Here is a 72,089-nt window from a genome sequence, read left to right on the forward strand (position 1 = left end):
GTTCTAGACAAATTAGCTTCTTTGTAACTTGTCCTGTCTTGTGACTTGCTCATGTCTGTCTTTCTTTGGGACTTTTTCCTCCTTATATAGGCTCTTCCTCTATACTCTGCTATCCAACCATCTTTTTTTTTTTTTTTTTTTTTTTTTTTTTACAAGGAATCAAGTTGTCAATTCTATCTCTTTACTAAAACAGACTACATTATACCTACATAGAATTATTTTTACTCCCACAAACTCCTAGAGATCTTAACTCTAGCCCCAGCATTTGCCTCATATTGACCACTCAAGAAAATGTCTTTCATTCTGGATAAAGATCTGATTCTTCCTTTTCTTCTTAGGTCCCATTTCTAGAAAGCATCACCTTTTTGGATAGAAGTGGTACTGAGATGAGCCCAAGTATATTGAGGATTGTTGTATTGATACATGTTATAAGGGAAACTAAAGAATTCCAAGCTAAATAACAAACACCAGTCTCAGGTAGGGTTCACACAGGTTAAAATGAGTAACCAGGAAAGTTCTTGGTGGTCATTATATAAACACAATTCTTGGTCATAATACTGTCATAAGCTGATATAGTACTGCAAACAAAACAAAAGATCGAAATATAATTGTATAATGCATTGCAGCTCAGCATTGTAGCATGTACTTGTATCCTAGAATTCAGGAAGCTGAAGTAAAAGAATTGCTAGTTTGAGGCCAACCTTGGGTATGTAACAAGTTCAAGGTAAAGTTATGGTTACATAAACCCTGTGTCAAAAGAAAAAAACCAAAAACAAACAGTATACAGCATTAAGGCTGCTTTAAAAAAAAAAAAAAAAAAAAAAAAACAAAACAAAACAAAAAAAAAAAACCCACACATATCTGCCTGACCAAACTGAGCCTTTTCTCAATCTTTTCTATTTGTTATATTTATTTATTTATTTATTTATTTATTTATTTATTTATTTATTTGCCAATTTGGGCAGGAGCAGATTCAAAAGCATTGTGGAAAGAAGATGAAACATAAAAATAAAATTTAATTGGATGAAAAAAAATTGTGGAGATATATTGTGTACCCTAGTAAACTTGCTCGAGGACCAGAGGACAGAGCCAGCCACCAGTTTAAACATGGAGATCAGGCAGTGATAGCACACACCTTTAATCCCATCACTTGAGATCTCATGCCTTTGCTTGGGAAGCACACATGCCTTTAATTCCAGGAAGTAATGACAGGGCAGAGAAAGGTATGTAAGGTGTGAGGAAACAGGAACTCACTCCCTTTTTTTAAAAAAATTAATTTAATTTTATTTTACAATACAATTCAGTTCTACATATCAGCCACAGATTCCCCTGTTCTCCCCCCTCCTGCTCCCTCCCCTTTCCCCCAGCATACCCCCTGTTCCCACCTCCTCCAGGGCAAAGCCTCCCCCAAGGACTGAGATCAACCTGGTAGACTCAGTCCAGGCAGATCCTGTCCCCTCCTCCCAGGCAGAGCCAAGCGACCCTGCATAAGCCCCAGGTTTCAAACAGCTAACTTATGCAATGAGCACAGGACCCAGTCCCACTGCCTGGATGCCTCCCAAACAGATCAAGCCAATCGACTGTCTCACCCATTCAGAGGGCCTGATCCAGTTGGGGGTCCCTCAGCCATTGGTTCATAATTCATGTGTTTCCATTCCTTTGGCTATTTGTCCCACTCTCTTTAGGCTGAGGATTTCATAGAGGTAAGAACTAGCGGCTGGCTGTTCTGCTTCTCTGATCTTTCAGCTTTTACCCTGATATCTGGCTCTGAGTTTTTTTATTAAAAGACTATCTAGATTCGAATAACAAAAACTGTTATTAAATTTTACTGATTCCTGATAAATTTATTGAGTCCCCCTTTTCTCTATTCAGGTAGCTTGTTGGTACACTATTGATTTGGGAGAGCTCAATGTACTTACAGTAGTCAAGGTCCAGTCACATGTACTCAGAAAAATCTTCACTGCTTTCTTGCTGCCTAACATCTCAGCAGTACCTGTACAATGAATTCAGATATGCTGCTTTAAAATATATGTTTCGTCCATTTTTCCTGGAGCCGTTTTCTCTTGCCTAGTGTAAGCACTTGGCATTCTGGCTGAATGAGAACTGGATAAAATGGCAGCCCTCCCAGCCCTCTTATTTCACAGCACAGAAGTAAAACTGGCAATGCAGAGAATGTCATAATTCAGATGTGTCAGTCTAAGATGTTTGAGAGTAGCTGTGAACAGGAATACCACAGGCTATTCTGAACCACAGTTAAGAACAGAGATGTTCTATACTGTTGTCCAGAGTGACATCTACTGGTATCAACAAGTTCAAGGCACACCTGTAAAACCATCTTTTTCCTATTGCTTAAATAAAGCAAGATGCATTGGTGTAAAGGTACATTGAAGACTGACAGTCAGATCAGGACTAGTAGAAACCTGAGTGGGGTTAGCACTTCCCTGAGAAACTCTACGATGATGTGTTAGAAGAAATTCTAGAACAGATGGAGTGAAACTGGAGCAATTTCCAACTTCTTTTCTCCTTTTGAATGAGTGTATAATCCCTAGGTCCAAACTGTAGCTACTGTATTCTTTGTCCAAACAAGAACAATTTTCCTTCTGAAAGAGATGTGAAAATGTTGAAATATGCTAAAACAGAAACCGATCATTCCCTTGTACCAGAAAAAGCTTTGGGTGGTAGTAAATGTGTCTGTGGCCTTGTTTAATCAACGAATCTACTTTAAAAACAAATCACTAAAGAAAATTTAAAGGCAATCTAAAGAACGGTCTTTAAACAGTTCTTGTTTAGTGATATTAAATGGTGATCTCTGATCAATATATTTAGACTTCGTATTAAATAAGCTAAGGAAGAATAGAGGGAAAATTGGACAATGTCCGTTAATAATTGATAATGGCCTATGGGTTACCACCTAAGTAACAAGAGTACTGGGAATGGAAGATTCAATGTCAAGTGTAAGAGGTCGTTGTGACTTTCTGATCCTTTTGCTCTCTATTCCACTGCCTTTCCTTTCCCAGTCCCCTCACTACAATCCACAGAATTATTAAAAATGAATATTTATTGGTGGATAACATTTTAACCTTTACTTTATAAATATCACCTTCTTCCTCTCAGAGTCCAATTTAATTCAAAGGCTAATGAACCTTACTGTCTCCTTTTTGTCTAGCACAGTCTTCTTAGTCCATCACAATATGGCCCTGGCTCTACTATTTCTGTAAAATACAAAGCCTTGATGAAATAGAAAATTATCTCTTAATTGTCATACCCAAAGGGCACATCTTATCTAAGTTTAATTTAATGTCTCCTTGCTTACATTTCTCTCTGTCATTAATTTTCAGGCCACTAGTTCTGAGTTCACTACTTTATTTCTAAAGTCTCCTTTTAATTTCAGACAGTCCACCCAGAAATGTTTGTGTAAACTGTGTTAGGCATTTGAAACACGTGGATAAACCAGATGCTCTTCTAACATGCTTCCTTTTCCAGTCATTTCTAAGACTCCTGTGTGTAGATGGAATTCTAAACTGTCTTAGCAAATAAGAAACACAGAGCCAAATACAGAGGTAATAGGCAAAGAGATCAGAGAGCCATCTCTACCTTATCTTACCACCTCACTGTTCGCTTCCCCAGAGAGAGTTTCTTCCTGTCTGACTTGTCTTTTTATTGCCTTTCTGTTCTGCCTTCTCATTGGCTCTAAACCCAACCACATGACTTCCTTATCACTGCCTGTCTAAACAGATCTCCAGGTCTCTATGGTTGGTACTGGGATTAAAGTTTTATGTCACTACTCTTGGCTGTGTCCTTGACCACACAGAGACTCTGCCTGCCATGTGATCAGATTAAGGGCTTGTGCTACAACTGCCTAACTCTGCTTATGGCTTGCTTTGACCTCTGATCTCTAGGCAACTTTATTTATTAACATACAAATAAAATCACATTTCAGTACAAATAAAATATCACCATACCTGTAGTCTGTGGATTTTTCTGATCTCAGTCTTTTTGGAGTTTCTCTAAAAGGGACTTCAACATCTCTATAGAAGTATGTGATAAAGTACCATGACCAATAGAAAATTGTGGAGGAAATAATATTTTTCCAGTCAGAGTCCATTATGAGGAGAAATTAAGGCACAGACTCAAGGCAAGAACCAGGAAACAGGGACTGAAGCAAAGACCACAGAGTGGTGCCGGTTACTGCTTGATGCTTATAGCATGCTCAGCCTGATTTTACATACTATTCAGAAGTGGGACTATGTATACTGCCCATGGGTGGGCCATACCAGTGGAGATGGTCATCCCATATCAATCATTAGTAAAAAAAAAAATGTTCCACTGGTTTGTCTACAGGAAGTCTGAGGTATTTTCTCAATTGAGCGTTATCTTCCCAAATAACTCTAACTTGTGTCAAGTTGACAAAAAGTAAAATAAAGTAAAGAGAGAACACAAAGCTACCAAGGAAAACAGAAAGCTAGTCTTCTATGACTGAATCCAAGTCTTTATGCTGTTCTCTAGTCCTGATTTCCAAGTTCCAGCTTCTCATCTGCACTGGCTATCCCACAAACACATTTATGCCAAAGTTCATGAGTGGATTCCTTGTTTTCTTCCCCTTATGTCATTGTGCTCACACTAGAACCTGGTCATCAACTTATTCTTACTTATTTTTTCATGTCTAACTCAGAAAAGTGATTCTAATCATGCACTCTGGTATCTATTATTTTTCTTATTTATTTGTTTGTTTAGCTGGTTGTTTTTTAACCCATGGAGTCCAATCAGTACTGCTCTAATGCTTATGTGTCGGGGTACTTGGGCAACCTGCCTAGCTGTTACCCTCATAAAGAAAAATGACTTTCCCTTACTAAGTAACCATCAACTTCTAATAGCTAGTTGGCTGGGAGTGAGGATTTAGAAATTTTTACTGACTTTGTCTTGGGCAGGTCTTCTGTGTGTAACTACTGCTACTAGGAGTTTATTTGTGCAAAAGCCATGTCATAACCTCAAATAGTATTTTACATCATTGCTTCCCTTTTCCAGCTTTTATATTCTTCCTGACTCCTCTTCTGAGATGTTCCCTGAGCCTTGAATGGAGGAGGTTAATATAGAAGTTCTACCTATGGCTAAATACTCACAGTCACTAATTCTCGGCACCATGTACACCAGTGCCTCTCTCTTTTAACCACTGCCCACTAAGAAGCACTAAGAAGCTTCTCTGACTATATTTGGGAACAACAAAAATCTATGGTTATAAACATAAATGTTTACAAAGAAGTTTGACAACAACCATTTAGGAAAATAATACCAGAAGATTCACCCCTAAGGCATAAGATCCCTAGCTATGGTTTTCATTTTTGTTTTTGTTCTTTTGTTGTTGTTGTTGTTTTTAAAACCATGCTTACAATACAAGGCATGAAGTTCCTCCTGTGAAGCAGGTCTCAAATTCAATCAAGAGAACAATTGCCTACTGAACAGTTTTGCCATTATTGCAACAGAACATTTTCCTGGTAGCTGAGTATTGACTGTTGCATGCAGAGGCTATGCAATGTTGGATAAGACCATTGATGGTTATTTTTTTTCTCCCCCAATAGTCTGATTAGTACTAACCAACAAAGAGAATTTCCCACTCAGTTTAAGACTGATTGTTCAATGGTAGTGGCACACGCCTTTAATCCCGGCACTCAGAAGGCAAAGGGAGGTAGATCTCTGTGAGTCTGAGGCCAGCCTGGTCTACAGAATAAGTTCCAAGACAGCCAGGGTTACATAGTGAATCACTGTCTATAAAAACTACACACACACACACACACACACACACACACACACACACACACACACACACAAAGGCTGATTTCTCCATCAGTTACCATGGCTAAAAGGGAGCTATTGAAATAGCTTGTATTGTTTTGGATGCCTCTTGCAATTCTCTGACCAATTACTCATAGAAAGATATCTCTGCCTAGCCCTGAGATTTTATTGACTAATCCATGTCTTCTTGGAACAGAATTGTTCACTAATGCAGACAACTTATGTTCAAACTCCTCACATGCTTATACAAACACACTATGATGCATATATTTCTTTAATATTATATATATATTGTATTGTAAGCATGGTTAAAAACATATACATTTGATACATACATATATACATATCATATATATATGTATACATACGTATATCATATATATGAAATAGCTCACAAGCCAGTGAGGTTTCTTAAAGCTTCTTCATACATCTTTAGTTTTGGTTTATCTACACTCTGCCTCCATCCCCCAGTCTCTGTTCCCATCCTTCTTAAGCTTTTAGTTACTAGTATTCTGCCCTTGTTCTTGCATATCACATAACATTGCGTAAACACCTCTTATTGTATTTCTTACTTGAATTGAATGATGCTAGATTCCCAAGTAGCTTCTGCATGCATACATTTAGTTATGCTTTCTCTTGACCCTTCCCTAAGAGTCTCCCCTCATTTGTAGTTTTATTGCTTTCATGTATACATTATATGAAACCGACAAAGCAAAAGATTTGAAGCCAGGATTACAGGCCTGTGCTGAAGACTGAAACTCGGGTCCTCACACTTGCAGCACAAGCCATCTCTCCAGTCCCATTAATATTTTTATTTCCTTTGTTTTTTCAGTTTTAAGATATTCTGATTACTTTCCAAAACAGACAACTAGTCAGCTCACTTTATTTCACTTTTTTTTTTGTCCTTTGTGCTTTGGTTCCATGTAGATATTTGCAATTCATGGCAACATGCAATTCATGATAACTGACAACAGACCAGACTGGGAAACTTATGTGAAAAGTCAGGTACTAGTCATGTTTACTCATTTATCTGATAAATACATTTTAAGTGATTACTATGTGTCAGCCCCTAGGCTTAGATGCTGGAGATTGAAAATGTGGATAAGGTGGTAGTGAGGTCATTGTAGCAAGCAGTGTTACATTCTAGCACTGTAATCAGTAATGTGAAAAGTGCTATGGCAACAAAAAGAAAGCAATATCAATTCCATGACATTTGAAACAGTTTTGAGGGGTCAGTTTGAAATCACCAGTAGTCATGACCAGGAATCTCTAATGAAAAGGAACATAGATCTCGGACAAGAGAAGCCAGTGCGAGTGTCATTATCATCATTACTCCATTCAATCTACTCAATTGGTGCAAGACCCCTGAGCTAAATAGATATAATGCTAACTGCAGTGGAGATACAACATGGGAGAGAATCTTAGTGAGTGTGGTTCCTTATACAGCCTGTCATTCTTGAATAAACCAACACAGCCTGGATCTTGTGGTACCATTGCAGGGCATGAAATTTCAATTTGAATGACACTGGAAAGCCATGAAGGAGCAGAAACAAAGGTTGTCTACATTCCCTCCTGCACAAATTTTCCCTTAGAAGAGATGTCAAAAGTAAGAAAACAAATTAAAAAAAAAATGTGTTCTGAAAGAAGAGGCAATTAAATTTTTGCCAAACATGACAGGAAGCTGGGAACTGAAGTACACAGAGTAATGTCTATCTTTGGCACGGCAGAGAGGGAGGAGAGGAGCATGTGTATTTGATGGTAGACTTTATTTGAAAGGTGCTAAATGACATTTTGAAAGGACATAAACACAGGGAAGAGAGCTCTTCAGGCCCCTGCTGTCTGAGCTTCAGAGGCTTCCAAAGTGCCACAGGGGCTTTCATTTTCTCAGTCTCAGGCTAAGACAAGATAAGATGCAGGGAAGAAAGAAAGAAAATGAAAACAAATCTCTATCTTCAAGCAGCCACAGAATGTACTTCAGTTACAAGGACAAAAAAGAAGACCGTTCCTGGTTCATGAAAGTTCTCAGACAGGAATCCTTGGTGCTAACAGGAAAGAGGAGCCCTGTCTATCATTTGGTCAATCAGTAAAGTGCATACATGTTTTACAGGTGACCTGCATCTATATTCAGACATGCACAAAAGCTTTTTTCTAAGGTAATTGTTACTACAGTGTTGTGGCTTTCCTATAGGCACAAGAGAGTAGGTGCCTACTACCAAGAAGCAAGAACATTGAAGCATTTCAATCTTCAGCTTGCTGTTCTTAGGTTTCCCCATATATCTCTCACAGTCCTTAATGAAAGAAGAATGTGTAGAGCCTGGAAGACTGGGCTACATAGAAAGACTCTGTATCATTCTCTCCCTAAAGTGTGGAAAATAGGAGCTTGGGTCATGGGACCATCTTTTTCCAGATTCATCAGTGCTGTCATGTAATGTAAAATGTATATGGGAGAGAAAGAAAGAGGAAATATGGAGAACATGTTGGAACCCCTTACAAATTATGAACAGCGGAATATTTCCAATGTTCCAATGCAACTTACCTCTGCAAACTCATGGTGTGCTGGCTCATACTCTCAATCAGATATACCAGCTCCTTACTCCAAGCAAATATTTGTTTGAAGATATACAAGGACACAAGAAACAATGCTACACTTAGCAACAACAGGAAGATTTTGGAGAGGGAATTTAGCTAGGGCAACCAGCAGAACAAGCTGATCCAAATTGGAAAGTCCTGAGATCTCAGAGGTTAGTGAGGAATGAGAAACAACAGTCCTGGCCAATATAAGACACTGACATGACAGAAGTGCAAACTCCAGAAAAAGTTTATTCCCTTCTTAAGCCATTTTAGACTTGTTGTTTGCAGGAGATAGGAATTAAATGTATCAAAAGAGTGGCTCAAGGCTTCTGGGTAAAGTTTGCTGCTGAGTCACTGAAAAAACTGCCAAATAAATCTATAACCTCAGAAGCATGGGCTATTGTCACTTAAGCTGATAAATCAGACATATATTTGTCTATAAATTAAATGTTAATCTTAGGACAGTCCAAACTTCCAAAGGCCAATTTAAAAGTGAAAGAAAAGAAAGATGAGTTCTTTATTTTGTAATTGACAAAAGCTCATGGGAAAAATTTTGCCACAGAAAATAAATGCAAAATCCTTTCTCAACTGTTTTCAGAAACGCAAGTTTAATTATGAAGAAAATTTCTGCACTTATTTTCTAAAACAAAGAAAGAGAAAGGCCCGGTTGCTAAACACATTAGGAAATGGGTGGGGTTTCAAGATTAAAATTCTGGCCAAATATCATCTTTTGTATTTCTGCTTTGTTTTTAAATGACTCAGGAAAATGTGGAGATGTCTGTTAAGAAGATGGGTGGTAAATTACAGCTTTGAGAAACAATGACTCATCAGAAATGATAGATAAGGGAACAACCTAAGTACCTGAAAATAGTTTCCAAGCTCAAATGAATTAAAACATCTATTTTCAGTTTATTATTGAGTGAGTGCTGCAAGAAGCAGATAGGAAATTCTCTTTCCATTATTTTTCAAAGCACAGAGAGTAGTTTTCCAGACAATTTCAGCACTTTACAAAATGCCAAGAAGCAGTGGATCTCTGCAGAAGAGGTCACATACTCATAGACTCAAGATACAAAGCAGACAGATTCAAGTCAATAAGAACATCAAATTAGTTTGTTGGTTATTGAGTGGAGAGGGCATTGTGCTGCCGTGGCCCCTGAACTGTTGTTTCAGCCATAAAGTACAGTTCTGGTATTAAGCTAGATAAAGCATCAATTCCATTAAAAATAATTCATAACGATCCACATTAACTTTCCTGTTGGTGTTTTAGGTGCTTGAAGATAAAAGACAAATAAGTGAAAAGGTTCCTAACTAAAAATAAGCTAAGTCTTCTTGTCCTATAATGATTGTTTTTCTTCTAAGATTTTCACTTCTTTTCTTCTGTGATGACTGATGTTTTGGAAAGCATTCACATTATAAGTGAATATGAAGAGGTTTCTGATGATGAAACGGAAGTGGTTCCTTTGGGAGGAAGCTGACCAAAATGGCTTCTTTGTATTCTTCCAATTCTGAAATACTGTAGTTTGGTATTATTCATAACGGTTGTTCTAAGTGACCTGACTTGAGAAAAGCAATATAAATATTGAACATTCAACACTTTTCAAAGGCAAGTTAGGCTTTCAAGTGATTGTCGAGTGCTTTCTAAGCAAAAACAAACATACACAAAACCTAGAACAAAATCTAAACAAACAAACAAAAAACCCAGAAGCCTTTTCTAGAAACTTTTGATAAAAGTTGAAAGAAAAAGATCCAGTATACATTGTAAATATAGTATATATATATATATATATATATATATATATATATATATATATATATTTCCTGTCTGTAATTCAGAAAATTTAATATGCATGTGTTTGCTATAAATATACATTCCCTATATATAGGAAATTTAGTGTGCATATATATACATACATACATATATATATATATACATATATATATATATATGTGTGTGTGTGTGTGTGACATTATGCTTTAGATCTAATTATCTCATAAAAACTCATGTACTTGACTGGTCTTGAGCAACTGGTGCTGTTGGGAGCTGATGGAAGAGTTGAAGCATAGTAAATAGAAGTGACATCATTGTGGGCATGATCTTAAAGTAGATGTTATGACATTGGCTCTTCCTTTTCTCTCTTTAGCTTTATAGTTACTGTGAGGTGGACAGCTTAAGTCCACCATATTCTTCCTTGATCATCACAGGTCCCAAATTACAGGGCTAGTGGTTCATGGACATTAACCTGTGAAACCACAAGTCAAAATATGTCGCTCCTATTTTCCAGTAGTTTCTCTCAAGAATTTTGTTATAGCCATGGAAAACTTCCAACACACATTTATTTCCAATATTTTTTACATAGTTTCTATGTAATTTTCTTTTCTGTAAAGGAATTTTAATAAGCATATTTGTACTTAGTATCTGCACTCTAAAATATACATAAGGTTATGTCTAATGACAGCATTTAATTCTTCTATCTGTTTCACTTACATTATTTTTACGTTAATACACAATATGACACAAACAAATTCTTAGTCCTGGTTCACAGCCTCTTTTACAAGAGAAGTACAGAATTAAACATCCAATAATATGGTCAAATCTTCACTATCACTTGATGAAATTGGTCTTCTATAGTTTGCATTAAAGGAGTTTAACGTGCAATATTCACTGAAGTTTTTATTTGTTTCTTTTCCTATAATCTTTGAATTTGAAGAACAACTTGAATGCAAAAACTGATTTTATCTCCTTTCTTTTCTTGGGTATCTTTAAAATGTCAATCTTTGGGTTGGGGAGATGGTTTAGTGTTGTCAAGCATGGGGGCTAAAGTCAAATCACAAGCACTCTATAAAAATCCAGGTTTAGCTATGTATTCTTGTGATCCCAGCACTGCGAAACAGAGACATGCTGATCTGAGCAATTTTCAGGCCAGGCAGCCTAGCCAAAACAATGAGCTTCTGGTTCTGTAAGTGACCTGTCTGAGGAGAATAAAGCACAGAGTAGAAGACATCTAGTGTTCTCCTCTGTCCTCTTCATGTATATTCATACTTTCACATCCTTGCACTACACACACAGATTCACATATACACACAGATAATAGTTAGAGAGTAGATAGATAGATAGATAGATAGATAGATAGATAGATAGATAGATGATAGACAGTTAGATGGATAGACAGATAGACACACAGATCAGCAGATAGACAGATAATAAGTATATTATTGGTAGATTGTTGTTTAGTTTCTTACACTGAATATGTCCATTAAGAAGTCTAATGTCTCCTAATTTTCTGAGAAATGGTCATACTGATTTCTTTTTTTTTTCCCATCACAGGCAATTTATTTTGTTCTATTCATTCACAGTTAATACAGAAAATACTTGGAAACATTTCCATATAATGTTTGACACAGAAATCATCAAATAGAAGTATACAATGTTGACAGGTGGCAGTACATTTATAATTTATAACCCCAAATGTATTTATAAATTAGAAATGGAAAGATCTACAAATGAAATTATAAAGGTTCACCAAAGTCATTTAATCTGTTAGTTTCTCATTCATTTTTATGTCTTAATAATATTCTATTGTATGAATAAGCCACATTTTATTTCTCTCCAGTATTTGATAGCTATTTGAGTTGTTTTAACTTTTTTACTATTAGCAACACACTGCTGTAAACCTTCATGTACATGTTTCATAGGTGCACATTTTCAGTAGTTTGAGGTTATATTCCTAAGGGTAGAATTGTTGAGTAACAGAGTAGCAATGTTTTGCATTTTGACCAACCACCAGACTGTTTTGCCAAAGTGGCACACCATTTTACAATCTCACCAAATCCTTGTTTTTAAGGCTCTGATTTTTGTACAAAAGCATTCAATCATTCTGTCAGACCAAACCAGGAAAAGTAAGCTATAGTTCAGAGCTGTTCTATTCCATTTACTATGCAAAGCCAATCTTGGCGTTTGCAACTCTCAGCCCTTTTGAGTATTCTTGCAGTGTTCACCTTTTCCTCCACCACTTTTTTTTTCTTCTTTTTTTCTGGTTTATTTCTATCTATTACAAATGTATAAGAAATCCTCCATCAACGCTGCTGATAGCAGCAGAACCTTGAGAAATATACCTTTGGTTTGCCTCAGAAAAGGAACACATATTGTACTGTAAAGTTTATAAAATTGGTGCAAAACATTGTAATAATGTTACAATACCAGTTTTATTCAACCAGTAAATGTTGAATTCTAGGCTTCGACAGTCATTGTCAGTGCAGATTAAGCTGCAAGTATTTATGCTTTAAAACAAATTATAAAGCTAGTTACGTCTTTCTAACAACTAGTTTTAATGTTTATGAGCAAATCTTACCTACATTACCTTTTCAGGATGTTGAGAAAGATGCATCACAAGCAAAGGCTGGAGGCTGGGGGCTAGATGGTTTTGAGGAAGAGGTCTTGGTGGACTCTTTCATAGAGCAAAGGGAAGCAATGCCTTCTGGGAAATGAGTTAAGTTTTAATCTAGTCTTTAGGATTAGAAGTCAAAAACAAAAATATTAAGGAAAGGAAAACCTAATTGATGTTTGAAGTATTGTTATATGGAATTGAGTGGGACTTTTGAGGCCTTTCTTCCAGAAAACAAGGACTTGGTTGTCAGGCCTATATTAGGCCTAAACCTTGGTGCCATGTAGTTGTACTTAAATCATTTCAATGGAAAGTGTCTTAGTGATTGGAACTTCTAGTGCAGTTTGGAGTTCTTCCATTTGAAAAATGTGATATTTGCATGGGATTGTTTGAATCTTGTTTTCTAGTCCCTCCCCATCACCACCCTCATAGTCTGAAGGTAGATTTTTCTCTTGATAAAGAAACAAAAAAGGTGAACATCTTGTTTGTAAATAGGTATCTAGTAACTAGTGGTAAACTTGAAATGGTAGAATTCTTTAAAGCCTAATTCTAGATAGCCTTAAGAAAATATATTTTAATTACTTTTGAACCTGTATTCACCTTGTTTCTTTTTTTCTAATATCTTAAGTTATATTTTCTTTTTCAGAGCTGCTTCTTATTTGGGGCTACTTTTTTTGTTGTTTTAATTGAGGCGTAATTCATAAAAGGGTATATTGTTTTGATGAGACTTTTTACAACTGTGGCTGGATGTCTTTCTTTAGTCTTCCAAGAAGGGCCATTTTACTTTTTTAGAGTTACTTTTTAAAGTCATGAGGTCAACAACTTGGACTACTATGCATGTAAGTGCTAATGCAAATTAAAGCCCAAGTTGACCTCCAGCAGCAGTTCATTCTATGTTGACAGTGAGAGAACACTTTGCCTGTTAGGATACTGTTACTCGTGGACTGAAATGCTGAAGAAACCCCTCCCCCTATTTTGTTTTTTTGCAAAAATCAAGGTATATTCTAGGGTTTCCTGGTTGACCTCAACAGATAAACTGAGATGATAGTCTTAGTTCAGAAATGATCTGAATGTAGATTTACAGTCTACGTGTACAGCTGGCTAAGTGAGATCGCTTTCACAGTTCTGCATGTATCCCATCGGTCATACTGATTTCTAACATTGATGTACCACCAGGAGGAGTGGTTTCCTTGGTCCACATCCTCTCCAGCATAAGCTGTAGCTTGTGTTTTTTATATTAGCCATTCTGACAGGTGTAAGATGGAATCTATGAGTCATTTCAATTTGCATTTCCCTGATGGCCAAGGATGTTGAACATTTCTTTAAGTGATTCTCTGCCATTTGGCATATACATATTTGGAAATCAACCCTCTGTTGCATGTGGGGTTGTTGAAGATCATTTCCAATTCTGTAGATTGCTGTTTTGTGCTATTGACAATGTCCTTTGCCTTACAGTAGATTTTCAGTTTCATGAGGTCTCATACATTAATTGTCAATCTTAGTGTCTGTTCTATTGGTGTTCTCTTCAGGAATTTGTCTCCTGTACCAATGTATTCAAGGCTATTTCTAACTTTCTCTTCCATTGGTTTCAGTGTATATGGTTTTATGTTGTGGTCTTTGATCCACTTGGACTTGAGTTTTAAGCATGGTGATAGATATGGATCTATCTGCATTATTCTATGTGCTAACATTCATTGAGACTAGCACCATTTCTTAAAGATGCTTTCTTTTATCCATAAGTTTGGCTTGCTTATGGAACATTAAGTGTTCATAGGTGGGTGGATTTATGGTGGGGTCTTCAGTTCAATTCCATTGATCCATCTGTCTGTTTTTAGGACAATATCATGCTGTTTTTATTACTATAGCTCTGTAGTAGAATTTGAGATCAGGGATGGTTTTATCTCTGGCAGTTCTTTTATTGTACTGAATTGTTTTAGCTATCTTATCCAAGGTTTTTTGTTTTTCCATATGAAGTTGAGTATTTTTCTTTTAAGGTCTATAAATAATTATGTTGGAATTTTGATGGGGATTGTGTTGAATCTGTAAATTGCTTTTGGTAAAATGGCTGTTTTTACAATGTTAATTCTATTAATCCATAAGGATAATAAATCTTTCCACCTTTTGATGTCTGTCTCAAGACCCAGATATAGCATTCTTGGGTACAAACCCTAAGAATGATCAATTATGCCATAAGGACACTTCCTCAACTATGTTTATAGCAGCTTCATTCTTAGTAGCCACAGCCTGGAAACAGCCTAGATGCCCCTCAACCAAAGAATGGATAAAGAAAATGTGGTACATTTGCACAATGGAATATTACTCAGCTATAAAAAACAATGATAACAGAAAATTGAAGGCAATAGAGGGAAATAGAAAAGACAATCCTGAGTGAGGTAACCCAGACCCAGAAATACAAATGTCATATGTACACACTCATTAAGTGGATATTAGCTGTAAAATAAAGGATAAACATGGTACAATCCACAGACCCAGTGAGAGGTAAATCCACAGACCCAGAGAGCAAGGTAAAAAGACATTGGTCTCCCTGATAAGGGGAAATACAAGTGATCCCCTGGATAGACTGGGGGCAGATGAGACTGGAAACTGGAGGGGTTGGGTTGGAGGGTGGGTAGAGGGGGAGAATACTGAAAGAGATGATTGGAAAGGGCTGTATCTTGGGATCAAATAGAAACCTGATGAATAGGAAACTCCTACAAGTCTACACAGGTGACCCCAGCTAAGAATCTAGCAATAGTGGATACTGAACTGGACATCTCCTGTGATCAGATTGGTATTGACTCCAATTGTAAGTACACCAGCTTCCTCCTTCTTCCACCAGCTGATGGAAACAGAAGCAGAGATCCATAGCCAAACATTAGGCTGAGCTCAGGAAATCCTGCTGAAGAGAGGGAGAAAGAATTGTAGGAGCAAGAAGGATTAAGGACATCACAAGAAAACCCACAGAAATAATTAACCTGGCTCATAGCCACTCACAGAGTTGGCACCAAGAACCAGGGAGCCTGCCTGGGACAAACCTAGGCCCTCTGCATATCTGTGACAGTTGTGTAGCTTTGAATGCTTTTAGGATACCTAACAATGGAAGCAGGGGCTCTCCCTAATGCATTGGCTGATGCTTGAGATCCTGTTCCTCATACTGGATTGCATTGTCCACCCTTAATACAAGGTGCTTAGTCTTACAGCAAATTGATATGCCACGTTTTGTTGATACCCATGGGAGGCCTTGGTTGGGCTAAGGGGAGGTGGGGGGAGGGGATGAGATGAGAGGAGGGAGGGGAGACCACAGTCAGGATATAAAATAAATAAGTAAATTATTAAATAAAAAATGAATTAAAAAGTCTAGTGTCTTCGAGGCCAGCCTGGGCTACCAAGTGAGTTCCAGGAAAGGCGCAAAGCTACACAGAGAAACCCTGTCTCGAAAAACCAAAAAAAAAAAAAAAAAAAAAAAAAAAAGTCTAGTGTCAACTCACAGTCTTCTATAAATGGTTTATGGTTTTTTTTTCTGCTACTTTTCAAAGATAATCATTCTATAATAGTTTTATGTGTAAAAAAATAAGCCTTATAATATATTTGCACAGTTCTTTGTCTCAATATCTTTTTCCTTGAATCTTGTCTTAAACACTAGTTTTATCCAATTTTGTGTTTTTTTTCCTATGACAAAACACCACATATATTTCCATCTTTTATCGGGCCCTCTAGATAAATTTCTCTTTTGATTTTTTTTTTGGGGGGGAGAGGAAACTGTCATCAGAATACATTATATGAAAAAAATATTTTAATCAAAAAAGTTTTTTTTTCTTTTTGTCAGCTTTTCACAATCTTTTCATTGCCTCTTTACCCTTGTAGCACTTTCAGACATACATTTTTCTATTTGACTGTATGATAGACTGAACTATGTACACATTCACATGCACACAATCACTCATACACACATACCACAGTGCATACGTGTGTGTTCATGTGCTTGTGTGTATTAAAGCTGCCCAATTGAATATATTTAGGAATTGGTGGTCTTCACAGACAATTAAATGACGTTACATGGGCAGGGGTCCTAATTCTTTTGGAATTAGTGGGCATGAAAGAAAAGAGATGAAGAGCAGAAAAGGGAAACCATTATCCCCTCTCATATGGATGCACCAAGGAAAGACCGTATCAACATGTAACATGTTTCACTATGCTGGACCTGGGTCTCAGACTCTCCAGCCTCCAAAATGATGAGCAAATAAATTTCTTTTCTGTAGGCTAGAGTTTGAGGTACTTTAAAAAAGATTGAATTAGTTTCATTTTATGTGTGTGAATGTTTTTCTACAAGAATGTTATGTGCATGCTATACGTGTCTATTGTCTACAAAGAGGGGGTAGTATCCTCTGGAACTGTAGCTATAAACAGTTATGAGCTGCCACATGATGTCAGAAACCAAACCCAGGTTCTTTAGCAGAGCAGCAAGTGTTTTTAGCTGCTGAGCCATTTCTCCAGCCCCAGTATGAAGTACTGAACAGCTAAAACAGCTGCCATGCAATATATATTTTAATTTCTTAGGTTTTTCCTTACTTTTTTCTGCATTCTGACAATTTTTATTGTAGATTGTATTACTGCTTTTCGTTTGTATTCTTAGTTTTAAATTTCTAATTTATGAGATGTGTTTGGAATTGCAACTGCTTTTTTAATTACTTTTACCTCATTCTGAAGTACCATTTCACAGTTCTTTGGCTTTATGACTGTAATTGTTCCAATAATTTAATGTTTCAAATACCTTTCTTTTATTTTGTCCTTTAGAGTATTTATGAACAAATGCTTGTTTGTAGGTTCTTATTTCATAATTATTTGTATTCTGTGTTCCAGGTCCAGCAATAGAATTGTGTAAGAGGGGGAAATAAGTGTTTGAGTGGGCCTCAATGTCTCTCCATTGCTATAATAAAACATAGCTTTTAAGAAAACAATGACACAGATTTTCTTGTTCAACTTCTCCCAGTTATATAATCTTACCTATATAAATTCATACCTTTTGTGCTTTTCTAGCTTCTTTTCCTTAACAAGCAAGTCTTCAAAGAGACCTCCCACTTTCCAGTTTTTATTTTTAATTTTTTTTATTTCCAAATTTACACTCCCACACTCTTATTTTTTAAAAGAAGAATCATCACCATGTTGTTAGGTCTGGGGATGGTCAATTTCCCAGTTCATTTCTATTGGTTTCCTGACTCCAAAAATCCTATAGACTCTTACTATTTCCACTCAGGAGAATGTGCAGTCTTCTTCTTCAGTTAACATTATGGAATCTCTGGTAGCACCAATTCCGCTTTTATGTTCATCTTCTCACTCAACACCTTCCTGACTCTGCTTAAGTGTGGACAAAAAGATTTGTTTTGCCCACCTCCAAATAAGAAATGTCTCTCAGTCATATCATAAACAAACATACAGGTGCTCTCATTAGCTCTTCCTGGGATATGTGTGGTTCCTTGGACAAAGTATAGCAAATCAGCAGACAAGCATCTTCTTTCAGAAAACTTAGAAGTGTAATATAATTTCAAATGACATCTTTCTGGGAAAGACAAAATGAATAGTGCTCAAAAAGAGGAGGAGAAATTGAAGTTGTTTAAAGGGTAGAGAGTTCTACTTTAAAGAGTTCTAAAGGGTCCAATTTATAGAACTCAATCAATCTGAGCATAACATAAATAGCATTGGGCCATACCTTACAAAGAGATAAAAAGAGAAAAACAAGTATCATTGCTTCAATGTTTATATAAAAACAAATCCAAATATATAAAAAGAACTAGAAAAGGAACAACTTTTTTGACAGGCTCACATTAATAAGCATAGTGTCTTAGTTTCTTTTCTGTTGCTGTGAAGAAGCACTATGATCGAGGCAACTTATAAAGGAAGGCATATAAATGGGAGCTTACTTACAGTTTCATATTAGTGCAACACGTTACAATAAGACTAGAAACAAACCCTTACATAAAGAGTGGACAAGGCAACACAGTGGAAGGAAAGCAGTCCCAAGAACAAGAAAAAGAGTTAGAGATAGCCATTATACACACTGTTAGGAATCCAACAAGAGCACCAGCTATACAACCATAACATATATAAAAAGAACCTAGCTTAGACCCATGCATGCCACTTTAGTCTCTGTGAGCCCCTATGATTCCTACATAGTTCATTCTGCAGGCCCTGTTCTCCTGTTTTTTTTTTTGATCCCTCTGGCTCCTAGAATTCTTCCTCCTCCCTCTTCTGAGGGATTTCCCAGGCTCTTCCTCATGCTTAGCTGTGGTTTTCTATATCTACTTCCATCAGTTACTGGATGAAGACTCTTTAATGACAATTGGGTTAGACATGTATATATGAGTAGAGCAGAGTATCATTAGGAGTCACCATTTCATTGATTTTTTTTTTGTCAGTTATAATTGGTTCTATCCTTGTTCTCTGGGCTATCCAGTCTCTGGTTCCTGGCCATCCAGTCAGTGTAGAACATGGACTCCCTTGATGGCTTGGGCCTCAAGTTAAGCTAGTCATTGGTTGGTCACTCTAACAAGCTCAGACCCTTCATTATTCCAGCACATCTTGCAGGCAGGACATAAAACAGATTTTAAAAAACAAAAACTCAACCTGCTTTTTTCTTCTATTGAGTGTCACAAAAAATAAGAAATGCTTCTCTGAAGGAATTCATTTCTAGCTTCCTGACTTTAGGTCTCACCCTCCATTCTGATTGGCATTAGAATGGCACACTTGAATCTCTCGTAGACTGGTACTCTGTCCCTTTAAGTGTGAACCACCATGTATTAAGATTCCTGTCACTATAACAGACACCTGATAGGGAAAAAAACTGTAAGAGGAAAGATTCATCATGCCATAAGGATTTTGAAGTTTCAATAAATCTGTGGTTGAATGTGTCTTTTGCTTTGGGCTTACAGTGAAATAACCTATCATGGTGGGGCAGGGGGAAAGGTGGTAGAGAAGGCTGTTCATTACACGACAGCTAGGAAACAAGGAGGAAGAAATGAGACCAGAATCAAGATACAATCTTCTAGAGGATGCTCTTTGAGCAGACCTACTTCCTTCAGCTTGGTCTTGCCTCCTAAGTTTTCTACCACCTTTAATTCTTCAACAAACAATCTTATGGGTGATGCTTCATATTCAAACTGTAACACACTATATTTTAATTTATCACATTTTTGTATATTTTCAAAATTGTTGATAGAATTTGAAAAAATATATATTATGGTGTCTCCCTCTTCTCTATTAGATGATTTCCCCCAACCTTGAATAAGGTCTCAGAATATCCAAAGCTAGCTTCCAATTTGCTGTGGAGCCAAAGCCACCATGTTCAGTCAGTTGTGTTGGGAATCAACTTCAGGGATTTTGTTTTCTTTTTCTCAGGCTATGCTTTGTGCATTTCTACCAACAGAGCTACATCCCCAATTCTTTCTTGCCACAAGTTCTTACTGCTCGGAGACAGGCCAGTAGTTACCACATGTATTCCCTTTGGTGTTTAAGCTTAAGAAAGAGGACTACTTTTTTCTTAATAAGGAAGCATAAAATGTATCACTCTGTAACTATATAACACAACAGTTACTTCTTTACAAGATTGCACTCACTTTCCACAGATGAAATATCACATCAGAAAGTTTTACAGTGTGTTTTATTTAGGTATCTACAAGAAAAGAAACTTATTTCTGATTTACTCATAAAAACAAAGACCTTGGTTCTCTCAAACACCATTCCCCAGCTCAGCATCACTAGGATAAACTGTCACTTTGCATTGCTGAGCACTCTCACACAGTGCATTCACATTTAATAATCTGAATTTAGCATTGATACATGAAAAATTCCATATACTCTTAGTCCCTTTTTTCTTTCCATCTTTTCTTCACTTATTCCAACTAATTCTATCTTTCGCCTTTACAGCCAATTTCAATAGGTTAATATTGTTCTATAATTATATTTTATCTTATGCAGTGATGATCATTGACAAGTCAAAGTTAATCCAGGATTTTGTTAAATAAAATGTCCAAATAGGGTCACTTAGGGTGAACAGAGTGATTTTATCTTTTCATCACATCAAATATGGAGGATCCTTTTTGGCTAAAATTACCACTGTGGTCTTTTCCTACAGTGGAATGAAGGTCATTGAGCTGATTAAAGAGTTTGTGGCAGTAATGGAGTATTCTTCAGATGCAGACTGAAATGATTTTTTAAATGGAATGCAAAAAGGGCTTAAATTGTTCAGTGGATACAATACCTTAAAAAACCCTTCAGCCAAGCAGAAAGGAGTCTGGGAGAATAGAATACCTATATATTTTCCCTTTAAAACTATAATTGAACTTGAGAAAGAAGTTTCAAACAAAAGACGAAGGATTGAAGTAATGCAGGGAGGAACCTCTTTGTATATAAATCTAAGACATTATAACAATTAGAAATGTATGAGTGGGATGAATATGAGTATCTAGAAAGCATATGACAAAGACAAGATGAGCAGTGTGCATTTATTACTCTGTAATGCCTTAAATAGCTTGCAATATAGTTTGTTCAGGTTTTTACCATCTAATAGGCCATGAATAACCTCAGGGCAGAAATGTTTTACTAATTCTCTTTATATTTCTAGCACTATGCTAGGTGTTCACACTTTGGGGGTATTAATGTACCATATAACTAAATTACCTTACAAATTTCATTCTCATCTTAAGAAGGAAAAAACTGTCTCTTTTTCACTATTGCATTCAACTAAATCTAAAGTATACAAATCTGAAATAAGCATTTTGAATACTCTGCAAGACTACATAGTTGAAAAGTTAAATGAAAATATGAATAAAAATAAATTGATAATATCCATGATCAACTAACCCACTTACCAATTTTCTGTAACATATGATGCTGGCTTAATCTGGATAATGTGACTGAAGTCATCATTTGATTTCATATCACAAATCTAAAGATGACATAACTTAAATGTTTAAGATGATTAAATATGAAAAATGTTCTCCCCTTAATGTTGCATAGGTAAAAATATCTCAAATATATAAAATAAATTATTTTTAAGTCATAATTCCCTTAAGGATATTTACTTTTTATGGGTTTGTTTTTTAATCTCTAATAAATAAAATCCTATGATATCAGTGGAAGATTAAGCAGCTCTAGAAACACAGGAAAGTAGAATTAAAATCCAGTAATCACACAGTACTTGAATAGTATGGAAATGTACAGAAAAACTTACACAGACAATGCATTTCATTCAGAAAATTTCCTTCCATGAATCACAACATATATATTGTTCTAATTTTCATCATTAGATCTAGTAAATACCTGGATAAGTTCTCAGTGAGGCAGCAGAAAACAGTCTCTTCAGATTCCCTCTGTGATTACTCATTGTAGAAAATATTTCTGTAGTGATACATAAATGTGGAGAGATGAGAGACTTACTTCATTCACAATTCACTTGTTCTCCAAGCAAAAATGAAACAAATTCCAAATCCAGTGTCTGTGGTAGCATGAACCTGGGTTCACAGAACACTGAAAATTTAAATTCACTAAACAGAAAGTTTATGGAGTGTTTCCATTAAAGGGGATTTTCTCTGGTTTACATTGTGTTTGAAAATGGTCCTCACTGACATACACATGTATACCTTCATTGTACTATAAATATCTTTTGCAGAGCAGGATATATTAGAATGATAAATGATGCACAAAGGTTTTAATCAGTATAGCTGAATTCAAATAAATAGCTCAGAAAGATCCATATGCTCTGTCTGCTTCACATGAAACAAAACTGTGAAAACTTTTCTATGAAAAGAAATAGGACTTGTGAAGCTTCCATTATTGAGATTGTGTAATGTTGTCAATATTTTCAGTAATCAATGCTGTTCCAAAGAAATGAGTTATTTACAACATGAATAGAACTGGAAATCATTGTGTTAAGTGAAATAAGTCAGACACAGAAAGACAAGTACCATGTGATCTCACTTACAGATGTGATGGAAAAGTCTGATCTTATAAAATCTGAGAGTAGAATAGTGGTTGTATAGTCACAGAGAGTAAAGTGGAGAGAAAGTCAGAAAGAAATCAACACTAAATTATTGTTAGATAGAAGAAGTTTTTTTTAAGATGTAAAAGTTCTGTCTGTTATTATTCTATTTCAGTGTAACTACAGATAAGGTGTTCAACATTTCAAACGCCACAAAAGAATATTGAATGCTTTCACTATAAAGAAATGGTAATTCTGGGAGGGATAGATGTATTAATAAGGATTCAAATATTATATGATGAATGCAGGCACTGAAATATTTAATTAATATGTACATTTTAAAAATAACATTGGTCAATTCAGTTTAATAAACCATTCAAAATCTGTTACACTTTTGCACTAATTGATAAGAGTTGAACAAGGTTTCTCATAGGGTCATTTCAATCATTAATTTCTAGGTCTAGAAGTCCCAAACTCAAACACTCCTGAGGCTAGAAACAGGAGACACTGGCTTGCTACTCTGGGTGAAGGAGCCCTAAGGATCTCTTGCCCAGACAGACCATCCATGCCCATAGTCAACACAGGGTAGAGTGAAGAGAACAGCAGTCTGTTTACAAGCTCTTGGGACTGTTGCTTCCTGAGCAGCATTCCTTAAGGAAACAAGTGACTCACCTTCTTTGTATACCAAGTCTTACCTAAGATTTACCTCAATGAGAACTGGTCCACACACACACAAAAAACTTCAGTTTCTTTTTTTTTTCAAGATTATCATTTCTTAAATAAGATAATTTTTGATTTCTTCTCATTAAAATACTTAGCATGTTAATTTTTTACTTCAAGTATATTATTCAATTTTTAGTATAAATTATAGACTATTTAATTTTTTTAATTTTTGATAAATAATTTACTAATTCTTATTTACTATTATTATTATTATTATTTAATTTTTGCTTTCCTTTGTGGGGGCAATACAAGAGTGAGGGTCAGATATGGAGGGACTAGGAGATGAGTGGGATTGGAATGCACAATCTGAAATTACCAAGGAATCAATTTAAAAAAACCCACACAACTGCAGTTTCTAAGTCAGTGTTTATAGTCCCTTCCTCTCTTCTTTCCCCTTAACACATGTCATACCATATTTTATTTAGTAACTTGGATTGTTTCAAGTAGAATATGAGTTTACTGAGATAAAGGATTTTTATCACTTCTTTGCTACCATATCCTCAGTCCTAAAATAGTGCATGACAAGCAGTAATTTTCAATATTTGTTAAATTAATATATTTCTGTGAGTTTGTTATTGGGGAATTTATTAAGACAACTCCACATAGTTAAAAAGGAGGTTTATTTGGGGGTAACTTACATCCAATAAAGGGGTTGGTTACAGGATTTGGGAGATGTGGAGTGCAGTCCAGCAGTGTTCTCTGGAAAACTCTGCTTGGTCTACCATCTAGCATCCAAGATCACAAGGAAACAAGAGAGCCAGGACATCCAGATCCCAGGGCTTAAGGGCTCCTATCTCAGACCCACCCCAGGGGCAAGTCATAGGTACATGTGGCAGTTACTGGAAGCCTCACTAGTGGTAATATTTCCAGGTCAAAGCTGGAACAGCTACTCACTACAGTCTGTAGTTTGCTGATAGGACAATGGTGAGTTAAAGTCACAGCTAATCTTGTTGAGGTTATCATTAGTCATCTTCAATATTTTACCTGCTATGCAGATTATAAGAGAAATTTCCAAGGTACTAACTGCAGTTAAACAGCCCTAGAAACAACTTCAACAAAAGTAGGGTACAAATGTCTTGGAAATCATAGTGCTACAGATTTAGAAATACAGTTTACTTTGAGAGATATAATGACTAGTACAGAAGGAAACTAAGAGACAGATGGTTCCAAGGATGTTTTTAAAACTTTCTCATGCAAGGAGTAGCAGGTAGTTACTGAAACAGAATAAAGGCTGGGTACATGTAAGAAAGCTTTGGAACAGCGCTTTAGAAAATCCCCTAAAGAATTAAGGCAATGAGAAGCAGTTACTACAGAGCCATGCCAATAGCTTCTAATGAAATGGCTCAGATTTTACTACCTACACATACAACCTCCATATACCTTTAATTCCAATAGTTGCATATATCTCACATATAAGCAGCAAAATTTAAGCAAAGTAAATTAATACTATCTTGATATCAAATGGAGAGTCAAAGTTCTTACAGTTGATTTAAAAACTTTACTCACTGAAGTGCATTGGAGATATACACCTTAATAGGATTGGCATACAAATGTGAACTATCACACTTCATTTGTACACGCAGAAAGGAAATCTACTAAATGATAAATGAGAATGTGAAAGAACAAGAAAAAGCCCCACTTGCCCCAAAAGTCTCTAATGTATTATCTCTGATGTGGAGATTTAGGGATCAGATATATATTTAAGTCCACATGGAAAAGTTTCTTTGCCTTGCAAAAATTAATGCATGGATGATAAAAAGTAAATCAACCAACTATGTTTTATCCTTTTGACAGGAAGGAAATAAAAATGCAGACCCTCATCTTTTGACATTTGTGAAAATGAAGAGATTGCAATCTTAAATTTATAATGCAGACTCTGTAAAGATTCTACCTATTTTTCATTCTTTGTGGATTGACTGTGTACGGCAATTATTTTCAAGAGCAGCAGCAGGAAGTAAAAAGGGAAGACAGGAAGCAAGGTTCTGCATTTCAACAGCCTTTCAGATCAGAGAAAAAAAAAACTATACACAGGCTATGAACAGAAAGAGACTTTGTGAAGGAAACATGGCACATGATGGAAAAGCAGAGAGAATTTTAAATGTCACAGCAAATGACAGCAGCCCTGAGGGTCCCAAGAGTATCAGTGGGTAAACAGGACCTCTCCCCACCCATAACTCCTTTTCACATTAATTAATGTGGATCTCCCCTGGAGATGGAAGCCTGTGTTGCCTTGTTGCTTGCAAAGACCTACAGAGGGCAACCTCTGATGAGACTCTAGTCTTTCCAGTAATCCTGATTTTTCAGTTATTCAATTATTATCATTATTTATTAGTTCTTAGAGATTTTCAAACCATGTGTTTTGATCATAATCTATCTCCCCTACTCTACTCAACTTTTTATCCTATTTTTTGCTTTTCAAACCCATTGAGTCCAGTTTATGTTTCCCATTTATTCCTGGATTTGTGGCCTTCTAGAGCATTGTTTATGTACTAGTCATAAGCTGTTAAAGGAAACATACTCTCCCTGTCCCAGAAGCTACCAATTGACAATCACTCCTTATCTAGGAGAGAGTCTCTGTGACAACCCTCACCCCATATCAGGATTTCTGTCTGTCTTGAGTTTGAACAGGTTTTATACATGTGGTCACAATCCCTGTGGAATGGCCTTGCTTTTACTTTTTTTTTTCTTGCCATAATCCACTAGCTCTGGTTCTTACAATCTTTCCACCCTGTTATCTGCAACAATACCTGTACCTTGGGATGGGGTGGGATATAGATGTCCCATTCAGGGTTAAGAATCCCACAGTCTCTTAGTCTCTGAACATTAACCTATTATTGGTCTCTGTGTTAGTCTCAGTATTGCAAATAGAAGCTTCTTTTGTAAAATTTGAAAAAATACATTAATCTAATGTTTTAAGAATAAGTCACTAGGAATCTGTTTAAAACTATGTCCACCTAACAGAATACTAGTAGGTTATTCCTAAGGCTCATGACCTTTCTAGTAGCAGGTTCTTGGCCCCAATAGTGGTGCCAGGTATGGGTTTCATCTTACGGAATGGGCCTTCAATACATTCAAAAAGCGGTTGATTATTCTCATATTTGTGTCACTATTGTACTAGTAGCATGTCTTTCTTGGTCAGTCATTCAAGAAATTATGTGTTTCAATTTCCATGTGCCTTTATATTCAAAATAAAAAGGCTGGGTGACCACAAACTTTCATAAGTTATAAGAAAAATGCAGTGATGAGATTCTGGGTAGATTAGAGTATTTATAACAGTAATGTGACCTTCTGAAGGAGATACAGCAGACTTTAGTGCATGGGTATTGTCCTTTCTAATCTTAACCCTTTATGTAAGCTAAGCAGACAAATGTTTTTATATATAGAGGCTTCTCAGAGGCTTGGTATAACAATTTCCTATACCTCTGTGGTTTCTTCTCATCTCAAGTAACATTAATATGCCCATTCCCACGTTTTCCTTTGCTCTCTTCTCACTGGACTTTTGATTTCTTGGCTATTCACTATTGAGAGCTGCTGGTAGCAAAAGGCCATGGGAGTATTCAGCAGGTGACAACTAGTGTTCAAAAGGTCAACCTAACAGAACTAAGAGTTCTGGTAGAAGACTAAGCCATCATACAAAGCATGTTGGAGTTATTGCCTTTTGAATGAATTGGCTGTTTCTTGTTGCAAACTTCTTATACAATTGCACCTATGATCTTCGCATTACCATCATTTTCATAAAATACATATATGTAATCTCCTGATTACATCTCAGTCTTATGGGCACACATATCCATGGGTAGTCAGGAAGATGACTTTTCATTTAGCTGTATAATTTTGATAAATAGAAAATATAATAGGACATGCTTCATAGCCACATCCATTGTCCCATGAGACTGTAGACACTTAAAGCCTGCTTTGTTCCTTTTGCTCAGAATAATACAGAAAATAATAATCTCTCTTCAGTCTAACACAAACTGCATGCATTTTGTTCATTTTTACCTCAGAACAAGTTCAAGCTAGACTAACAGTTTTTGTATATAGATCATAAGTTTAAAACTTTACAGCTATGTACAAGGTCTGAGTTGCAGGTGTCTCATCAAAGCTACTAACACATAATACTCTAAGAAAAACCTGCCAATTCTTCTCTTGCCAAGTATGCTGATAAAAAGCTATGTCTCAGAGTTGACTATGCACTGTGCCCCCTTCCTTTGGTCCTGAGACCTTGGAACCTTGTGTTATCATGGCAATGTTTCTGCTCCTTATCATCTGTTCTAGGAATGTGCTATGACCTTGAGGATTTTGAAACTTTTCTAAGGATTACAAAGAGTCTTCTGTTAGAAATATTGAGGATTCAGGGAAGAGAGGAGTGAAGAATGAGAGCTGAAATAAGCTGTAGATTTAGGAGAAAGAACTAACTTAGAACAATAAAGTGAATGGACTGAAAGGGCATGGTGTGTGTAGATTCATTTGCTATCCTTCAGATTAGATACCTGCCACTTGTAAGTGCCTTTCCCTGGCATCTGGGAGAAAATCCTTCAAACTACTTTACAATTCACCTCAGAATTATCTTCTCTTCTTCTTATGACCAACTTCTGCAATATACTAACTCAGCTGATCTCATCTAACTCTCAGTCCCCCTCTGAGATTTGCTATTTCAAATGATTTACATAAAGGTCAGTTTCAGTTGACCAAGTCAGATCAAGATTTTTCTTCTGACTGCCAGTCAGGGAGGATGACCATACAAGAGCACACTACTGCTAAGTGGTGGATGCTTTGTGTACTTTTGCAACTATCTATGAAACCCCAGGAAGATATTTTTTATTTGTTTGAGAATTTAGCATTTCCTTTACTTTAATTCTCTTTAACTACATCCACATCACAGTCTCATTTTAGTATGTACTATATAACTTTGCAATCAAGATCCACAGAGTCTGTGCCTTTATTCTATTCTCATGTTCAGATATCAGCAATATTAGAGCTTTTCCCTAATTTCAACTTTAATTGTCCCACCTACCAGGGTTCCTATACAATCTTCAATCTTGTATTAGATTCCATGCATATACTTGATCAAGACTCCTCTACTGGTGCTTACCTTTATCCCTTATTGTCCCTCGTTGAGATCATCTATGTCAGTATTCACATCTATAAAATATCATGTTCAAGAAGAAACCTTTATTATACATACTTTAATAAATTTATAAATAGGAATTTTCTGTTTCCCTGTTCATTCTATTTTTATATTATATTTTGCTTTTCTCCATATGTTTATTTTACTATATTGAAAAAGTGGTGTGCTCATCAACCTATCCTTACTAGAGTGTATATTTCAAGTGAGATAAACTGTATCTCTTTTGTTCCATTAAATAGTTCTGGCTCTGCAACTGGATCCTAGAATGTGGAAAGTAATCACTAACTGATGAGTGAGTACATGAAAGCAATGGAACCCCATGAAAGGTTCAAAATATCTTAATAAGTTTCTACACAGTGACAACTACCAGAATGCAAAGCCTCCTACAATTAGTTCATGAGAAATGCTATAACAAAATACCAGAGATCTGATGGCTTATAAAAAACAGAAATATATTTCTCATAGTTTGGGACACTAGAAAACCCAAGATCAACTACCTCTACAGAAGATTCAGTGTCCAATTCACAGTTGGCTTTATTTCTGTGGGTCCTTGTGTGGTAGAACATAGGAAGAAGCTTACTGGGGTATTATGTGTAATTCACTGGGATTTTCATGATTTATTCTTTCTTCTCCCCCAAATACCATCAGACTTGGGATTAAATTTCAATGTATGAATTTTGGGGAAACACAGATATTCAATTGATAGCAGGCTGTTCGAATTTCAGTGAGAGTCAAAATATCACAAATATCATTAAACAGTATAGCTAGAATTTTCCTGCCTGACCCACAGTCAAGACAAATCTCTGTCTACTGCCAGTCCCACAGCTGCTCAGACCCAACCAAGTAAACACAGAGACTTACATTGCTTACAAACTTTATGGCCATTGCAGGCTTCTTGCTAACTGTTCTTATAGCTTAAATTAATCAATTTCTATAAATCTATACCTTGCCACGTGGCTTGTGGCTTACTGGCGTCTTCACATGTTGCTTGTCAGGGTGGTGGCTGGCAGTGTCTCCTTCACTCAGCTTTCCACTTCCCAGAATTCTCCTCTCCTTGTCCTGCCTACTTCCTGCCTGGCCACTGGCCAATCAATGTTTTATTTATTGACCAATCAGAGCAATTTGACATACAGACCATCCCACAGCAAAACAGTATCTAAAATCATCCTACTCAATAGTAATCTATGGTGATATTTTATTTGTATTAAAATGTTATTTGTATGTTAATAAATAAAGTTGCCTGGAGGTCAGAGCTATTAGCAAGCCATAGGAAAGCAGGGCAGCGGTGGCGTACACTTGTAATCCCAGCACTTGGTAGGCAGAGCTAGGTAAGTCTCTGTGTGTTCAGGGATACAGCCAGCATTGGATACACATGCCTTTAATCTCAATACCAACCATAGAAGACCTGGAGGTCTGTACAGACAGGCAGTGATGAGGCAGTCATGTGCTTGGGTTTACAACCAATGAGAAGGCAGAACAGAAACTCTATATAAAGACTTTAACACAGGAAGTAGCTCTGGTTCGGAGAGGTAGGACCACCGCAGAAGGAAGGGTAAGGTTTTAGCTCTTAGCTCTGACCTCTTGGCTTTCTTCTCTGCATTGGTTCTGTGTTTCTTATTTAATAAGATGGTTGGTTACATCTACATTTGGTGCCCAGCCTGACAAGAATCCACTAAAAACTGCTTGGTGTGGCTTGGCGGCAGGTCTGGTTTCCAGCCTGGGCGGCCCGGCTCCCTAGCTCGGGCCAAAGCCACTGCCACAAACAACTCAGGCCTGCCCTGCCGAACAGGGCCCCTGCCTGTAAAGCCAAGGCTTGACTCAGCTAAACAGCTACACTTTCTTGCTCTCTCTCTCTCTCTCTCTCTCTCTCTCTCTCTCTCTCTCTTTCTCTCTGTATTCATACCTCGAACACCAGGTGGCTGTTTTGAAATTCCCTCGGATTTCTACTGTTCTATGCAGACTTGGTAAGTCAATTAAGATAACTATTTAAAAGAGAATTTTTTTTTCTACATTAAAAAAATGGGCTTTATGTGTACATTGGAAGAAAATTTGGCTTTGTTTGAAATTTTAGGCACTCTGGCAATGGAACAACTATATTAGAAGATTAATATTGATCGAATTATTCAGTTCATTACTTTTCTTATCCTCATTTTACTATTTAAAAAGATAGTCAATTTAAGTGCCAGGATAACAGTCTTAGAAAAACCTGTTAAACCTGTAAAAATGAATTATAGAGAAATTCAAATTCAGACAGAAGAAATTAACAGGGAAGTTGTTTCAAAATTGGATCATAAGGTTACAGAAAGAAAGCCTGTTCTCACACAATCACCCTTAATTTATTCAGTAGCCATACAGCAGCTACCTGGTGAAGAGAATGGACAAAATACTTGGATTCCAATTGAAATGTTAGACTTACGAAGATTTAAGGAGGCAATAGCATCTTATGGCATGCATTCCTCATATGTAAAGCAAATGTTAAACACCTGGTCAACTTGTAATAGGACTGGTGGGATCTGGCACAGGCTGTTCTTGAACCTGGACAAAATCTCCAGTGGAAAATGTGGTTCAAGGAGGAGACTAAAAATATAGAAAATCAATGGAGGGATAAAGGAATACAAGTCTGCCAGGATCAGCTTATTGGAGAAGGCTAGTATGCTTCAGTACAAACACAATGTTTATATGATGTCCAAACCCAAATTCTATGTTGAACAGCAGCCTTGAATGCATGGGACAGAGTTGAGGAACCAGGAAAAAAAAAACCGAGTCATTTACAAAGGTTATACAGGGCCCAAAAGAATCTTTTCACAGATTTCTTACAAAGATTGACTTCAGCCACATACACACATAGCCAAGAAGAATGGACAGCTGAATTAAAAAAACATCAACCATTTTCAGAATTTAAACTCCTGACTCATGACATGACACTAGTGGAATTCAGGTGTTTTTGGTATATAGACTGCTCTCACCCAATGTGAGGTTGAACTGTTGACTTTGTGTACATCCTACTTTACAAATGAGTCTGTCAGATACACTAAGTGTATAGGCTGAAGATGATGCTCCAACACTGCAGAGAAACCTCAGATGACTGTCCAAGCAGCTGGCTGTTTCTGTCAACTCACAATTTTTTGGAAGTTGCTTGCATGTACTTCCTGTTTTTATTTTTGTTAGCTAATATTATTTCCTTCTTGGGTCTCTAAGGGAGTTGAAGATTAGTTAGTTATAGTTGAAGATTAATTAGGATAGAAAGTGAATTAGATATAATAGGATAGATAATGGAATTATTTTCTCTGAATTTGTCAAATACAAATGGACTAGACATTGTTTAGGTATTTATCATATATATTGTATATAGTTATTGTACTTTTGTATATAGTTTTTTATATGTTAGTTATAAGCTTTTTCCTTTTTTCTTTTTATTAAAAAGAGAAGGGGAAATATGGCGATATTTTATTTGTATTAAAATGCTATTTGTATGTTAATAAATAAAGTTGCCCAGGGGTCAGAGCTATTAGCAAGCCATAGGAAAGCAGGACAGTGGTGGAGTACACTTGCAATCCCAGCACTTGGTAGGCAGAGCTAGGTAAGTCTCTGTGTGTTCAGGGATACAGCCAGCATTGGATACACATGCCTTTAATCTCAATACCAACCATAGAAGACCTGGAGGTCTATACAGACAGGCCGTGAAGAGGTGGTAATGTGCTTGGGTTTATAACCAATGAGAAGGCAGAACAGAAACTCTGTATAAAGACTTTAACACAGGAGGTAGCGCTGGTTCGGAGAGGTAGGACCACCAAAGAAGAAAGGGTAAGGTTTTAGCTCTTAGCTCTGGCCTCTTGGCTTTCTTCTCTGCATTGGTTCTGTGTTTCTTATTTAATAAGACGGTTGGTTACATCTATAGTAATCAAACTACTCAATAGTGGTAAACTGACAGCTCCAAGTAGAAGAAGGCAGAAAGACTTCTTGTATATTACAATATTACCCTTTATAGATACATGCAGCTATGTTGATAACCCATGACAAAGCAACATGTAATATATTAATTCATAGTATTTTTTAAAAGCTTGGTGAACTACTCTTTCTTCTTGAAAAGTATAATGGGAACAATCTCTTTACTAAAGATATTTATTAAGGCATTGCTCTTACATGGTTAAGGCCATTTCCATAAATAATGTGCTTGATTTGAAAGGAAAAAGTGACACATAAATATTTACAGGGTGATTATTAGTACACAATTCTAATCATTCTTAGAAATCTTTCTGTAGAAGCAACAAGAAAATCATGATGGTAGCCTCAAGACAGCAATATTCAATACTCATTGTTACACTGCCTTTAATGCCAGACATGAATCATTTGAAAGCCCAATTAAAGCTATAAATTAGAAAGCAAGTATCTACAGTTTTAATCAAAATATTCCCTTTAACACTATCTTATAGCTTTTCAAATAAAAGGGAGGGTAATAAGAAAAAAAAACAGTTTTGTAAGAATGATTTATTAAAACCAACACAAGCAACTTAGCCTTTGTTCTGCACAAAAACTGTTAAGCCACTAAAGAGTGCTGCTGATGCCAATGTGTGTAAATTATGACTGTGTAAGTTTGAGAATACTAACTTGAATGCTCCATGTCCTCAAAGTATAAGAAAATTATGTATTTAATTTGTCAACCTAATGTGGTACCAAATAATGTATAGTCAATATATTTTTCTACATTCTGGATTCTAGATTTCTAGGCTGAAGGCTGTAAGGAAAAAGTCACTATTTATAGATCACAAGTCTCTAAAATAGAAACATCACAATTGGAAATAGAGCTGTATTCCTGGGGAGATATAAAAAAAATGTCTATTCAGTACAGATCAAATAAAGGACTCTGCCCAAGTCTAGCTTGATGAACTAATGATCTCATCAGGGTTACTTACAAGAGCATGTGATTCAAAGGCCAAATTATGGTCAACCATGCTATGAAAGTGTCCAACATCAGTCAATTGTTTATTTAATATATAGTTTTGAGTATATATGAGGAAAATAACTCACAAGAATCATATGAAGAGTTATGATACTCCTGGGCCCCTCCCATTCCTATTTCAGGGAAAGCTATTGGATCCAATACTGTGCAAGTCTTGTGTGGGTTATTTGGGGAAATGGTTTTGTCCATTCTAGGGGAAACATCTATAGAATTCCATTTTTTGAAACTTTAGGGATATGGAATAATTCATTACTGTGCCTTTTTAATTTATGGGTAAGTCACACAAGATTCAGTTTGAAAATGGATACCAACCAATGACCAAATATAGGAACCTCAGTAATGAAAGAATAAGAATAAGCACTTTTTACTACAAACCCAAATCCCATTATATTGTTGTCTTTATCCACCATAAAATACTAGTTATTTAGATTTCTAAACAACTGAATTTTGATATTTAATTAGAAGCAACCATCCTGCACCACCAAACAGGAATTTGACACTCTTCATTTCTGTTCTATACCACTTTCACCCTCACATAAAAATCCAAAATTACAAACTATTTAGATTTTCATTTCTTTCATGCTGGTAAAATGATAAAATCTATGACAATAGGGGAAAATAAGTTGTACTAATTTACTTCTTCACTAGTGAGACCTCTGGAATACAAAAAAGACATTGAGGCTTATTCAAATACAATGGGCAGCTGTAGCCTGTATCCACAAACCCACCTTGTTAACTTTCACTCTACCACGCTGAACAATTTTTCCAGCCTTGCAGAAACTTCCTCCTTAGCTGAATGTCAGTAGCTTTGTCCTTTTTTGCAATGATTCTGCATTGCCAGTAGCCTCTCATCATGTAGTAATATACAATGACTCTATGCTCTTGCCTACATCTTAAATTTTTCCCTGTAGAATCAAGCACACCTGAGGATAATCAATAAATATTTGTCCTAACTCCTACAATGTTTGCAACAATCAACATATTTTCTCTGTTATAGATATGATGAAGCCATGAGTTCAACTGAAATTATGGCAGCAGTTGGCTAAATCAGTTACTTCTCTTTGCTAAGGTTCAAGAATTCTTTGTTGTATATTCTTTAGGGCATCTATCAATGTAAAAAGCATCTACAGCCTTCCTTTAGCAAGCAAATGTAAAATCTTCATGCCATTCACACACACAGAAAACTGTAGTCAATAAACATCTCCTAGGACTTACTTTCAATGGACACATTTTAGGTGGATTTAATATATTTTGACCACAACTATACTTATTTGATAATACCCAGAGAGGCCTATATACATCTATGAAAATATGTAGAATATTTAAGGGATTATAAGCATAAAAATAAATTATGCATACGCACACACACACACACACAAACATACACACTCAATTTCACACCTAAACAGGCCTTCATGATTTATAGTTGAAAGTAAATAAATTTGTTTTGTAAAGAAACATGCAGTAAATATTTTATCCAATTCGGGCCATAAGTTCTCTTTTATGACCATATAGAATTCATAGTCAATATGTAAATGAAAGGGCATGACTCTATTCCAACAAAACCTTACTAGCTAAAAGATCAGAACTAACCCTGACAATATTTTGTCTATCATTTTTTCTTTCTTTTCTTAAATTTATTTACTTATTTATTTATTTTATATAAGGACCACAGTTTCCCCTCACTTGTATCCTCCCAACTTCTCCCCCCACCTCCCTTCCATGCACCACCTCCCCTCCAGTACACTTCTCTTCCATTTCTATTCAGAAAGAAGCAGGCATCCCATGGGTATCAACAGAGCATGGCATACCAAATTGCAGTAAGACTAAGCTCCTCCCCTTGTATTAAGGCTGGGCAAGGTAACCAAGTAGGAGTAATAGGTTCCCAAGAACCAGCTAATGCATTAGTGAGAGCCCTTGCTCCCATTGTTAAGAGTCTCACAAGTATACCAACCTATACAACTGTCATATATATGTGGGCCTAGGTCAGTTCCAGGCAGGCTCCCTGGTTCTTGATTCAGACTCTGTGTGTTCCAATGAATCAGGTTAGTTGTTTCTATGGGTTTTCTTGTGATTTCCTTGACCCCTCTGGCTCCTACAATCTTTCCCTCACTTTAGCAGGATTCCTTGAACTTTGCCTAATGTTTGACTGAGGGTCTCTGCTTCTGTTTCCATCAATTACTGGAGGAAGGCTCTCTTGTGACAGTTAAGGTAGACACTAATCTGATCACAGGGGATGGCCAGAGTCTACATATCCCCTATTGCTAGGATTCTTAGCTGGAGTCATCCTTGTAGATTCGTAGGAATTTCCCATGCATCGTTTCTACCTGACCCCAAAATGCACTCCTTTCCAGCCATCTCTTTCAGTACTCTTTCCCCTCCATCTACCCTCCACCTCCATACCTACAGTTAATAACCCCACATTTCTCCAGTCCACAAAGAAGATCTCTTCTATTTCCCCTTCCCAGGGAGAACCATGCATCCCCTCTTGGGCTCTCCTTGTTCCCTAGGCTCTCTGGGTCTATGGATTATAGCTTGGTTATCCTTTGCAGCTAATATCCACTAGTGAGGTAGTATATACCATGCTAGTCTTTCTGGATGTGGATTACCTCACTTGGGATGACTTTTTCTATTTCCATAAAAATAACTCAAATAAGCCGGGCGTTGGTGGCGCACGCCTTTAATCCCAGCACTCGGGAGGCAGAGCCAGGCGGACCTCAGTGAGTTCGAGGCCAGCCTGGGCTACCAAGTGAGCTCCAGGAAAGGCGCAAAGCTACACAGAGAAACCCTGTCTCGAAAAACAAAAAAAACAAAAAAAAAAAAAAAAAAAAAAAAAAAAAACTCAAATAAATTTCCTGATGTCACTGATTTTAACAGCTGAGTAATACTCCATTGTGTAAACCTACCATATTTTCTTTATTTATTCTTTGGTTGAGGGGTATCTAGGTTGCTTCCAGGTTCTGGTTATTATAAATAAAGCTGCTATGAACACAGTGGAGCAAGTGTCCTTATGGTATAATTGAGCAGCCTTTTGGATATATGCCCAAGAGTTGTGTAGCTGGGTTTTGAGGTAGATTGATTCTCAAATTTCTGAGAAAACACCATGCTGATTTCCAAAGTGGCTGTACAAGTTTGCACTGCCACCAGCAATGAAGTAGTGTTCCCCTTGTTTTATATTGTCTTTAGCATAAACTGTCACTTGTGTTTTTTATCTTAGTCATTCTGACACAAATAAGATGGAATCTCAGAGTTGTTTTTATTTGCATTAAGTGTTTCTTTGCCTTTTGATATTCTTCTATTGAGAATTCTCTGTTTAGGTCTTTACCCCAATTTTTAATTGGATTATTTGGTTTTTTTGATGTCTAGTTTCTTCTTTATGTATTTTGGAGATGACAGCTCTCTGTCAAATATGGGGTTGGTAAAGATATTTTCCCACTCTGTAGACTGCCTTTTTGTCCTATTGACAGTGTCCTTTGCCTTATAGAAAGTTTTCAGTTTCTTGATGTCACATTTATTATTAGTCAAACTTAGTGTCTCTGCTACTGGTTTTCTGTTCAGAAAGTTGCCTCTTGTACTGATGAATTCAAGGCTATTTCCCCTTTTCTCTTCTATCCTGTTCAGTGTAACTGGATTTATATTGAGTCTTCGATTCACTTGGACTTGAATTTTGTGCAGGATGATAGATATGGATCTATGGATGTATTTGCATTCTTCTACATGCTGACATCCAGTTAGACCAGCACCATTTGTGGAAGATGATTTCTTTTTTCCATTGTACAATTTTGGTTCTTTGTCAAAAATCAGGTGTCCATAAGTGTGTGAATTTATGTGTGGGTTTTCTATTCAATTCCAATGGTCTGATTATCTGTATTGATGCCAATACCATGCTGTTTTTATTAATCTACCTATGTAATATATCTTGAAATCAGGGGTGGTGATACTTCCAGCAGTATTTCTTTTCTTTTTTTGTACAGTATTACTTTAGTTTTCTTGGTTTTTTTCCCTATATGGAGTTGGGTATTTTTCTTTCAAAGTCTGTAAAGAATTGTGTTGGAGTTTTGATGGGAATTGCTTTTAATCTATAGGTTGCTATTAGTAAGGTGGTCAGTTTTAATATCTTAATCCTAAGGACACATGAGCATGGGAGATTTTTCCACCTTCTGATATATTCTCTAATTTCTCTCTTCAAAGACTTGAAGGTCTTGTATTACAGGTCTTTCACTTCCTTGGTTAGAGTTACCCCAAAGTATTTTATGTTGTTTGTGGCTGTTGTGAAGAGTGCTTTCCCTGATTTCTTTGTCACCCTTTTATTGTTTGCATATAAGAGGACTACTAATTATTTTGAGTTAATCTTTTATTCAGCCACTCTGTTAAAGATGTTTTTCAGCTGTAGGAGTTTCCTGGTGGAGTTTTGGGGGTTGCTTATGTATATTATCATGTCATTTGCAAATAGCAGTACTCTGACTTCTTTTCCAACTTATATCACCTTGATCTCCTTGTGTTGTCTTATTGTTCTAGTAGAAGTTGGAGTACTATGTTAAATAGATATGGAGAGAGTGGACAGCCTTGTCTAGTTCCTGATTTTAGTGGAATTGCTTTGAGTTTCTCTCCATTTACTTTGATGTTGGCTGTTGGCTTGCTATGTATTGCTTTTATTGTATTTAGGTTTGTTCCTTGTATCCTTGATCTCTCCAAGACTTTTATCATGAAGGGCTTTTGTATTATGTCAAAGGCTTTTTCAGCATCTAAGGAGATGATCATATGGATTTTTCTTTTAGTTTGTTTATATGGTAAATCACATCAACAGATTTTTATATATTGAACCATCCCTGTATCTCTGAGATGAAGCCTATTTCATCATAGTGGATGATCTTTTTTATGTTTTTATGCATTCGGTTTGCCAGGGTTTTAATGAGTATTTTTTGCATTGAGGTTCATGAAAAAAATTGGTCTGCCATTTTCTTTCTTTGTTGATTCTGTGCCATTTGTATATCAGAGTAACTGTGGCCACATAAAAAGAATTTGGCAATGTTCCATCTTTTTCTATTTTGTGGAATAATTTGAGGAGTATTGGTATTAGCCTTTCTTAGAAAGTATAGAAATATTCTCTACTGAAACCATCTGGCCCTGGACTTTTTTAGTTGGGAGACTCCGAATGACAGCTTCTATTTCTTGGGGGTTATTTGGTATGTGGTGTATATTATGGAATTTGCCCATTTCTTTTAAATTTTCCAATTGTGTGGAGTACAGGTTTTTAAAGTATGACTTAATGATTGTCTAGATTTTCTCAGCATCTGTTGTTATGTCTCTCTGTTCATTTCTTTTTTTTTTTTTTGTTTTTGTTTTTTCGAGACAGGGTTTCTCTGTGTAGCTTTGCGCCTCTCCTGGAACTCACTTGGTAGCCCAGGCTGGCCTTGAACTCACAGAGATCCACCTGGCTCTGCCTCCCGAGTGCTGGGATTAAAGGCGTGCGCTACCACTGCCCGGCCCTCTCTGTTCATTTCTGATTTTGCTTAGTTTGATATTCTTTCTCTGCCTTTTAGTTAGTTTGACTCTCTTGTTGATTTTCTCACAGAACCAAATCTTTTTTTTATTGATTCTTTGTGTTGTTCTCTTTGTTTATATTTTATTGATTTCAGCCCTTAGTTTGATTATATTCTGTCATCTACTCCTTTTGGACATTTGTTTCTTTTTGTTCTAAAGCTTTCAGGTGTGTTGTTAAGTCATAAGTATGAGATCTCTCCAAATCATTTATGCAGGCAGTTAGTGCTATGAACTTTCCTCTTAGAACTGCTTTCATTGTTTCGCATAAGTTTTGGTATGTTGTGCATTCATTTTTGTTGAATTCTAGGAAGTCTTTAATTTCTTTATTTTTTTTTTCTTGACCCAGTGGTAATTTAGTTGAGTTGTTCAATTTCCATGCATTTGTAGGCTTTCTGTCATTTGTGGTTTTTTTGTTGAACTCCAACTTCAATCCATGGTGATTTGATAGATACAGTGTTTTATTTTAATTATTATTTATCTGTTAATACTTGCTTTGTGACCAAGTATGTGGTCAAATTTGGAGCAGGTTCCATGAGGTCCTGAGAAGAAAGTATACTCTTTGGTGTTTCAGTGAAATATTCTGTAGATATCTGTCAGGTCCATTTGAGTCATAACATCTGTTAATTCTGTTATTTTTCTGCTCAGTTTCTATCTGAACGATCTGTCCATTGGGGAGAGTGTGGTATTGAAGTCTCTCAATATAAATGTATGGGTTTGGATATGTGATTTAAGTTTAGTAATGTTTCTTTTCTAAATGTTGGTGCCCTTGTATTTGGGGCATAGATGTTCAGAATTGAGATACCATATTGGTGGATTTGTCCTTTGAAGGCTATAAAATGTTATTTTCTATCCCATCTGATTTATTTTGGTTTGAAGTCTATTTTGATTGATATTAGAATAGCTACACCAGCTTGCTTCTTAGGTCTGTTTGATTGAACAAATTTTTTCCAACCCTTTACTCTGAGGTAATATCTGTCTTTGATGTTGAGATGTCTTTCTTGTATGCAGCAGAAGGATAGATCCTGTTTTCATATCTACTCTCTTAGCCTGTGTCTTTTTATTGGTGAATTGATTCCATTGATACTGAGAGATATCAATGGCCATTGATTATTAATCCTGTTATTTTGTGGTTGTTGTTATTGTTGTTGTTGTTGGTGGTGGTGGTGTGTGTGTGTGTGTGTGTGTGTGTGTGTGTGTGTGTGTGTGTTTTCATTTTTGGGTTTTGCTGGTATGGGATTATCTATTGCCTCTGTTTTTGTGGGTGTAGCTACCTTTTTTCGGTTGGGATTTTCCTTATATTACCTTCTATAGAGCTTGATTTATGGATAGATATTGATTAAATTTGACTTTCTAATAAAATGTCTTGTTTTCTTCAGTTATGGTAATTGAAAATTTTACTAGGTATGATAGTCTGGGTTGGTATCCATGGTTTCTTAGATTCTGAAAGACATCTGTCCAGGCTCTTCTGGATTTTGGAGTCTCCAATGAGCAGTCAGATATAATTCTGATAGGTCTACTTTTATGTGTTACTTGTCTTTTACCTTTGAAGCTTTTAATATTCTTTCTTTATTCTGTATGTTTACTATTTTGATAATTATGTGGATCAGGGACTCTCTTTTTTGCTGAAGGATATTTCTTTATCCATTTTTCTGCTGATGAATATCTAGTTTTTTCCCAATTTCTGTCTATGTGAATACAACATCAATAAGCATGGTTGAACAAGAGTCTCTGTGGTAGCATGAAACATCTTTTGGGGATATGTCCAAGAGTGAGTATAACTAAATTTTGAAGTAGATTGATTCTCATCTTCCTGGGGTACCACCATGTTGATATCCAAAGTGACTGTACAAGTGTGCAATCCCAGAATCAATAGATGGGTTTTCCCCTTAGTCTACATCCTTGCCAACATGAACTTTTTATTCATCTTAGATATTCTGAAAGGTCTAAGATAAAATCTCAGGGTAGTTTTGATTTGAGTGTCCCCAATTACTAAGAATGTTGAATATTTCTTTGAGTGTTTCTAAGTCAATTATATTTCTTCTACTGAGAATTGTCTTCACAGATTTGTATCTCTTTTTAAATTTGGTTATTTGTTTTCTGGATATCCATATTTCTGAATTCTTTGTATGAACTGATTAGGATGTGTAGTTGGAGAAAATCTATTTACAATCCAGGGGATGCCACTTTGTTTGAATAATGGTGTCCTTTGTCATACAGAAGCTTTTCAGTTTCATAGGTGACTTTTATTAATTGTTACTCTTAGTATCTATGATAATAGTGTTCTATTTTGAAAGTACTACTCTGTGCCCATAATATCAAGATTATCCCATATTTTCTCTTCTATCAGGTTCTGTGTACTTTGTTTTATGTTGAGGTATTTGATCAACTTGGAGCTGATTTTTGTTTTGGAGTGGTGAATATGTATCTATTTGAATTCTACTACAGGCAGCTATCCAGTGTGAGCAGCACCATTTGTTGGAGGTGCTATCTTTTTCCTAGTGTGTATTTCTGGCTTCTTTATCAAAAGGCAGGTATCCATAGGAATATAGATTTATGTCTGGTTCTTCAGTTTGATTCCACTCATCAATGTGTCTGTTTTTGTGTTAATACAATGCTGTTTTTATTAAATATAGTTCTTCATATAATTTGAGGTCAGAGACAATTGTACCTTCAGCAGAATTATTTAAGCTATCCTGAGGGAAGTATGTATGTGTTTCCAAATAAAGCTGAAAAGTGTCTTTCAATATTTATAGAGAAATGTATTTGAAATTTAGTGAGCATTGTGTTGAATCTCCAGATTGCTTTTGATAGGATAATTTTTACTATATTAATACTACCACTCCATGAGTGTGGGGATCTTTTCCATCTTCAGATTTCTTCTACAAGTTTTTATTATATAAATTTTTCATTTGCTTGGCAGATATTTTATATTATTTAAGGCTATTGTAAAAGGTACTGTTCCTCTTATTCCTTCCTTAGTCCAATTGTTAATTGTATATAGAAAGACTACTGATTTTGTGACTTAATTTTGTGTCCAGCTACTTTGCTGAAAGTAGCTGCAAAAGTTCCCTGGTAGAATTTTTAGGGTGAGTTAATGCATACTACCATATCATTTTCAAATAAAGATATTTTGACTTCTTCCTTTATAAATGGTAACCCCATGATCTCGTTCACTTGCTTTAATTCTGTAGCCAGAAGTTTTCCTGTGCCCTGCCCTGCCCAGCCCATGATCAGGACAAATCTATTACAATTAGTCCCAAATAAGCACACAGAGGCTTATATTATTTGCAAACTGGATGGCCTATGGCTCAAGCTTCTCGCTAGCCAGCTCTTATAACAATCCATTTATATTTATCTATAAGTTCCCATGTGGCCTTGGCTTACCAATACTTTCACCTCTAGCTTCCCCTGCCTGTGGCTCACAGTGTCTATTTTGCCTCTCCTTTTCTCTTCCTGTCTTCAGTTAAAATGTACTGTCTTACCTTACTCTGCCTCATGATTGGCCAAACAGCTTTTTATTTTTATCAATCAATTAGAGCAAAACATAATCACAGCATATAAAAAGATATCCCACAGCATAATGCTCTAGCTAAAACTTCAAATACCATATTAAATAGGCATAGAGAAAGTAAATAACCTTGTCTTGTTCCTGATTTTAGTGGAATTGCTTGAATTTCCACTTATTTAAGTTGATGTGGGCTATGGTCTAAGTGTAAACTGCTTTTAATATGTTGAGGTATGGTGCTTGTATTATTAAAATCACCAAAACTTTTATCATACAGGAGTATTTGATTTTGTTAAACTCCTTTTCTACCTCCATTGAGATGATTATGTGATTTTTGTCTTTTAGTTTGTTTATCTGGTAGATTGTGTTTATCCATTTACTTATGTTGAACCATTCTTGCATGTCTTGGATGAAGAAAATTATCACATTCTTTTAGATTTTTCCAGTTCGATATAAAAGAGGTTTTAAAAGTATATCCTCACAAATCTTTGTATTTTATCAGTAGTGTCTGTTACTAAATTCCCCTTTCCATATCTAATTTTATTAATTTGGATATTTTCTCTCTAATTTTTAGTTAATTTGGCTAAGGATTGTTTGTTTCATGGATTTTCTCAAAAAACCAACTTGTATTTTCATTGATTCTTGTGGGAGAGAAGCTCCCACATTTACCCCAGGAACTCTTGAGGAATGAGGGGTAGGAGACTTAGATGGAAATAGAATGGAAAGAAACAGATATAAATGCAGGATAGCCTTAGGTGGGCCTGGATCCTTATCTGCTGGCCCCAAACCTTATTCAACAGGCTTTTTATAACAATGCCAAGGGGAGGGGGAAAATACCTCCCCCATGCTAGGTACAGCCAAATATAGACCCTTCCAAACACCTGCTACTCAGGTCTGTGATCTAATCATCCTCTTATTTAATCCTGCTGGGTAAAGCCACTAGGAAACCTCAGTGGTCTCCAACAGGTCCCTCTTCTTAACACTTTAAAAGGGCTCCCCATTAAGAGCTTACAGCAAACTCCATAGCTGTCACACCTCCCAGTGAAGGAGTGGAGGGTGATAAAGATGGAATGTCCTTTGGGAATTGGTCTAAGATGACAAAAGTAGGGTTGGGGATTTAGCTCAGTGGTAGAGCACTTTCCTAGCAAGCACAATGCCCTGGGTTCAATCCTCAGCTCCCCCCCCCAAAAAAAAAGATGGCAAAAGTAGTCTTAGCTGCATCAAGCCCTTTTTTTAAAATAATATATAAAAAAAAAAACACTCTTGATGCAACTGCATCAAACTTAAAGACTCCCTTAGCTTCACCATTAACATTAACAGGTTAGCATAATTCTAACATAAATATTGCTATACATAATTACAATTCTCTCAAAATTACATCCAAAAGCAAACTCTTAATCAAACCATTTGAAATTCCTGTTAATAAAACATAGAATAAACTTCTGATGTATTCACATCAAACTTAAATAATTCCTTAATTTTACCAAATCATGGTGTATCAATATCAATTGGTTAGCATAACATTACTCATAGATATTACTATACACAATTATAATTCCTACAAACCTACATTCAAAAGCAATACTCTCACTATAACCACTAACACTTTAAAAACTTTAGCAAGATGTTCAAAACCAATTTCTTAATTGAACTATTGAAAACATAACATTAATCCATTCAAGTAAGAAGAAAATATTTTTTTAAATTAAACAAGCTAAGGAATATTAACTCCCCCATTTCTTTATAATTTTTTAAAACTAAATCTCAAGCCTAATAAGAAAAAACCCAAACTTCTCCATTTAAACAGTTCCATTCTTAACACAAAACCAGTTCATGAACCATCACAGTTAATATTCTATATGCATGAGTAAATTCAAAGTTGTCTGTAGTATGAATCTTAAAATTTCTTATTAATTAAACAAACCCAGAGCCAAGTATTGGGGTGAATACTGGAAGATCAGAGAGAGAGAACAAGCCACAGCTAACCTCACCTGGCCAACTTCTCAGCTGATATTGTTTCCTCAGACTGGAAGCTTCTGTGTCCTCATATCTGAATGGCTCTCAGCTGAACTGCTGCTCAAAACCCAAAAGCTTAACTAGCCAAGATGCTTCTAGTTTCTGGTTCTCACGCCTTATATACCTTTCAGCTTTCTCCACCATTCCCTGGGATTAACGGCTTACTTTCTGGGATTAAAGGCATGTGTCACTATGCCTGGCCATTTCCAATTTAGCCTTGAACTCACAGAGAATCAGAGGGATTTCTACTTCTAGAGTGCTAGGATTAAAGGTGTGAGTGCCACCATTTTCTAGTGTTTGTATCTAGTGGCTGTTCTGTCTCTGACCCCAGATAAGTTTATTAGGGTGTACAATATTTTGGGGAACACAATACCACCACAGTTGTCCCATTGCAATGAAATCACTCCTGGCCAAACCATTTCTTAAGTCTGGAAAGATCAAAAGATTTAAATTCTGGTACCAGTCTTCCAAATATGAAGAAATGTTTCTCATAACCAAAATCTTTTTGCAGTTAACAATTTTAGTTCAAGCAACTGTCTCTGAAACTTCATTCTCAGACACAGAGGCATTTTCAATCACAACAGCATTTTATGGCAGTCTTTTCTGAGGAATCGTTGCCTTAGGCTATTAGCTCCACAAGAGCTAGTTGGTGCAAAGTCCTCTCAAAAGAGACTTTCTTATAGTCAGCAAACAGAAACTGCACACTTTTGCTGCAATCTCTGTTCCGAATTTTACAGCTTTTACAGTCCTGATCTGTCTATGCTAGTACTGTAAAAGGACATAACCAGAACCCCTGTGTCCTGAAGCTAGAAGGCTCTGAATCACCTCATGCCATATGTGATTAAGGTACCTCCATCTGCTGAGCTGTGGCTTTCCTACAGCAACCCTGGCTTTTGGAGGAAACCCAGATTCTACAAACTGTGGCTTCCTTGGGTCCAATTACCTGCTTCAGTGGCAGTCCCATACTCAGCTCCCCAGGTCCTGGAAACCTCCATATTCTGTCCTGTTGCACAGCCACTTGTAGCCCCAGGGAAACGCCATGGTTCCAGCCACATCCTGCTGCTGGGAGCACATGTTGTGTCAGTCCCAGCAGTTTCCGAAGATCCATTATCTGGCTATTCAGCCTAGAGCACAGCTTTCATCTCCGCAGCTCCCTGGGCTCCAATGCATCATAGCAGCTCCTCTGGCACTAATACCACTTCTCTGCCTCTGGCTGCAGTCTGATCTCTGCAGTGTCCATTGCATGTTGATGCTTGTCATTCATTTTTCTTTTGGCATGGAGTCTCTATTGCTCAGCTTGTCAAGGCTGAGTGTAGCTTCTATCCATATCTCTCCAGCTGGCTGACCCCACATTCTTCTGTCATGGCTCTTTCATGGCAGAAAGCATGCAGAACCTCACTGCTAGTGAGGCTCTTGGCAACTGCTGCTTGGGAAGCTATGATGCTCCATGGGTCTCAGCTGCTGATACCTGCTGATACCACTCATGTTCTGCTGCTGCTTTCTGAAGCTGGCAATCCCTGAAGTGGCTTTTTGCTGTTGTTGACAGTTTCTGGAGCTTCTGAAACCACTCAGAGTGCCAAGTTCACAGTCTGCTATGAACACTGCTTTCTGCATCCCAGGTTCCACTTGTACTGGGGGGGGGGGGAATCTACTGTACTCTAAATTTCTATTATACCTAAGTCTTACTTAAGCCAACACAATATCCTTATACATAAGCTTATTCTACCTTATATATATCTAAAACTACATTTCTCAAACAAAACATATGTCTTACTTTACTATATGTGTTTATACTTCTTATTCACACTTACATTCTATAGGACTACTTTATAAACCTTAACATCTAGAAGAGATCTCTGAACTATTATCAGTTTAGCATATATCTCTTAGGAAAGATTTCTTAGAAGCACTATTTACCAAACTTATATTTAAGTTAGAAGTATAGACCCATTAGAAAGACTCTCTTAACAGAATTAATTTGCACTACGAAGAATCTTTTAGCAGAACATAGCAAACATCTGAAATTTCTTAACATCTAGAAAAGATTTCTTAGCTAAACTATGAATAAGATCAGAAGTATGCAAATCATTTCTGAAGTTCAGAGTTTATAGCAAGCTTTGATATCATTCTGAAAGTTCACCTGACAGTTGGAAACAAGAGCCTAATTTGTCAATGGCTCTCCCTCAACCTTGGGATTCAGTGCGTGCTGTCACTATGGAGTTGTAACACTTGTAGCTAGGGAGCTGTAACACTCTCGGGACAATGCCACTCCACCAAAACCACCTTTCCCACTGAGCTTTCTCAGCCATTCTGGAACCAGCAGATATGTGCTCAGCAGTAGATGGTTTCTAAGTAGAGGTTATCCCTTCACCCAAATTCATAACAGCTCCCCTTAGTGCTTCAATTCAGACAAACGCCATTGACTTCACTCAGTTGCCACAGAAGCCTTGCCTCAGGGTGGGGGTGAAATTACCATATTGAATTGCCATAAAGCTCTTAGAAAAAATTTAACAAGGCACAGCTATTAGGCACCATCTCAAAGGAACCTGAATTGATTTGCCACTAGTCAAAAGAGGTGTGGCTCCAAGCTCCTTTTTCAACTTTTACTGAATAGTGGCAAAACCTTTGTCCCAAACTCCTCAGCAGTCTGTGGGCCTGCTAAGTCTCCTGCTTTCCCTGGACTGCAGGAGAGAACCTCAAATATCAGGAATATTCAGCTGCTTTTATTCCAGTTCCTCTAGAGGAACATTATTGGAGCTAATAATCCTTTATTCTACACTTATCACCAAACTCTAAGACAATTTTCCTCTTTCTTAATATTTAAAGCTGTATTTACCATGAGTTCTTTTAACAACGCTAATGTTCCTGATAGATTTTTTTTTATTAGCCCAATATCTCAACCAAAACTGCTGCTATTCAAAGGAGTCAAGAATATAGATGTTGTTTCATGAAACACATCCTTCATTGGCTTACTCTAAGGAAGAGCATTTTCATGATTTAGTATTTTAGTTTCTCAAGCCCTGATGCCAATTTTACTAGTAGCTGTGATGTACTCTAACCATGAGTTATTTAACTCAGACTGTAGTTGTAGCTTTTCAACTTTTAGTGAGACAGCTAGATTTTTCTGGAGTTTGATCCCATCTACAAGGCAACTTTCCAGTGTACAGACTTCTTCCCCTTGGTTTCTTAAGGTTTTTAAAGTGACTTGTTGACAAATGGTGCTAGCACTTAATTATCACTTTAGAGGCAAGTTGTTTGCCTCTTTTTAGTTCTCAGGAGGTAAGATTAAGCTTTCTAGCATTGCTCTGAAAAGAAACTTCACTTTCATCTGAAAAACACAGAATTTTGGGGCAGTACCACCATTTTTAGCTGAAAACTACATTTCCCAGAGAGCCTTTCTCTATAGCATCATGCTATTACTACATTTCCCAATTTACTTTTTTGAACTACATTTCCTATGTTGCTTTTCAAGTATGCCACTTCCCATTTGTGTTTACAGGGTCTGTGTGGCTTGTTTTCGTACTGAAATCAAGCTTCTGCTTTTTTATCAAGGGAGGTTTTTGTTTTCCCTAAGCTTGCATTAGGACAAGTGTAGTTCCCTAATCAGACCTTTCACCTGACCTGAGTAGGTCACATCTATCTGTCCACATGCACTCAGATGGAGCTTATTGCCAGAGGCAAAAAGCCTTCGGGGCTTCATTCCCTCTCTTCAATGGGTGAGTGAGGGAAACCAAAAGCACTTGTAACAAAGCTTTTTCAGAAAGGTCCTTTCCCTGATTTAAAAAATAAGAGAGAGGGAGGGAGAGAGAGAGAGAGAGAGAGAGAGAGAGAGAGAGAGAGAGAGAGAGAGAGCGCTTTTCTTTCAGATAGTTCTTTGTTTCATGCCCACTTGTCTCCTCCCCAGACAGAGTCCCAGATGCCATAGCAGCAGCAGTCAACTCAGCTTTACTGCTTCCTCTTTAGCAGCAGCCTCTTTATCTGCCTTCCTTGGTTCTCTGCTGCTCTCCAACTGTATTTTCCTGAGCTCTATGTTCTAGCTGCAGAGAGATTTCTGGATGTTTTGTTGTTGTTGTTGTTGTTTGTTTTTTTTCTGGCTTGAAGAGACAGAGCTAGCTGAGAAGATTTGTCTAGGTCTTTTTGGTTTTTCTTAGAGTGACCCACATGTGACTCTCTAGATCACTACTCCAGATGAATCTAATTTTGTCCTTATACAAAGAGCATCTGAGAATTAAAGTTCTGAAAGGCTTCTTTAGTTTTATTTTGAGAGAGATTAAATTTTTCCCAAGAAATTTTTTGAGAGAGAAAGACCACCAAGTTTTTACCAAACTTCTCAAAACTTTGGCTTCATGACCAAATGGAAACTAATTCTGATGGCACAGTGTTTCCAAACAGTGGTAGCATCTACAGAATGAAAAGTTTTATTTCACCAAAGTTTGCCTCAATGAAAATTCTTTCCCTGTCAATTGGGACCAAAAGCTCCCACAGGAATCTTTTTCTGCCTCTTTTTTCCTTTGATCTTTCCCAGTTTGTGTTTGTAGCCCCGTAGTTAGAAAATTAAGGACATAGTTTCTCTGTCTAGTTGCTTATCTTATCCTACTTTACCCTAAGTTTTTCCTTTCTTTAACTACATTACTAATCCAATATTTCTATATTCTACCTTACTCCAAATATTTTCCTACCATATTTTACTATTTTCTACTTCTTATTTTTTCCTTAATTTCTTTATACACAGAAATTTCAGAAAGAGAGAGGGGAAAAAATCTAGATAGAAAAAATCTATGCTGCAGCCTTGCAGCATTTCACTGCCTAACCTTCACACCTAAGAATAAAATACCATCACTTTTATCAAATCATTTCTTGGCATGCTGACACTCATGATGCTCTATCACCCCTTTCACCCAGTCCTTGGGTTTTTTGTCGTTGTCCCTATTAAATGGTGTCATCTGTGGGAGACCAGCTCCCACATTTATTTACCTGAGCTTCTCTTGAAGAATGAGGGATAAGAGACTTAGATAGAAATAGAGGGGAGAGAAACAGATAGAAATGCAGGATAGTCTTGGATGGGCCTGGATCCTTATCAACTGGCCCCAAACTTTAATCAAAGGGGCTTTTTTGTAAGATTGCCATTTTTTTTTTTTACTATGTTAATCCAACCTATCCATGAGCATGGGAGATCTTTCCATTTTCTAATATCTTCTTCAATTTCCTTCTTCAGAAAATTAAAGTTCTTGTCATACAGGTCCTTCACTTGCTTTGTTAGAGTTACCCCAAGGTATTTTTATATTATTTGTGGTTATTGTAAAGAGTGATGTTTCTCTGATTTCTTTCTCATCCTGTTTGTCATTTGTATATAGGAGGACTACTGATTTTTTTTATTTTAGTTAATCATGTATCCTGTCACATTACTGAAGGTGTTAATAAGCTGTATGAGTTCCTTGGTTGAATTTTTTGGTATCACTTATGTATACTATCATGTCATCTGCAAATTGTGAAAGTTTGACCTCTTCCTTTCCAATTTGTATCCCCTTGATCTCCTTTGGTTGTCTTATTGCTCTAGCTAGAACTTGAAATACTTTATTGAATAAATATGGGGAGAGCAGATAGCTTTGTCTTGTTCCTGATTTTAGTGGAATCATTTTGAGTTTCTCTCCATTTAATTTGATGTTGGCTGTTGGCTTGCTATAAATTGCCTTTATTATGTTTAGGTATGTTCCTTGTATTCCTGATCTCTCCAAGACCTTTATCATAAAGGGATATTGGATTTTGTCAAAGGACTTTTCAGCATGTAATGAAATGATCAGGTGGCTTTTTTCTTTAAGTTTTTATTACATTAACATAATTTCATATGTTGAACCAACCTTGCATCTCTGGGATGAAGCCTACTTTATCATGGTGGCTAATTTTTTTGATGAGAAAATGGAAAGATCTCCCATTCTCATGGATAGGTAGAACCAACATAATAAAAACAACAGTCTTCTAGAAAGCAATCTACAGATTCAATGCAATCCCCATCAAAATCCCAACACAATTATTCACAGACCTCTAAAGAACAATACTCAACTTTATATGGAAAAACAAAAAAACCCAGGATACCTAAAAGAATCCTGTACAATAAAACAACCTCTGGAGGCATCATGATCCCTGACTTCAAGCTCTACTATAGAGCAACAGTAATAAAAACAGCTTGGTACTGGCATAAAAGCTGACATGTGGACCAATGGAATCAAATTGAAGACCCTGACATTAATCTGCACATGTATGGACACCTAATTTTTGACAAAGAAGACAAAACACTAGAATGGGAAAAAGAAAACATCTTCAACAAATGGTGCTGTCATAACTGGATGTCAGCATGCAGAAGATTGCAAATAGATCCATATCTGTCACCACGCACAAAACTTAAGTCCAAGTGGATCAAAGACCTCAACATAAGTCCAGTTACTCTGAGCCTGATAAAAGAGAAAGTAGGAAGTAATCTTGAATGCATTGGCACCAGAGATCACTTCCTAAATATAATACCAGTAGCCCAGACACTGAAAGGAACAATTAATAAATAGGACCTCTTGAAACTGAGAAGTGTTTGTAGAGCAAAGGACACAGACAATAAGACAAAAATGACAGCCTACAGAATGGGAAAAGATCTTCACCAACCACACATGTGACAGAGGGCTGATCTCCAGAATATATAAAGAACTCAAGAAACTAGACATCAAAATACCTAACAGTCCAATTAAAAAATGGGCTATAGAGCTAAACAGAGAATTCTCAACCTAAGAAGCTCAAATGGCTGAATGACATTTAAGGAATTGCTCAACATCCTTAGCCATCAGGGAAATGCAAATCAAAATGACTCTGAGATACCATCTTATACCTGTCAGAATGGCTAAGATAAAAAACACTGAAGATAGCTTATATTGGAGAGGATGTGGTGCAAAGGGAACACTCCTACACTGTTGGTGGGAATGCAAACTTGTACAACCACTTTGGAAATTAGTACGGTGGTTTCTCAGAAAATTAGGAATCAATCTCCCTCAAGACCTAGCTATACCACTCTTGGACATATACCCAAGGAATGCTCAATCATACCACAAAGACACATGCTCAACTCTGTTCATAGCAGCATTATTTGTAATAGCCAGAACCTAGAAACAACCTAGATGCCCCTCAGCTAAAGAATTGATAAAGAAACTGTGGTACATATACATAATGGATTACTGCTCAGCAGAGAAAAACAATGATATCATGAGGCTTGAGGGCAAATGGATGGAACTAAAAAATATCATCCTGAGTGAGGTTCAGATTCAGAAGATCCTGAGATCCAGATTCAGAAGAACAAACATGGTATGTACTCACTCATGAGTAGATACTAGATGTAAAGATAACCAGACTGCAACCCACAGCTCCATGGAGGCTAGCTAGTAAAGAGGAACCTAGGAAAGACACAGGGATCACCCAGTGGTAGAGAAATTGATGAGATCTACATGAGAAAACTGGGGATAAGGTGGGGGATAATGGAGGGCAAGGTGCAGGGGAAAGAGAGCTTGGGCGAGTGGGAGGATCTAGCTGGATCAGGAACAGACAAGGAAAGAGATACCGTGATAAATGAAGATACCATGGGAATAGGAAGAAGCAGAGTGCTAGGAAGGTCCCCAGAAATCCACAAAGATGACTCCGCCATAGTCTACTGGCAGTGGTCAAGAGGGTACCTGAGCTGACCTACTCTGGTGACCAGATGGCTGAACAACCTAACTGTCATGATAGAACCCTCATCCAGTGACTTATGGTAGCAGATGCAGAGATCCACAGCTGGAGTCCCAGTCGGAATTCCAGGAGTCCAATCGAAGAGAGAGAGAAGGGATTCTGTGAGCAAGAGATATCGAGACCATGATTGGAAAAAGTAGAGACAACTAGCCAATCTAGTGGAAACACTTGAACTGTGGACCAATAGCTGAAGAGCCCCCATGGTACTGGACTAGGCCCTCTGAATAAGTGAGGCAATAGTTTAGCTTGAACTGTTTAGGGAGCCCCCAGGCAGTGGGACCGGGACCTGTCCCTAGTGCATGAGCTGGCTTTTTGGAACCAAGTGCTTATGGTGCGACACTTTGCACAGCCTTGGTGTAGGGAGAAGGGGCTTGGACCTGGCTCAACTGAATGTACCAGGCTCTGCTGATTCCCCATGGGAGACCTTGCCTTGGAGGAGGTAGGAATGGGGGGGTAGGTTGGGGGGTTAGGCTGGGGGGTGGGAGGAGGGAGGACAGGGGAATCTGTGGTTGATGTGTGAAATGAATAGAAAATCTCTTAATAATAAAAAAAAGAGAGAGAGAAGAAAAGGGCTTTTTATTACAATGTCAAGGGGAGTGGCACAAAAACCTCCTCCTTGCTAGATACAGCCAAGTGTAGACCCTTCCAAACCAATGCTACTCAGGCCCATGTTCAATCAACCTCTTCTGCAGGGTAAAATCAACAAGAAACCTTGGTGGGCTCCAACAGATTCTATGTATTTTCAATTGTTTCAATTATGTTGATTTCAGTCTTAAGTTTGAGTATTTCTTGTTGTGTATTCCTTTTTGTTGTGATTTTTTTCTCTTTATTCTACAATTCTTTTGTGTGCAATAAAGTTACTGATATGAGATCTCTCCTTTTTTTTAAATTAACTATATTTATTTTTGTACACCCTGACAAAAGTTTTCCCACTCCTATCATCCCATTCCTTCCCCAAACCTGTGCCTGCCACCCCAATTTACTTCTCCTTTGCTTCTGTTCATAAAGTATCAGACCTCGCTAGGATATCAACGAAACATGGCATGTCAAAAAATAGCTGGACTGGCTTATTTCTTACTTACATTTGCTTAGATTAACTTTTTCCATTGTTTTACCATGAGGTGTGGCTGAAAGAGTAAGAAGGATGGGTCCTGTTTTCATATCCATTCTGTTAGTTTCTGTCATTATATTGGGGAAAGGGATCATTGATATTGAGAGTTATCATTGAGAACTGTTTTTTGATTTATGTTTTATTTTTGTGGTATGTGTGTGTGTTTTCTTATCTTAATTTATTGGTCTTCAATTACTTATTCATATGTTTCCTTGGATGTGGTTAACCTCTTCTGGTTAAACTTTTCCTTCTAATACCTTCTGTAGGACTGAATTTATAAATAGAAATTGCTTAAATTTGGTTTTGTCATGGAATATCTTATTTTCTCCATCTGTAGTAATTGAAAACTGTGCTGAGTATTATAGTCAGGTCTGGCATTTGTAGCACATCTGTCCATGGCTTTCTGGCTTTTAGAGTCTCCATTGAGAAGTCAGGTTTTATTCTAATTGGTTTGCATTTCATGTTACTTGATCTATTTCCCTTGCAGCTTTTACAATTCTTTATTTCTTCTGTATGTTTAGTGTTTTTATTTACATGCCAAGAGTAATTTATTTTCTGGTTCTGTCTGTTTGGTGTTTTGTATACTTCGTGTACCTTTATAAGCCTCTCCTTCTTTAGCTTAGAAAATTTTTCTTCTTTGGTTTTCTTGAAAATGATTTCTGGTCCTTTAATCTATTCCTATTGTTTGTAGATAATGTCCTTTCAAGTTTCAAGATTTCCTGAATATTTTGTGCCTGATTATTTTTAGACTTAAAATTTTCTTTGATGTAGCTATCCATTTTTTTCTATCATATCTCCAATGCTGTAGATTCTTCTGTCTCTTGTACTTTGTTGTTGAAACTTGCCTTCGAAGTTCCTATTCAAGTTCTTAAATTTTTCACTTCCAGATTTCTGTCAGTATTTTGTGTTTGTTTCTGTTATTTTTGTTTGTTTCTTCTTTATCTTTTCAACTTCTGATCTTGAACTGCTTTATTAATTTCCTTTCACTATTTGTTGTTATTTTTCTTGGTTTCTTTAAGCAATTTAATTATTTTCTCTTTAAGAATCCCTACCATATTCATTAAGACTTGTCTCATGCTTCAGAGACAGAAATGTTGCATTTGTTAGAGCTTGCTATAGTAGGGTTGCTGGGCTCTAATGGAGACATTGTCCTATCTGTTATTGATTGTGTTTTTAGGCTAACATCTAGACATCTGTAGTTTGGATGATTATAATTGTAAGTTCTGATATCTGGTTTTGTCTTTGTTGGGTGGGTGTTTTGTTCTTTACTTTCTGTTGCCTTTTATGGTCCTCAGGAGAATATTATGGTTGCATGTTGCCTGGTAGTGTAATTTCTTGGAATTCTGCAAGGTGTGGCCACTGAGGATGCTAGGAAGAATGTGTTTCTAGATTTTAGGAGTTAACACTTAAGAATTGGGGTTGTTTAGAAGGGGGATGCTAATGTCACAGAAGGAAGGAAATCAGGCTGTTTCATCAGGATCTGCTTAGTTAGTCCCCTGGGAATAGGTACAGAGGGTGATGAGAAGCCATAACAGTTAGTCTGCTATATAGGTCTGGTGATAGCACCAGTTGATTGGATTTGGAGGAGAGAAGTAAAGCACTTCTATATGCTTTGTTGGCCCACCTGCTTCTCCATAAGGCTTTGATGCCAGGTTCCCAGGAAATACCTGAATAAGTTGGGGGCTGGGGTAATGTGATTCATGAAGAAGATTAGAAGAGAAGATTAGTGTTATCTACTGGAGATGTGGGCAGAGGTGAAGGGGAGGCCACAGCAGATAGTCTGCTACAGTGTTGGGCATGAGACTAAGGGATAGGATTGGAGGAAAGGAAGGAGAGGTAAGATCTACAATGACCCTACCTGCTCCCTTGGACAATGGGACCAGAGAATTACCAGGGAATGCCCACTGGAGCTGTCAGTTGTGATTAATGGATGAATGCGGGAAATGAAGTTGGAAAGAGAAGATCTATGTGATCTGATGGAGCTAGGGGCAGAGAGGAAGAGGGACATAGTAGCTGGTATTCTGCTACATAGTTGGAGGTGAAACTGTGGAATTAGGTTTGGAAGAGAGCTAAAGATCTGTAGTGAATTTACCCACTCCTCTAGCATTTGTGACCTGTGGTTTCCTAAGGAGTATGCCTGAATTTTCTTGTAAATTTAACTCTGTTTGTATGAGAGCTAGCTTGCCTGTGTCTCTAGTTCAACAGCAGTTGGTGAAGATCAGTGAGTATGCAGTGTGTCCATGTAGATCATCACTCAGGCTTCTTGTGTAATTGAATTTCTAAGTCAGCAAGGGTGCCATCAGTCCTCCTTCCTCAGAGGATTTCCATTCTGAAGATTTGATGTGCCTCTACTCTCCAGTAGTTGTGTTGAATTTTGCACTGGACAGTTTTATCTTACTTAAGTTGCCTGTGTACCAGGCATAACTTGGGAATGTTTTCTGGCTGCATTTAAGTTTCTGTCAGCTCACACAGGTGAATTCATGGCCCCATAGTTCTCTATTTGTCTATGGAAAGGAATGAAAGTTTATAGGTATGGTTGTGTGGTATTTTCTGTTCTCCCTGTTGAAGTCATTTGGTGACATTCTCTTTCAGGATCTGGCTGTCACCTCCATACTCCTATTCAATGGGCAGTGTGGCAAGAGTACTGCACCAGGTAATTAATTGCCCATAGTTTTCTCCACACAGCTTGTTGGTCTCTCATCCCAATTTTTTTTTTCTCTTTTCACTCTTGTTTCTCTAATCCAAAGTGAGGATATGGGAATTGTTCCATTACACTGCTTTCACTCTGTGTTCTAGCTTACAGCCTATTGTTTCCTTTATTAATCTACCACACAATATTTGTGATTTTATGTAGTTTCTTGGTGTTCTGTTTATAGGGATCCTTTCTTGGCTTTCTACACTTCTCCCTTCCTCTTTCAGTTATGAATGACATGCTTTCTTCTAGATTTGTAGAGACAGGGAAATGTCCTGCTCACCCAACCCTGCCACTTTTCCCTTACTTTTTGCTTTTTAAAAATGTGAATTTAATATGAAGATGGTTCAACATTATGTCTTATGAAGCTGGTTTTACAAATTATGAAAGAAGAAAGGGTAAAACAAAATATTAGTAGAAGTTAGCAGTTGTTTGAGTTGGGATTGTTACATTAGCTTTGTAACTGTATTGGCTTTTGTACAGGGCCTTAGTGATATATAATAAAGCTATGCAGCAGTAGTCAGAAAAGTTTGAAGATCACCATTTGAGTTTCAGAAAAGTATTTGTTTTGGGAAAATAAACATCTCAGCTCATCCAGGAGTTTTAGTAATTAGTCAAATATTTGTGAATTAAGTACCTTCAAAAGTGATCCACTCCACATGGTGTAGATGTCCAGGTTTAGGAAACCAAGTCCAAAGAGAAAAACATGTAAATTTGTGTTTTTAAGTTGAGTAACAAGTCAAGTGATACTCTGATTGCTGGCAGAGAAATTGTGTGCATATGCTGCATATCCATGGAGGTTTCTTAGGAGGTTCCTTGACTTTTAACAAGGATTATTGAGGATAAATCAGACCAGTCTTAGCCTTGAGCCTCCAGCATCTCTGGTTTTGATGGTAGGACATAGATGTCTGGAATGGTTACAATCCTCCTCTTTCTAAATGGCTGCCATAAAAATCTCTACTGGTCTGTCTGCCACTAAATGCAAGATGCCACCCTTTATATCACAATACTCATGTGTGCATAGGACAGTCTTTTATTCACTGAGAACTTGAATAGGTGATTGACATGAGTAATTGAAGACAAAGATACTTGGACAATCTTACTTGTTCTGGCCTCCATTACTGTTAGCCAGCTATTGCCACCTCAAAGAAACTTTCACTAGATAATCTCCCTTCTTCTGAACTGGATACTTAAAACTCTCACAGGTTCATTCTTCTGTGTTCCCACTTCCTATTTGTCTATACACCCAAAGTCAAGAATCCCTGACTAGATTTATCCATGTGAACTGAGCAGAGGTTATTGTCCTATGAATTAACTTTCCTCATCTTCTAATAAATCAGATATCTTACCTCTGTCTTACTCTAAAAACTTGGTTTCTAAGTTTTGCATGTGTGGGTGTGGGTGTTTTATAGAATAAAATTTCCACCAGATATAGGTTTTCAACTAAATAAGCCTAAGAATTAAGTTTTAACCTGACTCATTCCTACCTGACATAAAACACAGAGGTGAGGCAGGATAATTTGTGGCTTTCGATATAATGATATTTCATCAGTTCAGAAACTACTCAAAGATGATCACAGAATAAATGGCAGAAACAAACACCCCAGCAAATGTCCACAGGATACCAAAGAGGTCATGGACTCAAAATTCCTATTATATTTTCACTAGTTATTATTAGCTTACTCTCCTCACATTTTATATGATCAATGGGCAGTGTACCTAAATTCAAAGATTGTCTGAATTACTTTATAATATTTGCTTATTGTTCTGCATATTTTGCTAAGTATTTAGACTGAGATAACTGCTAGAAGCAAATGACCTTAACATCTATTTGAGGCATAGCACTAGTTTCTATTTTTAGTTGTGTAACACTGAGCTCCTAGGCAGACTCTGAGATGATGGCAAGAGACCATGCTGATATCTGTGATAAATTTCTGCTTGCTGGAATTTGTTTTCTGAATAGGTTTTTACTGCTGTTCGGGGTAATTTAAGTCAGTAAAGCAAACATATTTCTAGAATGTGGCTGTTTTGGAATCACAGTATTATAGTGCCCTATATAGAAGGAGTTTTAGAAGGAAGAAAAAAATTGAGGTGAAAATTCCAACTTCTTTACATGGAAAGACAAACTTCTTAACTACATTTAAATTCACTGAAAGTGCATTATTAATGCTATCTTTCCAGGGTGATCAGTCAACCATATCTATGATAAGCCCAAATGCCCTGTCAACCATTCTAAAATGGACAGTCTAGAAACAGCAGTAAATCACAGCTTATGACATGTTTGCATAGTGTTGTTTTTTATGCCATTAATTTCACCTTAATTTCTTGTCACTGTCCATGACATGACCTCTGCTCATCTATAGCTTAATAGTAAGACAAAATTAGAAAATGGAATTTATTTTATCTTCTAATGGAAGGTCAGTTTTCATTTTAAAAGGAACAAAAAATGTAATATTTAATTATGAAGTTAGAAAATATGAATAAAACTAGAAACAATAGTCAACAAATGCAAAAACTTCTCCAGACATCAAAATACACAATTTCATTTTGAAAATTCCACTTGTCATTGAAACGCATGAAGAGGACAATTGCTACTTCAATGTTTTAGAGATACCAATTCTCCCTAATGTGTCTGAGCAATGGAATCAGTGTTCCAAAAGTCCCTCTTGCTGAAGACACCATATACTTGAATTACAGAACATGAAGAAATCAAGCTGGTAACAACTTGGAAATTTCATCCCTACTGGATAGCTTTCAGAGTACTGAAAGATGCTGTCACATTACCAGAGGACAAAAGACATCATTTATCACACTCAGTTTTGAGCTTTGTGAGCTATAATAATGACTAGGCTGCAAAGACATTGTTCATTGGTGCAATACTGGCATATGGGGGTTGTTGGAAGATGGTCAAAATAATGATCCATGGTGAACACTGCCTTGGGGAAAGTCATTCTTTTGACCATGTTCTGACAAGAATAACCAACCACTTTCTGGTTGGATTTAAGTCTCCACAATATGAAACCAATTCCTGGTAACATTATAGACCCAAGAAGTTACACATAAACCCTAGAAGAGTATTCTACTAAAAAGATATAGGGTTAAATCAATAACTAATGACTTTTTTTAAAAAAAGATTTTTTTTTTTTTAATTCTATACACAGTGTTCTGCCTGTATGTCTAGCGCCTGCGATACCACCAGTTCACCATTTCTGAGCAAGGGGCTGAGGATTAAAAACAGAGACAAGACAGCCGGTCATTCATCTCAGTAGAATGACAAATGCTGTTTATTAAAGGAGGGAGAAGGCCTTAAATACAGGCTTACAGCACAGTGGGAGAACCCTGGAGGGCATAAGTTTGCTACAGATGTTTTACATTCTTGCATCCTAGCTGTTTACACCAAATGCAGGATATACAAACAAGGAACCTCAGGTAAACTGTTTTAGGAGGAAGGAAACCAGCAGGGAATCAGCATAGGGAGGACACCTGATCAAGGTCAGCAAGCAAGGCAACACCTACGGGGGGGGGGGGGGGGGGGGCAGGGCTCAACATGTATGACAGAAGAGGGCACCAGATCTTATTACAGATGGTTGTAAGCCACCATGTGGTTGCTAAGAATTGAACTCAGGACCTCTGGAAGAGCAGCCAGTGCTCTTAACCTCTGAGCCATCTCTCCAGCCCCCCCCCAACCCAATGACTTATTATTGTGCCATAAATTAAAGCATTTCTTAACTCTCATCAGAGATGCTCTGTTTTCAGTAGATGGTGATCAACAACAAAGAGAGCAACAACTGGCCAAGTTTCAGAAAATAAGAGACTACAGAATGTTCAGCCTTAAATGGAATATATGTGCCACACCACCTTCTCCAAAGGCTCAGGGATCATTGCAGAAGAGGGGAAGAAAGAGTAAAGAGCAGATGCACTGGGTAACTACAAGGAAACACTGTGTGGTGATTTGAAAACAAATGGACCCCTAAGAGAGTGGCACTATTAGGAGGTGAGGCTTGGAGTGGGTGTGACCTTGTTGGCAGAAGTATGTCACTGTGGAGGAGCGTTTTCAGCTTTCATATATGCTCAAGTTACACCCACTGTCTCAGATCACTTACTTTTGCCTGCAAGTGACAATGTAGGACACTGGGCTACTTCAGTACTGTGTTTGCCTGCACACTACCATATCACACCATCATAATAATGCACTATATATAAGCCACTCTAATTAAAAGTTTTTTCTTTATAAGAGTTGTTATAGTCATGGTGTCTCTTCACAGCAATAGAAATCCCAAGACATACTGTCTTGTGGATACAGGAGGACAGTTGCATATATGAACTCATGGCTGTTTAAATAACAAGGACAAGATCTGTGTAAGCCCAAGTATGGTGCAGTGCTGGTCACCAAGTTCCACCCCTACCAGTGATGCTATGGGCAATTTTTGACTATTCAGAGAGGAAGGGTTAGTTTTCTCCAAGAGTCCAGCCTCTGATAAGTCATCCACATTCAAGAGGAAAGCCACATGTGCAAGAAGATTTTTTTTTCTTTCTTTCTTTTTTTTTTTTTTTTTTTTTTTTTTTTGGTTTTTCGAGACAGGGTTTCTCTGTGCAGCTTTGTGCCTTTCCTGGGACTCACTTGGTAGCCCAGCCTGGCCTTGAACTCACAGAAATCCACCTGGCTCTGCCTCCCGAGTGCTGGGATTAAAGGCGTGTGCCACCACCGCCCGGCACAAGAAGATTTATACAGTACAAATTGTGATGGAGAAAAAGTGACACAAAGTTTAGAGGGAAGGGAAAGCAGTTATACTTGAGAAGAATTGGTGAGAGAAGGATAAATATAATCCAAATATGTTATAAAAAATTCTCAAAGAACCAATAAAATGTATATAAATTTAAATTTAATTCAACAAGTTCATTTTAAGGCTTATTTGACACATAAGAAGAATGGGAGAAAATATTTTCAAACTATTCATTAGACATAGGATATTATTCAGAATAAGTAACTCAATAATATAAGAGGAGGAAAATGAAAAAAGAACGAAAAGAAATCCACAAATAATCATGGTAGTACAAGCTTATTACCTAGAAGTTCATCTTGCACTTCTAGGTCACATTCAGTCACTGAGAGAAGTCACGGTTAGGAACTCAAGGCAGACATCTGAAGGTAGAAATGTTTTCTATTCCATGCAGCATTATCTTACCAGGGAACTCACTCATAGTCACAGAAGTCAAGCAGGGACTACAGAAATGCTGCTTGCTGGCTGGCTCACTCACAGCTTAGCTGATTTTCCTATACATCCTCAAAATATTTGCTTGGGAATGGTGCCACCTACAGTAGGCTGGACCATCTTGCATTGTTTTTGTTATTTTTCTATTGCCATGATGAAATACTGTGACCAAGGCCACTTATAAGAGAAAGCACTTAATTTGATGCTCACAGTTGCAGAGGGCAAGTCCATGACCATTTTGATCAGAACATGGCAGCAGGCAGGCAGACATGCAGGCATGATACTGAAGCAGCAGCTGAAAGTTCTCCTTTTTGTTTGTTTTGCCATAAGGTTTCTCTCTGCAGCAGCTCTGGCTGTTCTGGAACTCTTGTAGACCAGGCTGGCTTTGAATTCACAAAGGTTCTCCTGCCTCAGCCTCTCAAATTCTGGAATTAAAAACATGTACCACCACACCCAGCAATAACTCACATCTTAAGACAACAACCATGAGGCAGAGAGTAAGCTAACTAGGAATGGTGCAAACTCTTGAAAACTCAAAGCTCAATCCTAATGATATAACTCCTACAACAAGATCACATCTTCTAATCCTTCCAAAACAGGTCTGCTAGTTGGGGACCAAGTATTCAAACATATGAGCCTATAGGGGCCATTCTCATTCAAACCACCCCATGCCTCAATTAAAATAACAAACAAGCAAAATAATTTATAAATAATGATGATGATGATGATGATGATGAAAATAATAATAGTAATGTTGTGTCCAGATCATGACCCCCAGAGAGACCACCAAAGACGAGCATGCCAGAATGCAAAAGCAAGGTTTAATTCTGGATATACAGGCCTAGGCAGGCACTTCCTCCAATACATCCAATGCAGTGGAGGCTGGAAGAAGTGCCCACCTATCTGCAAGCTCAGCTTTTAAAGGGAAAAATCACAAGGTTACATCATTTAGGGGTGCTAGTACAGGTACAATTCTGATTGGCTCCCTTCTAGGGACTTCTAGAAATTACTTCTAAGGGAGTGGTTGCCACTACCATTTCTCATTGGCTGCCCTCAGGTGGGAGCATTTCTGTTGTCAGTTACCCTGGAAACCAGGGAGAGGACATTCCATTACCTCGTGACTACCTTATGACTCTGTACTTTTACACTTCCTGGTTTCTGGAATCTGAACTGACTGGTTTCAGTAACTAATGTTCTATTCCCAAAAGGAGAAATCTTAGGCCTTAATTTTAGGGTGAAAGCATTTTGGTCTTATTTCTAAGATGGCTCATTTTGGTCTCACAGTAATAATAATAATAATAATAATAATAATAATAATAATAATGAAATAGACATTTCCAAGTATCTAATCTGTGGGAATGTCTATTCTAGAAAATTTTTCAATTGAGACTTTCTACTGAGCTGACTCTAGACTCTAGTTAAAGGTAACTATGACATTGACTTTGAGTCTTAAACCTTACTACATATTGAGGGCTACATTAATATGGTAGAATGAGGAAAAACCTGCCAATATTCAACCAAAAAAAGAAAAAACAAACAAACAACCAATGAGAAAAAATATGACAAGCATTTAAATGCATGATTTGAATAAATAATAATATAAAGTCATTTCCTAATCCCAAAGGATTAAGCAGTTTGAGCAAAATGATCCCTGAGTGAGAGGTCTTTGTGAACCCTGAGTACTGATTCCTCAAGGTCAGGTAAGCTAACTGCCTCTTTTCCTAAACTAATGCAACCTAAGACTTGCATGCAGACTGCCACTCCCCCACAGATTTAGGTATTTTCTCTGGCCAGTCTTGTCTAGTGCTGCATTCAGAGTGTGCACATGGCCCTAAATGCCCCCAGTTTTGTGTAGCAAGCTGAGTAGTCAGGGAGACATTCTGCTTCCCTAGGCACTGAGCCTAGCAAGTGAATACAGACACATTCCCCTAGGACTACTGAAATATTAAACCCAGACTTGTCTTCATCTCAGAGGTACAATGTAGAAAAATATCATTTATCTCAGAAACCATAAAGGAACTTAGATTACTTTGTCAGGAACTTTTATTTCTGAACTACCAGATTAATTTTTTATGCATTTCTACTTGTAGACATAACTTATAGCAATCTTATTTGGAAAGAAATGATATTTAGATAAGGGGAATCCCTACCTTTGAGATCACTGTAGGACTGAAGCTGGTGTTCAGATTAAACTTTGCCACTTTTGCAATGCATTGATTTTCAATTCAAAAATTCTGTTCATGTATTGGTTAGAATTCTTTCTGTTGCATTTGACAAGCAACCCAAATTCAAGTTGGCATAAATGAACACCAGAGCTTCTTGGGAGAAATAACTGAAAAAAAATCTGGGTCTTTCCTTATTTTTTCTTTTCTATATGATCACAAAATCTCTGGGACTTGGTCTCTTCCAGGCTTTTTATCCTCATTTCCTCCTTGTTAACTTTTTTCCCATGACCCTTAATTATTTCAAAATAAAATAGCCAAGTCTATCTTTGAAGCAGCTACTGTGTCTACTGGAATATGCAATTGATCACATCTGAGTTCAGTTAAGGAAAAGAAGGGGACAGATGATTCCTCAGAAGACATACAGACTGAATTGTTTAAAAAAAGAAAAGAATGCCGGGCGGTGGTGGCACACGCCTTTAATCCCAGCACTCAGGAGGCAGAGCCAGGCGGATCTCTGTGAGTTCGAGGCCAGCTTGGGCTACCAAGTGAGTTCCAGGAAAGGCACAAAGCTACACAGAGAAACTCTGTCTCGAAAAACCAAAAAAAAAAAAAAAAAAAAAAGGGAAAAAAAAAACCTGTAGGTGACCAAAACAATAGATACTAACTGTGAATCTAAATGAAATTAATAACAACAGAATGGTAATCAAAATGCTCGAGCTTTCAGCTTCATATACAAATGTAAAGGTATCTGAAGAGGCTGGCATTATTCAGGCCTATAATCCCAATGTTTAGGAGGCTAAGGAAGGAAATTTCCTTGGATTTGTGGCCAGTCAAAGGTACAAATTAAGTTTTAGTCCAGCCTGGACTACAGGAAATGCTGTCTCAAACAAAATAAAACAAAACAAGAGTTTAACTTGTATTAAAAACAAAATTAATGTAGTTCTGACATTTCTAGGAGACAAGTCTCACATAAGATATGACATAAACAAGGAGAACATGCTGTGGGATGTTCTGTATGTCCTGTGGGAGCCCATTCTTGGGTTCCTTGTGGCTTTACCCAGCAGGTCTGCATAGAGGATGATTAGGACCATGGGCCTGAGTGCAGGTGTCTAAGATGGTCTGCACTTGGCTGTGCTGGGGGATGGTCTGCATGGCAAATGTGTTGCTCTGATTGGTCAATAAATAAAACCTGATTGACCGTGGCTAGGCAGGAAGTATAGGTGGGACTAACAGAGAGGAGAAATAAAAGAACAGGAAGGCAGAAGGAGTCACTGCCAGCCGCCCGCCAGGACAAGCAGCATGTGAAAATTCCAGTAAGGCACGAGCCACGTGGCAAGGTATAGATTTATGGAAATGGATTAATTTAAGCTATAAGAAAAGTTAGCAAGAAGCCTGCCACGGCCATACAGTTTCTAAGCAATATAAGTCTCTGTGTTTACTTGGCTGGGTCTGAGAGGCTGTGGAATTGGCGGGTGAGAGAGATTTGTCCTGACTGTGGGCCAGGCAGTAAAACTCTAGCTACAAGAACACAAATAGAAATGTTAGCATGGAAGCAGAAAAGCTCTTAATCTTACATGGAAGCAGAAAAGGTCTTAATCGTAGGCAAAGAACTACAGTTAACTAAGGCAGCATTTCTCAACCTGTGGGAGAAACAGTTTTTCCCAGGAAAGAGCCACAGCAATTGGTTATCCAGTACCAAATGGTCAGCCCTGAAAATATTTATATGAATGAATAACATAAAACTATTTTAGGACTATAAATGTCCAATTAAACAAAAAGAGGCCATAAATTTGACAACAAGGGTCCTTAATGGAAGATTTTGGAGGAAAATACAGGAAGAGAGAAATGATGTAATTATATAATAATCTCAAAAAATAAATAATTTTTAAAAATTTAGTGTTTGAATCTATATTGACAGAAAGCTGCCTAAGCATTTCCTGAGTGACTAAGTAGAATAGGACAAGGAAATGAAATCTCATGAGTAAATTATTTTTAGTAAAAATGAATAGATATTAAAATTAAATATCCAAATTTAGCTTGCTTTCAGAATTCAGAGTTTGGAAAGCAAAACAGTAAATTAGCATTAGTGTAATGTTCTATTCTAGTCTTTGTTATCCTTATTTATTTTTTTACATTAAAAATTTATGTGTGGCTCCCAAGAGAGCTAAAGTAATTAGAGATAAAAAAAACTTTAATTCTCAGTGATTCATATGCCCTTCTATCTCTGAAGAATTTCATAGGCAACTGTTTTGACATATCATCAGCTGTAAATTACTTTAATGACTTCTCCACCACATTTAACTCCTACCTGTGAAAGTGATTTAGCTCCTTAATTTGTGCAACACCTGAACACATAAACATCAATACTATTCAGAGATCTAGAAGAATGTCATTTGCTATCGTGCTTAAAAGCAAATTAAATTTGTCTCAAAAAATTAGTCATTTAACATGTCTCTCTGTGTGTAGTAGAATAGTTTCAATTAGACTAATAGTATTGAAATCTTTGCAGGCATTTTAGTAGATAAGAGTTTTATTAAACATGAAAGTAGTCATTGCTAAAATAATGCTATTTCAAATAAGTTGCTCCCTAATACATCTGAAAACTAAGTCAGCTCGTTACGTGTTTTGTGTAGAAAGACCATTATGTTTTCCAAAAGTACTTGTCTATACTGACAATGTGAATTGATTTTGAAAACCTATCTAATGAGGAGCTTGTTATAAACTAGGTCTATTAAAAATATACATACCTCTTAAAATGAAACACTCCTTTGATATTATATACATGGCCTTTACCATTTCAATTTTTGTTTCCAAAGTTTAATTTCGAGAATTTAAGCTGAATTTAAGAGAAAATGGATATAAGAAAGTTTAGGAAAAGCAATAGTAAATGTTTCAATTTGAAGAAATAAAATACTTTTCTTATGAATTTTGTTAGAATCTGTCATTTTTTTTAATTCTCTGCCCTTAATTTTCTTACTACCTCATAAAATAAAATATACTTAAAACTATCTCAGCTTTGCAAAGTACTAAGATACATATATGCAAACATATGAGTACACATATCAGTGTCTCAAGTGTATTGCTTTAGAGTGTCATGGTAGACTATGATAGCATGTTTAATAAAAACAGCAATTCAAAATATAATTTACTAGCAATCAAATATGAAACAACACTGTATACAAGGTTTAAAATGCTCAGTCAAAGCTCCTAACAGGAAGTATAAATATTTAGAAATATTTGCTATGAAAAGAAAAATTGGAAAAAATGTAAACCTAGCACATATATTTTACCTTTAACATAACATTAAGCAAAAGAGCAACTTGGAATACATTCCTACTTGAAAATCCATATGTACTAGTTATATTACATTAGTAAATCCACTTTAGGAGTCTAGCTAGTTGAGACAAAGGAGGAACAAAATAGTCAAGTAACTCATTAAATAATTCTTTGCTGTGAAGAAAGGAAAGACTAAATATAAAATTCTAGTGTATAAAATTTTATAATTTTAGGTTAACAATGAAGCAGAGGATTATTCTATACAGTTGCGATCTTGGCGCACAGCACCTGTCTTCACATTCTATTTATTGTTCTGAAGGCCCTTCTTACCCAGCCACACTGGGCATTATAGAACCTTCCTCTACATATGCCTGTGTTCCCAAGTACTTTGTCCAAGGCTTGTTTTTAATGGCAAATAACAATAATAATAATTTAATGAGAAACAATTAACAGTTATCAGCATCCTACTAAATCCCTCTCATATAAAAACAATGCACAGTGAACCAATTAATATTAAAATAGAACACAATTCCAAACTGGTGAAGTGACTAGGATCATGAGGCTAGTATTATAACAGACACCAAGTTTGCATCCAAAAAATATAACTTCAGGTCTTTGCTTTTATTCTGTCTCCACCAACAATTTTACAATCTGTGTAGTCTGTCTCCTGTTCTCACAGGTGTGTTTTTGAGAGAATAACTTTCACTCATATTCTTACATCAGAGAATAATAAAGGATATACCACACTGTAGAGTCTCAAATGACTAATATAAATTAAATGAAGAGTGAATGAATGATTGGCACAGGGAAGGAAGTAGTTTTACTAACTGATTAAATTGTCTTAATAAAAACTGTGTTGCCTGGCATTGCCTGTATTTTGCTATACTTTTGTCTTTTTGCTGTTCTCTCTCTCTCTCTCTCTCTCTCTCTCTCTCTCTCTCTCTCTCTCTCTCTCTATCTCTCTCTCTCTCTCTCTCTCCCAACACAAACATACATGCACACATGCATAAAAACAAAATAAAATTCAGTTGACCATGGGCTACATATATATGGTGGTTCCACAGGCTATAATACATAATGATGTCATGTCCATCATATTCATATTCTATGTCAGTATATTCTGTGCTATTCACATAACCAAATAAACTAATGAATTTGTTATAATGTATTCCTATTAGTAAATAATATGTTTACTAATATATACATGTAAATATATATCAAAGATTATTAAAAATGAACAGAAAATCACTCAATTAGCAAAGAAATTTGATGTTATGCCTTCATTACCCAAATTTAATTAATATCTTTTTAAAGGGATTTTCTATTCATTCCTTTCAGAGGAAGGATTTTGTTTTAGTGGAAAGCCTATATTTTACAACAAAGATAACACATGAAACAAAAGGAATGAAATTAATATCATAAAGATAAAACACAAAGTGATCAACTCATTCTGCTTCTCAATGTTTCCTTTCTTGTGAATTATTCCGCAGTAGAAAAGATAGATTCTTAAAGAAAATGTGTCTGATCACTTCTCGGCCCTTTGGCTAAGATCAAGTGTAAAGAAAACGTGTCTGAAACATGAGCGACAAAAACTGTCCTAAACTAAAGAGAATGAAAACAAAGCCTCCATTTCTACTACACTTAAAGCTGTGATTTATACCTGTTTCATTGTCACTGAACTTCTGCCCCAGAGTTCATGGAAACATAGCAAGAAAAGAACTTCCATATTGGTAGGAAAACTATCAAGTCCAAGCATAAATAGGATTTTAGAACATGAAGCATTCAACAGAGCATTGATTATTTGGCTAATAGGATTTTTTTTCACTAAAAAAAATTCCTTTGGGTCTAATGACAGACTATTCTAATTCACCACTTTTATAATAAAAACCCCCACTATACTGCTAGCATTAATAGTTCTATTCCAATATCTACCTTGCTATACTTGCTGCTAGCAACCGCACTGGGACTAGTTCTTGACAATTTGGGAGCTCAAACTCCTTTGAGCATCTTATTAAGAGCTATGAATTCTGAACAAATGAGTATGCGTGTGGATAAGTTTTGTATAAAGTTTTGTACTGCCTTATAGTAGAATATCAATGACCTAAGACCTATTGACAAGCTTCATGTTTCAAAGGTCTTTCTCCCCTTGAATATGTGTGTTTTTAAAAAAGCTGAAGACATTCTCCACTTTAGTCTTTCCTGTGGCAGATTCACTTTGAAAAACAATGGCAAAAAAGGAGCCAAGTTGATAAGTTGTAGAGTATATAGTGGAAAACCATAAAAACAGAATTAGATTTGAGCAAATGTTCCATTTCTCTCCTCAACTAACTCTGCAATATTAAGTCCTTCAAAAAAAAAACAAAACAAAATACATTAACTGAGCTAATACTCTGGGCTCTCAGTGCTTGAAGCCCCATAAGAGTTGAAGAAATTAAGACAGTAAAATTGGAGTTGATTACAAGGACATGACTTAAACACACACACACACACACACACACACACACACACACACACACACACACACAAAGCCAATGTCCTTAAGAACATTATATAGACCAAGGAAAGCATGCCACCAGGAAAAAAATATCTAGATAAGCTGGGCAGACCAAGTCTTCATAGCAATGGAGTATATTGTATATTTATAATGTGTGTATTCTAATGAGTCTAGAAGAGGAGAAGATGCAGAAGATCCTCCATTCAAACATATCCCGAGGATACCAATGGTGAAAATTGGCAAATTTCTATTCAGACATTACATAGTTCCAAACTGCATTTATTCACAAAGAACAGAATCCATAAAATTGTTTAAAATATATCTGTTCAACATTCATGAGAAAGTTGTTTCTATATAATTTTATATAGTTTGCAATTAAGATATTTACTTAAACTTTTTTTGTGGATATCTAGCTCAGGGTACAACAAAAATTAAAGGTAGTTCATTAATTTGCATAACAAATTTAACTGACTGGGAATTTTGTGGCTGTTATTCAGGAATATGGTCTTCTTTAAAGATAATGAATATTTAATATGCATGCAACAAAATCATGAAACAATCCCCTCACTGAAGAGAAAGGAGAATCCACAGAGGAGCCTGAAAAGACTGTTCTGGCTTCCCAGTGACTCATTTGGCTCAGCTCCTTTGGAAGTGAATGTTAAGAAAATTCAAAAAAGTACAATGTAGCTAGAATCAGACATTTTAATTGTTCTGCTGCAGAGACTTACAGAGTTTTTGTTGTGGGTGAATGTGCACTATGGAAGGGACAAAGTCCTTGTAAAGCTCTATACTCTTTAGGACTGTGGACAGTCAGCCAGGAGAACTGTGTGAGTGTGTAAGGGAGAAAGATACATTTAGCTGAACATGTTCTAATTTTAGATCTATTTATCTTTCTCCCATTAGAGTTGTTACAATTCTAACTCATGTACAAGAATTCTGTTTCCAAGAAGGCACTGACTAGTGTCTAGAGAGAAGGCCAATTCCATTTGATTATGTGAACTTTTCATCATGCTCAGAATGGGAGTAAAAACGGATAGTGCATACCATTTGAGCTAAATCTCGGTGACGGGGACAAGGCAGCTGCACATAGAGATTTGACCAAATTTAGGCAGGTTCAAATGAAGTAAATGAAAGTGATCAGAGTGTATGTGTGGGGGAAACAGGGGGCTTTGCTTTACTTCCACAGCAAAGCCAACTCCCAAGTATCTTTTAGATGTGTTTGGGAGATGAGATAGAATAGGTCCAAAAAGTATTAGGTAAAGTATATTTAAAAAAATTAAAAAAAAAAAAACAAAAAACTGCAAGGCTATGTCCACACTATTTTGTGGTGGTTAAAAATATGACACTTATTATTTTAGAGCAGTGGCAGTGGCTCTCAACCTTCCTAATACTGAGACCCTTTAATGCAGTTTTTCATGATGTAGTGTTCATCCCCATTTCTGAAGTTTTCTCAGAGTTCTCTTCTGGGCCATACCAAATGTATAATAATTCTTTACATACATAAGAAACTAAAATAAATTCAACCAAGTGACTGTGAGACCAAAATGAGCCATCTTAGAAATAAGACCAAAATGCTTTCACCCAAAAACTAAGGCCTAAGATTTCTCCTTCTAGGAATAGGCCAATAGTTACTGAAATAAGTCAGTCCAGATTCCAGAAACCAGAAAGTGTAAAAGTACAGAGTCACAAGGTAGTCACTAGGTAATGACTGCCAGACTATAGAATGTTCCAACCCTGGTGTCCAGGGTAACTGACCATAAAAATATCCCCACCTGAGGGCAGCCAATGAGCAATGGTGGCAGGCAACCACACCCTTATAAGTAAGATTAAGCCATGATTTCTAGAATGCCCCTAGAAGTGAGCCAATCAGAATTGTACCCATTCTAGCACCCCTAAATGATGTAACCTTGTGGTTTTTCCCTTTAAAAGCTTAGCTTGCACTTCCTCCAGCCTCCACTGCATTGGATGTATTGGAGGAAGTCCCTGCCTAGGCTTGTATTGCTTTTGGATATCCAGAATTAAACCTTGCTTCTGCATTCCTGCATGCACATCTTTGGTGGTCTCTCTGGGGGTCATGATCTGGGCACAACAGTGACAACCTAATAATCTTGTGTTAAAAAAAAATAATGTAAGTCTGGGATGAAAGTGGGAAAAAAGGAGTTAGATCATGATTGCTTCTCTAATTCTGGGGAGCTTTAGATGGCACAGAGTCTTGAGTTTCTCATTTTATTAATTAAAAATAATGTCACTTGAGCTTCTATGATAACAGGCATAAAACCCTGTTTATTCTCCTGTACAAAGAAAGTTGTATCAAGTTATGAATCAATGCATTAATGAAATATTAGAAATATCAGAGACTATGGGAGTCCAGCCCCTCAGTTGTCCCCTCCCAGGATCCAGAAAGAATGTACAACCAGTTGATAATTTAATCTTTGATAAAAGAAAATGAATCTATGTACACAAAACTCCTTAGTCCATACACTTTATTATTCTGTGTCAGTTCTCTTTCTGCATGACTTCTATTCTGCTCTTTTGCCTAGCTCCTTTCTTGCCTGATTTCTCTCTACATTTATCTGCTGCTGCCCTTTAAGTTCTAACTTAATTCTGTCATCTTAGTTCTGCCTCATCTAGGTCCTTCTCATCTTGTTCTTACCCATCTAGTACTTTCCCATCTGGCTCTTCCTCATCTTCCATCCTGACCAGTTCTCTAGTCAAAAATCCTCTCCAACCAAAAATCCTCAATATCCTCTCTTCGCTTTCCTTATATCTCCATTCTCCTTATATC

This window comes from Peromyscus maniculatus, chromosome 22 (genome assembly GCF_049852395.1).
Source record: "Peromyscus maniculatus bairdii isolate BWxNUB_F1_BW_parent chromosome 22, HU_Pman_BW_mat_3.1, whole genome shotgun sequence".
Taxonomy (NCBI): domain Eukaryota; kingdom Metazoa; phylum Chordata; class Mammalia; order Rodentia; family Cricetidae; genus Peromyscus; species Peromyscus maniculatus.